The 72,089-nt window shown below is 37.6% G+C and overlaps 4 protein-coding genes across 4 annotated transcripts; 2 read left to right on the top strand and 2 right to left on the bottom strand.

The window, feature by feature from the left end:
- Window positions 1-13,569: 13,569 nt before the first annotated feature.
- LOC133850352 (uncharacterized) lies at window positions 13,570-15,379 on the bottom strand. Its single transcript, XM_062286415.1, has 2 exons — window positions 14,677-15,379; window positions 13,570-14,611 (listed from the first exon to the last, which is right to left on the bottom strand). The coding sequence occupies exons 1-2, from the start codon at window positions 15,330-15,332 to the stop codon at window positions 13,657-13,659; spliced, it is 1,611 nt and encodes a 536-aa protein (XP_062142399.1). The 5' UTR covers window positions 15,333-15,379; the 3' UTR covers window positions 13,570-13,656.
- Window positions 15,380-26,181: 10,802 nt separating this feature from the next.
- On the top strand, window positions 26,182-47,732 carry LOC133850380 (uncharacterized). Its single transcript, XM_062286463.1, is given in 7 exon segments — window positions 26,182-27,460; window positions 30,727-31,884; window positions 38,199-38,407; window positions 39,932-40,067; window positions 45,233-45,495; window positions 46,022-46,148; window positions 46,249-47,732. Coding segments are annotated over 6 exon segments (1,206 nt in total). The 5' UTR covers window positions 26,182-27,460; window positions 30,727-31,751; the 3' UTR covers window positions 46,587-47,732.
- Window positions 38,507-39,206, top strand: LOC133850388 (calsequestrin-2). The gene has a single exon (XM_062286476.1). The coding sequence runs from the start codon at window positions 38,601-38,603 to the stop codon at window positions 39,108-39,110; it is 510 nt and encodes a 169-aa protein (XP_062142460.1). The 5' UTR covers window positions 38,507-38,600; the 3' UTR covers window positions 39,111-39,206.
- Window positions 47,733-63,324: 15,592 nt separating the features above from the next.
- LOC133842302 (uncharacterized) lies at window positions 63,325-63,830 on the bottom strand. The gene has a single exon (XM_062275355.1). The coding sequence runs from the start codon at window positions 63,734-63,736 to the stop codon at window positions 63,362-63,364; it is 375 nt and encodes a 124-aa protein (XP_062131339.1). The 5' UTR covers window positions 63,737-63,830; the 3' UTR covers window positions 63,325-63,361.
- Window positions 63,831-72,089: the final 8,259 nt, after the last annotated feature.

The raw sequence follows: 72,089 nt of genomic DNA, 5'->3' as shown, positions 1-72,089 counted from the left end.
AACGTAGCCGCTAAAAGTGTTTACCTTTTACTTAAGAAATTACACTTGGGCAAACAGAATTTGTCTGCGCCACGAAATCCAAAGCAGCGAGGTGCGGTGTGCTGCATTTGAATGTGCCAGGCAGGCAGGCAGGCAGTCGGAAGTCCAAGTGGCTATGTAAATTTTTTAGCTCGAACGCAAGAAATCAAACGCAACATCCGGCTGGCAAGTTTCTTTCTTTTTCCTTTTTTTTCGGGGCCAGCCTACAAATTGAAAAGTTTTCTTTTCTCTGCTTCTCGGATTTGTTTGAAGTGTTCGTTGTTCTCTGTTCTCTATCTCTCTCTGTGTATTAAATGTTGACTTTTTGTACGCTAATAGCTAAAAGCGTGCCTAGCCAGTCAGTAAAGGCCATGGCAATGGCAAAAGCGGCAGAGTCAGGGCCATTGTGGTTCACTGGAAAAGTTTGCAAAGCTCGCACTCGAGAGAGATAATTTGTGGGGTGCACAAAGTTTTTAATAAGAGGTCAATGATTTACATTTGCCGAAACCGAAGCTGAAACCGAAAATTTCAAAACATTTTTGTTAACTGCTGTTGCGGTCTTGAAATCTTGACTTCCATTTGCTGATTGTCGGTTAACGTGGCGTATGCGCCATCTACACACAAATAAAATATTGTATCGTATACACAACTATTTGGGGTATATATTTATGCATTTGCAATCGATTTAAAGTCACAAGGAAATGCCAGCTCATATATTTCGATCCTTTTTTTTGCTTATCATTAAAGCACTGGCCAATTTCCTCTCTCTCTCTCTCTCTCTCTCTAAGCACTTAATGCTAAGCCTCCCGTGGGACTCATTGTGTCAACTGGCAACGAGCTCGTAAACGGGTTTCTCTTTTTTATACTGCTGCTGTTGCTGTTGATGTTGCTGACCGTATTCGCCTATTGATTGGCCATGGGTCAGGCGGCAAATAAATACTACACTCGTGGATGGGCAGTAGCCAATATTTATGACCATTTTAACCGCAAACAATTGAAGCTTAAAAGCCAAACAATCAAATTTAGAACTTCCAATTAGAAGTTGAGCTCCCCTTTCTCAGTCTTTCTTCACAGCAAGTCGAGTAGTGCGACTCTAACGAGCAGCAAGTATAATAAAAAGAATGTTTATGGCAGCACAAAAGGCGTGTCGTGTTGTCCACGATGGCGACGACGACAACTACAGCAACAATAACAAGCTCATAAAGTTTGTGTTTTCACCTGCAAAAGCAGAAACCAATAAGCAGCCATAAAGGCCACCAGCAACTGGAAACAGTTAAAAGCGAGTGCGATTGGGATCGGGATTGGGATTGGGTGTTGCGTGTGTGTACAGAGAAACCCAAAGTCAAAGCAAGAAAAACTGATTGAGGTCTGATTCCATTTGATAACTAGGCATGTGTGTGTGTCTCTCTGTGTGTGTGTGCTAGCCACAAATTGTTATTTTGGGCACCAATTGGAGTCGGTCAAAGCGAAAAGTGCCACTGTGGCGACAAAGAGAGAGAAGGGAGGCTGGAAGGCTGAAAAACCAAAGCCATTACATTCAAATCAGAGTCTGCAGTTAGTTAGTGTCCATTGTGAACAACGCAGTGACAAAAGGCAGCTAAAAGGTGTTAAAATAGACTTAAAGATACGCTGTAAAATGTGAACCAACTCACAGAGCAATTAGAATAGCAATAGATTGAAATAATATTAAACTTACAGATCAATAATATTAATTTGTAGTAATTACAAGCAACATATACATATACCCCTCCAAAGTAGCAACATTTATAGGGTATAGCAAAGCAGGCAATGCATCGCTTTATACTATGAACACACAGAGTGCAAGCAAGCGAGAAAGCGAGAGAGAGAGAGAGAGAGAGAGAAGCAAGACACACCTAGCACATATCAAGCATACGCAGTGTGGGCCCAGCTTATGGGTAGAGCCAAGCCTTTATAGCTACATTTTATTGATGCACTTCTCTCTCTCTCTGAGGCTGAACTGAGAGTCATGAGAACATGAGACTGAGCCGAGGCTCAGACTACAGCTGAAATTGTCGCAATTGTCAGTTGTTGGCTTGAGGGTGTTGTTAATGCATGTAGATGATACTTGTATGTTGTCCTCTGTCCTCTGTTGTGTACTGCATTTTGCATGCTGCTTGAAAATTAAGTTGAATTTTTGTTATTTTCCAAGGCATTCGTCCAATGAACAACCAACGGACGAACGTCCAACGGAACCATTCGATCCGCTCGAGCGGCACACAGTTCAATTATAAACTGCCAGCAAATGTTGTTGTTTGCTTTACTCTTCGTTGTTGTTGTTGTTGTCATTGCTGTTGCATTGTTTTGTTGCTTGTTGTTGCACGTTCAGCTTCAGTGCATTGTTTTGCATTTAGTTTCTGTGTGTGTGTTTTGCGTTCGCGTTTGTTGTCTCTTTAAAGGCGAGAGAGAGTCTCGCCAAGCTCAAACTGAATTGAAGTCCCCCAAGCGCAGATAACTAAAAACTGCTGTGCTGCATTGTGCCGCAATGCACGGGATAAAAGAATGCTGCACCAAGCTGAATGCAGCCAGCCAATCTAGCTATTGGCAACCGGAAATGCAAATTGTCCTGAGTGCGCATGTTGTTACAAATTCAAAATGGCGCACCCAGACGCTGCTCTAACTAAGCATTTCAGCCAAAAACCAGCAGAAGACGCAGCTTTGATAAAAAAGCTACCCACATGACAGGCAACCGAGACAGGTTTTTCATATGTTTCTTATTCTTTGCATTCTTTTTAAGTTTCAAGACTTGTTAAATTAAGCGAAGAAATAATCACTATGTTTGATAAGAACTTAAGCATTGCCAACAGATCTTCACTTATTTAGTACTACAAAGCGTAAGGTAGATATCGTTTAGGGTCCTTTATTTGTAAAACTTAAATAGAATCTTACATTCTCTTACATTCCGTTCTAGTTTAAAGTTTATAATACTTAAAATTTAATAAACATAATAAGAAATAAGCAAGCAAAATCATTTGTTTCATTTAAAGACTCAATAAAAAGCATGGACACTTAATAATATAATAGGAAAAGGTAAGAAAGGTAAGTATTCAATTAAAATAAAAGGTCAAAATATAGCGTAGGACTATCGATAGTGGTTGTTGTTGGACAATTTTAGTCGTCGTGAACGGGTGAAAAGTAACAAATCATTTAGTGAAATATCAGGAGAACATAAATCAGTAGTAAGCAATAATACAAAAAGTGAATTGCACCACGCGATCTCGCTCTGAGATTATCTTACAAGGACTAATTTGTTTCACTGGGCTGTAAAATTTCAAGTCGTGCATTTTAAGATAACCCCATACTTTTTTATTGCCAATCGATAGAGTTGGCCTCTGCAATCCTAGCAATATGTGTCCTTTGAAAATGTAGCAGGATATGGCCAAGTTTGACTCATTTTCATTTAATTTAAGTAGTTTGCATTGCTGCCCCTAAAAGTATGCAATATAAAACGAATAATACGTATACATTTTTCGTTTTTTAGCTATAACTCGGTCAAATCCTTAAGGATATGTCAAGGACGTAGCTTTTTGTAATCAGCGTTACAAGGACTATCGATTGGCATTCAAAAATTTTCAGGATCTCTTAAGAAAAAAGAGTTCAAATTTTTTCAAGGGGTAGGCATAGAAAATTTGGTAAAATCTCGAAAAATCCGCCGTATCTTCGCCATTTGAAGGACGATCTGGATGTCCTTTGGCACAAGGATATCTCTTATCGACACAAACTGATTGGCATAATCAAAAGGACGAATGTCCTTAGAACAACAAAGTTACAAGGATTTTTTTGAATACAGAAAATAGAGTATATCTCGCCCATATCCTGTCTGATCCTTTCGAGTCCTGTCTCAAATGAGAAATATTGATGAGACCTACCATCCTGCCAAAGGACATTCAAATCGTCCTTGTAGTTCTCGAGATATCCTTCACTTTGCAAAATTTACCTTTTCCTCATAAGCCGCGGGATCAAAAAATTACAAGTGTTGGATTCTTAGATGACCCCATGTTTTTTTGATGCAGATCGATGAAGGTGGTCCTTGTGATCCTAGCAAAACCTGTCCTTTGAAAATGCGACAGGATATGGCCGAGATATAGCTTATTTTCTAAACGCGTTTCGTGCACTTATGAATGTGCCGCATTGCATACTTATAGGGGCATTAATAAAAAGATGTGAGAATTTTTGCAGCATACTTTGAACAAAAATTTTTGTGGCATACTTTTACTGCATCGTTAAAAAATCATTTTGATTAATTATGTTGCATACTTTTAGGATGTCTATTGAAATTATTTCATTGCACTCTTTTTGCTATTTTATTGAAATTAAAAATTCGTTGGTTTTATTGGCCCGAAAGTGTTGCATACTTTTAGGATGTGTATGAACATATTTTTCTGGCATACTTTTGCCACTTTATGGAAATTAAAAATAGTGTAATGTTGGTTAAATATGTTGCATACTTTTAGCATGCGTGTTACATTTATTTTATTGCATTCCTTTTGTAATTTTATTGAAATCTAAAAAGTGCTAGTCTTAAATATAAAATATTAAAATTAAAAACTATTAAATATAATTTAGGGTTACTTTTAGTTTTTTTGTCTTTTCCATTAAGTGGATATCAGCATTTTGTGACTTCATTCTGGGATCGATCGGCAGCTGAAATATAAAAGGTAAATGTATTAATTTAGAATTGTAAGATTAGTTTGTAATAAAAAAAATATAAATTGATGTATACATGGAAACTTTTATGGTGCTAATGTATAGATGAAAATTAAGGAATTGCTATATATAGAACAAGTCAATAATAACCAAGGAAATATTAAAGACGCAGCTATATAACAACATGACCATTGCAGAAATTTTTTTTTGAAATATTAAACTCTGCGTAATTTCAAATATATTTTGATGTTTGATGCTAAGTGCTGAGCTGTCGCTTAAAAATGCCAAGGATGCGTCTGTAGATGCCACTTGTTTTCTTTGGCCTTCGTCGCTGCTTGCTGCTGCTGTCCTGCATCGACTTTTTGGGTCGCCAGTCAAGAACTTGGCAGCATCTTGGGTTAGTTAATGAAACTTGCTGCATTTTTATGTACTCGTATTTTCTTAGCAATGTTGTTTTTCTTTTTTGCAGCTTGTCATTTGCGAAACTTGGCGCAATTATTTTGTTGTGGCTGCGCGCAGAAAGTGGACAGTAATTATAAGGCCATTAGCAATGCTTTATAGTGGGACAGTGGGCGGGAGAAAATGTGCTGCAACGCATGGTTATTGTGTAAATGCATTAAGCGTAATGTTAAACAGAAATTAAACAAGTGGCAGGTCAGCAATTGCCACTCGAATTTGTTGCTGAGCAGCAGCCACAAAGTGGCCAACAGAATGTTGCTGAATTTGAAACCGAGTGATAAATCGCAGCAACTATTGTAATGTTAGGCTAATAAACTGTATTAAATAAACCTTTAAGTGTGATGTAGTTAACCCTTTAGATAGGATAATTAAAATAATTTAATTTCATATAAAAACTAATTGAAACTCGTAACATTTTCAAATTACCATCGCTTATCTCTTTGGCTCTTTCTAAGCTGCGCTGCAATCTTCATAAATGTAGTTTTGGCATCTTCTTCTATCGCGAAACATTCTCATCTAGCTCAAGGTCATGTGTAACTCAACTTCCAAAACATTTTCGCATTAAATTTCATGTGTCATTAAAAATGCTGTAAAGAGCGCAAAAGCAAATATGCAAATTTAGCAAGAATGAGAGCACTGACAAAAGCGAGAAGAAAGGGGTGGAGATAGATGAGGAAACAGTGAAACGAGCACAACATGTTGGTAATCATTATCAAAAGAAATGGCTGCAGTTTGTCTGAGCATAAAAATCACTCCAATGACAGTGCTCACATTTGCTTCATGTATGTGTGGGCTGCTCCCACACACTAAGTTCGGGTTGAGCTGCGTTGTTTGTCGGGTTGTCGGGTTGCCAGGTTGCCCTGGACGACCCGCAGATAGACTTACACTGGGACAAAGGACAACCCAACCGACCGTAATTGCCGCATTAAGCAAATAACGAGTTGTACATACCATTATAGCTGATGCTTACCGCTCGGTAATTGTCATCAAATTTCGTCAAGTGTTTGCTCTAACCTCGAACAGCAGCAGCAGCAAGAAAAAAGCAACTGAATACCTGTGTGACGTCAACTTTTATCTGAGCTAAAGTTTTGCACGCTCCATTAAAAAAGCAAAGCAGCCAAAGTTGCTGCAACAGCCAAGATTTATTTAGAATTCCCTTTATGCAGGAAACTTGCGCTGAAAAGTATGCTACAAGAAATTTGGCACTGCATCAAGTATACGTTATTACAAGAGTTTGTTAATAACCTTAACACATGCATTCATCATTATAGTGCTAAACATGTACATACATGTATACCCCATTCATATTTAAGTGTAGGGTATAACGTAGCTTAGGATGAGCACACAACTTAATATGATATTGGGTAAAATTTATGTGCTTATCAGCAAATTGTGGCATTTCGTTGTTTCGTTCGTTCGTTGCTTGTCTTGAGCATAGAACTGCTCGCGAAGAAGCTTTAGCTCTAGACAATTTGGCCGTTTGTTTTGTTGGCTAATTAAACCAAACCCATTTCGTGTAGCTGCTCTACAGCTGGAAAGATAAACGTGGCGCTATCAAAGCAACAACGATGCAAGGGAGAAGGAAAAGGAGACGAAAGAAAACTTGACTTTTTTAATGTGCAAAAGTTTTGTGTGTGTAATAAATATGAAGCACAACGTTACCAAGTTGCACTGTCCTGTCCCCAATAGAAAGAGGGGCGAGAAGAGGGGAGGGAAGCAGTCATGTACTGCAGAGGGCGGCATGCTGCGGGCAGTCTGGTTTCCGTTTCCGTTTCAGCTTCCGTTGACTGTGACAGCAATATAAAAAGTGCACTGCCAAAGTTTGTTTTACTGCTTGAAATCGGACGCTTGCCTCTATAGGATGTTGTCTCTGTTGTTGTTGCTGTTGGTGTTGTTGTTGCTGCTGCGGCGTTAGTCAATTGCAATTGCATTTGAGCTTTGATTTGTGCTCTGTTTGCCTTCTGTTCAGCCTGACTTGACTTCGCCTGGCTTGGCATCAGTTACGCCTTTGGCATGCATGCAAATGTCCAAGTCAGTGAAGCTTAAATACATTTATATTGCTTCGTCGCAGCAACTTTGTTCAATCAAATTTGTCGCTTCAAATTGCCTTTTTTGGTTTTTTTTTTGTTGCATACAGCACAACTTTGGCATCTTTAAGCATCACTTTAATAGTTATCCCAGGCTACGCTTGGGCTTGGTCTTGGGCTTGATTTATGCGCCAGGCCGGGACGTAAAAATAACACAGTCAAGTGCATGGCAAACACTTGGCCTGGCCCCTCTCCCTTTTCTCTTTCTTCGTTTAGCTTTTTGTATAATTTTTCACATAGGCAGCCAGCGACTGCTGCTGCGGCAATGGCAATGGCTGTGACTGCGACTGCAGCAGCGACTGAGGCGGCACAAATGCATAAAAAGCCAGACAGTTGAGCATAAAATATTGTTGTTATATGAAAAGCAGCCTTCTCTCCTTCACTTCGCTTCTTAACCTCCCCAGAGTGCACAAAGGGAAACAAACGCCAAGCAGCTGCATTGCTGCTGCCTCAACAGCTTCTACAGTTGCTGCTTCGCCCTTTGCTGCTTCTGCTGCTGCTGCCCAGTGTCTGGCGCGTTGCTTTGTGTGGCCATTGAATGCATGAAAAATGAACTGAACCCCAAAACTGCTGCTTGGCAAGTGTCGTTGGCAGCAGCCAGTTAGGCTGCGTTTTGCGCAGTCATTGCACATGGCCAGAACGCCACAAACGCAAACGCCAAACGCGCCATAGCTCCAAAAGTTACGTATACGCAGCGTTGTGCGCTAACTGACTGGCCAAGTGCCTGTAAATGTTTGATAAGAAACCGAAACAGAGCTATTGATGGTCTGCTTTACTTGCGTACACAAAGTGCCAACATAATGCACTTCTAACTTCTAATGTACATAATACGAGTAGCTTCCTTCCTTCCACTACAAGTATTTCTCAAGCAGTCAAATATGTATTTACTGTCCTTAAGCACACATTCGTTATTTATTAATGTACTGTGTCTGGTGAATTCGACTATTCTTTGGCTTGCTTGGCAGCTTCTTAATCATTTTTCTCTCTTTGATATGACTCAGAGTTTATTGCTTGAGCAAAGGTTCTTTTCGCTGGATATTTTATATGGCTATTTCATGAATTTACAGTCTTTCAAAATATGTTTTAACTCTTACATATTTTTCAATTTACATTTGCACAGAGTTTGTCCTCAAAATAATCTAAAATATTTTATCTTCCTGTCATTGCAAATATTTAAAATTTATTTATTTTAGGATTTTTGCTAGCTTTAAAATGTTTTTTTGACTTTTCTTATTTTTTTTAACTAAGACTGCATTCTTAATTTTTTTTTAATATATTACACTACAATTCTATTAGATCGGTTCACTTTTCAATTTATTATTATTATTATTTTCATTGGCTACTTTATGATGACTATTTAGTCCGAAGAGACTGAGACTGAATGTGAAAACTTTTTGAAATAATACTTTATAATTTTTCTCTAGTCCGACTAAGAAATGTATTAACTTGACGCACACATTCTTTGCTTACCGATCTACTAACTACTATACTTTATCTATCCTTGGTTGACACTGCACATTTATAATTATATTTCCGCAGCTTCAATTGGCTGCATCTAAATTCCTTTATTCAATTTGTAATTTGTAATTTTCAATTTGATTTACTGTTGTGTTTTGCTATTGCCTTGTGTTTGGTTTGCTTTACAAATCCAGCCAAAACAAGCGTGCCAGACACACTCACAAACACTCACACACACACACTGACACACAAAAAGTGGCAGCTGAGGCGTGAAATTTAATATAGTTGTCGGTTTGCCTTCAGGGGGCGCCAACTGTTGTTGCAATTGCCAGTTGCTGGTTGCGAATTGTGAGTTGTGAGCAGCGTTAACGTGGCTGGCAGGTAAAGCTAATGCCTCAACTCAAACCTGGGCCAAATTGACACGCGCCACTATTTAATGCCGGCGCAATGAGCTCATTGTTATGGTGGCGCCTCCAAATGAGCGGCATAACTCAATAAAAGGCATTGTTGACGCAGCCAGAGCAGAGAGTACAGTCAGGTTTGGATGTTTGGCTGCCAGCGCTGATATCCAGGCAACCGTGCACATATTAAATAAGCAATATAAACAGTCGAGGCTGCTGAAAAGGTAACCTACTGATTGGGTTGCCAGTGGAGGGCAACAGAAGGAGGCAAGTGGGAAAAAGGGAGGCGGGGCGGGGCAGGCGGTTTGCCGCAACATAAATTACGGCTAACGCTCGGCTGCCTCATCAGTCAAGCGTCGCGTAGTTTGCAGCGCGTTTTATTAGCTGCTATGCGCGGTGACGGCATAATTTGCAGGCAAACAGCTTAAAAATTTGCATACACAACACACACACAAATACACAGACATATGTGGGCTGACATTTAAAATTACCAAGAGAAGAGGGAAGAGAACGGGGGAGGGAAGGCAACGCCTGGCGCCTAATTGAAACTATGCGGCTGCTTAAATTGAGACAATTAGAGCCAACAAGCGACAAGTCGTCCTCAACAACAACAACAACAACAACAGCACTCGACAACAACAACAAGAAGAACAAGAACAACTTGATTGCCAGCTCTTGCATATTTTTCAATTTACATTTCATTTCATTTCATTTGCCTCAACATATGTGTGCGTTGAGTTTGCCTCCAAATTAACTAGCTGACAAGCAGCTGATGTTGTTGTAGTTGTCGCTCGAATAAACACACGACTTCCCAGCAAATTGACAAACATTCGCTGTCGAACTTATTGAAGGAAGAAGGGAGAAAGTTCCTACACAATCGAGTAATAATTTCAACTAATATAAACGCGAGTCGATGAACTTTGTAGCTTAGAATAAGAATTAATAAAAGTAGTTAAGATGAATTTAAATAAAATAAAAGGAAATATAAATATAAAATAAACATACGACTTCCCAGCAAATTGACAAACACTCGCTGTCGAACTTGTTCAAGGGAAAAAGGAGAAAGTTTCTACACAATCGAGTAATAATTTCTACTAATATAATTATTAATCTAATCGCATGTCGATGAACTTAGTAGCTTAGATATTATGCATAATAATAAATAAAAGTAGTTAAGATGAATTTAAATAAATTAAAAGGAAATATAAATATAAAATAAACATACGAATTCCCAGCAAACATGTTGAAGAGAGAAAGGAAGAGTCTCTACACAATCGTGTAATAATTTCTTATTGAAATAATTACTTTACTAAGTGGAAGTCGATGAACTTTGTAGCTCAGTTGTTGTGAATAATACTTCAATTATACATTTAAAATAAATTGAATAAAGATGTTTAAAGTTTTCTGATATTTATAATGATACTAAGAAGTTTTTTAATAGCATCTTCAATGTTTCTCCAATTGAGCAATTTCCTAAGCTAAGAAAGTCAGTTCTTTTTGGTCTAATAGTTAAATCTTGCTGTAAATTGTTATTTTTTGAAATAAATTGAATAAAGAGATTATTCATTATTATTTATAATAGCATTTCCAAAGTTCATATTGTTTGCAATTACAAAATTTTGTAAGCTACAAATTCAAGTTTCGTTTTGGTTTTATAATTTAGTAAAAATATATTACTGTAAGACTTCAATGAATTGGTTTGCCAATTTAGATGGCAAATCTTAACAGTTTGTGCACGCACAAGAACTGAGCGTTGACTTCGTTGTGAGCAAGTGAGCTGAAGCTTGAAGCTGGAAGCTGGCTGAAGCAGTAGTGAATGTCTTAACCCAAGTGCCACTCAAAAGTTGGCAGTTAATTTGCCAAAAAATTGCATCTCTATTCGCATTCATATTCACATCCACCCACACACACACACACTAACACACACACAGTGGAGAGAACGTAATGGCATTCAGAACATGCATAAGCTGGCTCAAAAACACGCATATTTTGTTGAGAGAGCGAGTGTCAAATTGGTCTGTTTGTCTCTCTCTCTCTCTCTGTGTGTGTTGGACTAGGGTTGCCTCAACTCTTCTGGGACAGTCGAAGGACATTAGCATAAAAGCGTTACTAATACACAAGCTACAGAGAGAGCTAACAAGAAACACTTAATGAAGCAATTTTTAGCAGCAGCAACAACTGAAACTGCAACCGAAGCAGCAGCAGCAGTAACTAGAGCAATGGGAGACGCCGCCGACAACGACGTCGCCGATGGCAGCAACAGCAACTGCATAAAAAGCAACAACTCAACTTCCTGGCAAAGCCGTAAAGCCTGCTCTCCGTCTCCCTCTCTCTTTCTCTCTCTCTCTCTTGTTCGCTCTTTCAGCTGCTTGCCTGCGCAAAAGTGTGTACAGGTGACTTAATCAACATGCAACTCATTTTGTTTTCCATACATCTACTATACACACGTGTATGTATAAGTAAGTATGTGTGTGTGTGTGAGTGAGCCAAAGTGTGTGTGTGTGTGTGTGCATATGTTGTGCCTTGTTTGCTTAGGCTGGGTGTGTGTTCGGGGTCATGTCAGGCGGCTGCTGTTGCTGCCCATGTGCAGGTATTTAGCAAAAGCTCCAACTCGTTGCAGCAGCAACACCAACAACAGCAGCAACAGCAGCAACAACAGCGACAGCAGCAACATTCTACACATGGCATAAGACACTAAATTGTGTTGAAATCAACAATGAGCCCAAAACACAGCACCCACAGCACAGGCAAAGCGACGTTCCCCTTTAGTTGCTCCTCTGGTTGCTGCTTCTTCTAGTTGTTGCTGCTGCTGTTGCTGCCAAGACAAAGGCAGCAATACGTGCTCAGCCGGGGCTCAGTTGGGCAAATGCATACAAATAGCTTGGCTGCAGCTGCAGCGCGTTCTCGCATCTGCCTCAACCTCGTTCTCATCCTTGCCTAGCTCCTTATTGTTGCCCTCATCCTGCTGCTGCTGATGTGAAATTATGCACATTGACAATATGGTAGATCCCAGCAATGGATACTTTGGGTGTGGACAACATATTGATGCAGCTAGTTGACACCAACCAGCCAGCAGCCAAAGCAGCAGCAGCAGCAGCAGCAGTCGAGAGTCGACAACTTGACTTGCCCCCAAGCGGTTGCCCATTGTGTAAATATAACAAGAGTTGCCTGCATACATCGACGGGGGGCAACAACGGGGGCAACTAGCTGGGGTTTGTCTTAATTAAGCAGCCAGCAACCGGAAACGGAAAGAGTTTCACTCGCTTTGCAAGCCATTTAAAGGAAGTGTGCTCACAGCACTTCACTCTGATCAATTGCGGAACTATGTTTAAGGCCAACTATAACTAGCAATTAAGTGCGAATGTAGTTCTCAATTTCAAATGTTGTGTGTCATTATGGATAGTTGTTTATGAGTATCTATCTATTCAACAAAGTCTAGTTATAGGAATAGTTCCAAAGAAATTGATCCATTGATGTTTCATTGGAGATTTTCACTGATTGCATATTTCTAGGTATAACATTTAACTAAAAGGAAATATAGATGTCGAATCAAGAAGTGTGGGAAATGAAAGAAGACTTTAACACTTCTAAGTTATTCCTTACAAATATTAGTGAAAAGTTAGCTAATTGAATTAAGGACTTTATTCCAATCAATTGAGGGACTTTGTTAATGGCAAGTTATTATTTATTTATTTATTATTGAGTTCTACTAACACTTTAAAGAAATCAATCAACAGATTTCTGGTTGGTTATCAATATACTGATTGTAGATTTTTAGGAACTATATTTAACTAAAAGGAAAATAACACCTTTGCAAACTATCTTTTTGAATATATGTCTTAAAGGGAGACCCTAAGTTAAATGTTATCCTAACATTTATAAATGATTGCCTAAAAATATTAATGAAAAGTTGAAGTAATTGGCTGAAAAATTGGGGGAATTTGCTTACGGACAATTCTAACTATTGATTCAAAGTAAGGCAGTCTTTTGTGTTTACAGATTACTGCAGATATAATATATACTTATTATCAAAAGTTTAGATAGGTAATAATTGACGTTATGGACAATGGGCACAACTTCGTAATCTTATCGAAGAAACGCGGCCTATCTTTTACAGATAGAACTATTTTACTTAATGGATTATTGATTAACAATACAAAACACACAACCAAAACAAAACAATTTTAATAAATAAATTTTAAAACCAGTTTCCGCTTACCTAGTAATTTATTTTTATCAGTCCTTTAAGGTAAGTATAGAAAACTCTTTACTTTCATTATGTGGGCAACTCTGCTTAGTGACATCTGCAAAAGAAAGATAGTTAAAATTTCATTCGTATTAATTTTAATCTTTAAAAAAAATATAATCAAAAAGTTGGTAGGTCAATTTAATTATATTGATCTATAAAAAGAAATGCAAAAACTATTTAAATCTAATGAACTGAGCCACTTCGACAAATAAAATACAAACTCTTGGGCAACTTTGTATACAAAAAATAGTCTTTATTGATATGGATTAATGTGTAAAAAAAAAGATGAATAAAAAGTTGAGCTAGGCGGTAAGTAGACTTATTTATAGTTGGCCTCGAAGTACTCTTTCATGGCGTTTCGGTTCGTCTTGCCGTTGGGCAGACGCTTGATGTCATTGACAATAATGCAGCCAGCATGGATCTCCAGATAGTCAGAGTCGACGCGCTCCTTGACGAACTTGCAGACATCCTCGCCAGTGATTTTGGCACCGTGCTGGAGCACCACAGCGGCAGCGGTCTTCATCCAGGTGGTGTCGCTGTGCAGGCCAAAGACACAGACCTCGGCAATGCCTGGCATCTGGGTGACGACATCCTCGACTTCGCTGGGATAGTACATGATGCCATTGTACTTGATCATGTCCTTGATACGTCCGGAGATGTACAAGAAGCCATCGTCGTCAAAGTAGCCAGTGTCGCCGGTGTAGAGCCAACCATCGCGATCCTGCATGTTGCGTGTCTCCTCGGGATCGTTGTAGTAACCATCCCAATACTGTCCCGGATGGACACAGATCTCGCCACACTTGTTGGCTGGCAGCGCCTCATTCGAGGGACTTATGATCTTAATCTTAATGCCCGGCAGAACGCGACCCACCGAATTGGGCTTCTCATCGTAGTGTTTGTTGAGTGTGCAATTGGTTGAGCCGAGCTCGGAGAAGCCAAAGGCAAACTGCAAGGCGCCGGGATTGAGACGCTTGCGGAAGCGATCCTGCACCTCGATGGAAGCGCACATGCCACCGTACAACATGTGCTTCAAACTATCGATCTTGGTGGTCTCAAAGTTGGGGCAATTGGCCATCAGAGCCATCATCGATGGCGGTCCCAGCCACCATGTGATCTTGTGCTTCTCGATCAAGCTCAAGACGAGAGCAGGATTAAAAGCGCCATCGCAGACGATACGAGTTGTGCTGTGAATGCCGCTCGAAATGTAGGTGGTGAGTCCTGTAACCCAGTCGGGAGTGCTGTGGCAATACTGCACATCAGTTGTGGTCAGATATCTGAAAGGGAAAAAGAATTGCAGTTGAGTAAGGAAAGAAGTAATGAAGATAAGTCTTTAACTCACTTGGTGGTCATGAAGAACTTGTGGCTGTAAGCGTTGGTCACAGCCTTGGGCACTCCGGTGGTGCCCGAGGAGCAGATGATGGCCAGCGTCTGATCGTTGCCCTTCTCCAGTTTGTAGGGCTGAAAGTTCGGAAGAATGGGCGTGTTCAGCAACTCCTCAATGGGCGTGGAGCCTGGCTGATGCTTGCGCATTGTGACAATCTTGGTGTTCAGGTTCTTGGTGCCATTGCTGATCTTTTCGTACTCCTCGCCATCGCAGAAGATGACGCGTGGCTTCGTGATGCCGTAGAGCTTCTCAATGGTCGCCGGAGTGTGATTGATGTTGACACAATGGAAGGCCAAGCCATTGAAAAGACAGCCATAGATGACGGCCGACAAGTGCGTGGTGTTTCTGGCAATGAGGCCGATGATATCCGTTTGATGCAAACCCAGATTACGCAAGTAGCTGGCCACACTTTGTGCCTTGAGATGCATTTCCTCCCAGGTCACAGTTGTGTTCTCGGTGGCCGAGATCTGGGCAGTCAGCTGGGGATGGCGACGCATCTCGTTGAAGGTGATCTCGCCCAGCGAGAGTTGCGGATTGTAGATGGCATCCTCATCGACGCCACTCCACACCTTTTGGTCGGGATTGTAGTTGTACTCTGGCTGGAAAGGCATGTTGTTGCTCACTTCTTGATGATCGCTGCCACAATGCTGAGGATTTGCGATTTCTCAACCTCTTTTATAGCTGGCGAATTAAGCTGAGTGCGAAAGCTATCAGCTTTTCCTGTGCTTCGGTGCATTTAATCAATATTTTTAATTAGTTTCTATCGCTTTTAGCGGCTGTTCCGTATTTCTGCTTCTTTCGATCCGATTAAAGTCCAATTGTGATTTGCATATCGGACGATACCATTTAATACAATCGTGATTACTGCTATCGATATTAAGCCGAATCGCGCCACAAGCTGACTAATCACACACAGCCAAGTGCAACCGCACTTTCGATACTGGCAATAACTTTATTTTGCTTCTAGTTTTTGTGGTAACTATAAACACGGCAAATTCACCAACTATTCAAAGAAGAAGTATATATAATTCTGTTTTCTGCTGTATTCTTTATCATCTTTGCCACTTGAGAGTCTTTTGTCACTTCCTGACACATGGTTGTTACCATCAGCATTGGAGCTTAATCTAATCACCGTAGTATCCACTTAATAAAAGAGTGTTTAAAACTAAACAACAAGTTCGAGTTACAGCAGTACACGGATCCCCTTCCCTAGACACTTTTATCATCATCGTCCACTGGCATGCGTACTATGGAATGTATTATAATAGATAGCCATTCGGTTTGACTGACAGCAGACAATATTATCTATTCATTGGGGCAGACTAAACGTACTTGAAGTCGGAAGTTGCTTATCAGCCAAAGCAGTATTTATAAACACTAAACCAGACCCAGTATTTAAATTATTCTAAAGGGTATATTAAGTGTGAAATGCGGGGAGTAGTAACAAGTAATAAAGCTACAATAGAGTCTGCTCGATTGTGAAATACTCGTTATCCATTCAATAGCACCAAAAGAGTGCGGTATTATTCCTAAAATATAACAAAAAAATACTTAAATATACCGAAATATATATTTTATATATACTACAACCCATTTTTGATAAAGTCAAAAGAGTGGGTTTTATTCTTGAAATATACCAATCTAAAATACCAACAAAATACTAAAATATACTGAAATGTATATTTTATATATATGTACTATAACCCATTTTTAATAAAGCCAAAAGTGGGCTTTATTTTTTAAATATACCAATTTAAAATACCAACAAATTACTAAAATATACCGAAATGTATATTTGGTATATCGCTATAAGTCCAAAAAATGAAGTATTATTCTTAAAATATAAAAAATTAATGTACCAACAATATACTAAAATATACCGTTATATATGTATGGTATATCGACATACTATTAAACTAAAAAAGCGAATTTAAGAGATCTGCTACCACCTGATAATATACCAAATTTAAATACCAAAAAAATACCAAAATATGCTATAGGCTCTATTTGAAATATCTATAAACAACTACTTTCAAAATACTCCCTAGAGTACAAAATATACCAGATTGTCACTCGAGGGAATTAAGATGCGATCGGATATGAGTCCCTTCTGCTCCCTGCTCCCTTTCTATTTATTCTCTCTTCTATACTTTTTTCATTTTCATTATTTCATCTTTCATTATTTAAATTTCGATTATTCACTTAAGAAGTACTTGGTTTCTTCTAGTCAATTCATTCCACACTTTTCTCAACTATCCAATAGTTAATAAAATAAAGATTAACTTATGTATATATCCTGTCGCAAGTTAAATATAAATGAGATTTATTTATATTTAAACGAGGCCCCCGCAACAGGATGCTTTGCCCCTTTTTAACATAGTCGGTTCATGGTCAAGAATAATCAGCAATTAATAGGCGCCTGGCATTGTGATATTTTAATTAATAATTTGATAAGAAAATTGTCCGTGACTCAAGCGAGGAAACACGCGTAGAGGGGCATGACAACTATTAATGACTTACTTGCTAAACTTATCGGCATACGAATAAGAATTAATTAAGTTTCATGGTAACAAAGCAAATATAATATATAAATTTGTTTATCAACGGAAGTCATTCAATTTACAATATTTATGCAGATAGAGAAACGGCTTTACTTTTTTGGCTTTCTTGGCCAAGTTTATGGCTATGAATAAACAACATTTAGTTTATTGCGAAGCATAGTTCGAGTTCGGTTTCAATTTACTTTTGTGTGCCGTAAATTAATTTTACTGGTTTTGTTGTAAAGTAAAAATAACTAGAGAGACGAGTGATTTATTTGAGCAGATTATAAATCTGAGGGCCAATGCAATTTGTAGCGATGTGGCTGTGAAACTCCATTAGGCTGCATATTAAAAGAGTCATGCAACCATTTGAGGCAAGTGACAGGCGCATACCACATGCAAACGGACAGACAGACAGACGGACAGACAGACAGACGCTTCTACAACACCTTTTGGCCATTAGCAGGCAAAAATTTAACAATGTCGCAAGTCAAGCAGTTGAGTTTGTCTCTGTGTGTCTGAGAGAGAGAGAGAAAGCAACGCCACAGGTCATAAATTCAATTTGGCTAACAAACACGTTGCACTCTCACACACACACACATATTATACACTTACACACACTCAGCTGGAGATGTCGAGAGCTTGTAACAAAAAGCAATTGCAGCCATGTGCACAATTGTTTGGCAGGGCAATTTTTCATGCTACTCGCAGTTTGAATGTTTTCCACATTCACATTTTCTGTTTTGTATTTTTTTTTGTTTTGTTTCTGATTTTGATTTGGAGTTGTAAACACAACCGTAAACTAATTAAGATGATTAAAATCTTCTGTTTTCTACTTGTTGTTGTTGTTGTTGTGTGTGGAAATTGGCAATACGAAAATTTTCAGAGTTTGTGTGTTTTTGCGGGGCCTAAGAAAATTGCATTTAAAATTGAATTTATTTGTCGTTGGTTCGTTTAGTGCGCTTTCAAATGGAATCTGTAAAAATCTCTCTCTTCCCAATATATATATACCATATATATATATATATATTTGTGTATAACAACAACTTGGAGAAATAAACTTAAATAATAAAATGGGAGCAGCAGCAAATATCCGATTAAATTATGCTCAAAGTCAAAAGCGCAGACAAAATGGCCAGCAAAAATGTAGGAAGCACTTTTCGGTGTACTGCAGCAAATAAGAAAACTTTTCGCAGAGACACACGGAGAGAGAGAGAGAGAGAGAGAGAGAGAGAGAGAGGGGGAGAAGAGAAAAGAGGAGGTTGCGTTCTCTTGCCAGCAAAATAAATCAAATAATTCAATTTTAAGCTAAACTTATTTTCGTATTAAAAATGAAAATCAAATAGAAGATAAAAAAGGATCAAGCTGTGCTCGCTGCACAGTCAACCACTTCACTCTTCCCTCTTTGTCACCCACTCTCCTCTCTCTTTCTCCTTTATGTAGACTCTCTGCTGTGACAGTGGGCGTTGTGGGGTCAGGTCGTTTAGTGGGCGTGGCAGTAGCAGCAGCAACAGCAATGCCAACGCATAAAACTGCAACCGCATGGCATGTGTGTATTTCCCTCCCTCTCCCCCTCTCCTGCTCTCTCACTCTATCCAACTATCTCTGTGGGAAAGTCATATCCTTTTGCAATTTTCGTTGTTGCTGGCCACTAACCTCACTCATATCGCATTGTGCATGCATGTGTGTGTGTGTCTCTGTATCCCTGCACAATAAAATTGTTTGTCGTTTGTATGTTGAGCAAAATGCTCGCTGCTCGCTCGCCTTAGATTTATGCAGGGGATTGAGGAGCAGGCTGGCCGAAAGTAGTTTACTTTGGCTGTAAATTGCATGAAAGTTAAGCAGTTTCAATGTCCAGCTTAGCTAATACCGCGCTCTGTTGCACAAAAGCCACAAAATTCGAGAGCGCTCAAGGGGCGAGAGCGAGTGAAGTGGAAAGAGTTTTCGCCATACTGCTCAAAGACAAAATCAATTAACAGTTTAAACAAACTAAACCGCAGAGTGTCTCCCTCTCTCCCTCTCTCCCTCTCTGCCACTCTATCTCTCTCTGTCTTTTGCTTTATCTTTTCATTACGCATACGCCGCGTGGCGCCGCGTTCAAAGTGCAGCACCTAGAAAACATTCGTTTTATTTTTGCTTTTGGCTTGGACAACTGTCGTATAAATGGCGCTGTATTTTTTTTACCGTTGGCTGCGGGCTATAAATAACAAATAATAAATAATAATATATGCATAATCAACGGCAACAAAGAACGGAAATAAAATTTTTCATAATCGAAAACGTGACTGTAATATTGAGCCTAGCACCAAAAATTGGACAACAAAATTGTTCTCAATGCGTTCAAAAAAATGCTCTTTCGACAACATTTCGCCATTGTTTTTGGGGCCAATGCTTAAACAATAATATTACATAGTTGTCTTGCTAGATGATTTATTTGAACTCGCTTTTTGTTTGTTGTTTATTTGCTTTGTGTTTTTGGGAACACGATGCGTTGTGTTGCGTCTTTTGTTTGAATGAAATTGCAATTTCTCGTGTTCTTTTTTTATGATTGGCATGTGTTAATAAATTTTCAAGGCTCACGGCGTGGCACGTTGTCCGTTCTCCCCCTCTCTCTCTCTCTCTCTCTCTCTCTTTGCTCAGTTTCTATTTCTATGCGTGAAAGCTGACACGTGTTTTCGAGTGTTCGATGATGGCTGCAAATTAACTCACACTAATTTTGTGGTTCAATGAGCACACTACTAAATTGCAGCCACACACCCCAAAACTTCCTTCCCACAAGCCAAGCGTGAGGATTTACTTGAGCCGAGGTGTGAACAGCCTGGCTGGCCAGTTTCTTAGGATTGACTGTCTGTCAGTCAGTCAGTCGCTTGTCAATGAAATGCCAACGCAAGTGGAGTTGGGGACTTGACTGGCAGCAAGTAAGTTATTCCCTCGGGCTGACATAAGCGATTGATGGCTTAGAAGAGGCTAAAGAAATGAGAAAGTCTGCCGAAGCGAGCGCTGATCGAGCGAAAAAAAAAGCTTCAGTTGAGTGTACTTGACTATGAGATATCCGCTACTAAGTCAAAAAAGTGTTGTATTTTTTCTAAAATATACCAAATAAGTATTCTGCTAAAATACAAAATAATAGCTCAGAATATATTTGGTACATCGAAATACTATTACTTTTAAAATAATCTATGTGAGATATGCGATATTATGCTTGAAAATACCAAATTAATATACAAAAAAATACTTATATATACCAACTCTACCATATGAAATACACGATATTATGCTTGAAAATACCAAATTAATATACCAACTCTACCATATGAAATACACGCTACCCATTTTTAATAAAGCCATACTAGTGCTTAATAGCTTAAAATATACTAAATTAATATACGAAAAATATACCGAGGTCAACATTTAGTATATCCCATTTGGAAGGAAGCTTAAAAATTGAAGTACGATTCCTAAAATATACCAAATTAATAGCGAAGGCTATGTTTGGTATAATGATATACTGCACTTCGAAAACACGCCATAATGTTTATAGAAATATCAAAAGAGTCACAAATGAAATGCGAATACAAAAACTTTTGCATATATTGAATGAAATGTATTCATTTAAAATGCCTTTCCAAGCGAATAGGCGTAAACGAGTTAAGCAACAATAAATATAAAAAAATGTATATGAATAAAGTGGCTGGATATCACTTCAAACTTCATGGCAAATTAACTTGAAACGTTTTTCGCATACGCAAATAAACGCATTTTGATATACAATTTATGAATGTTTTTTTTTTGCCCGCGCCATATTAGAAAATAAAAACAAAACACCCAAAAAAAATTGGTTGGGCAAATATATTTTCATTTTCATTTTCGTTTTCGTTTATGCGTTTGTATTTATATTTTCGATACGCATTCATCAAATATTTGACAATTTTATCTGTGCGATTGCGAATGGGAATGTTAGTGGCAATGCTGACCACTTGCCTTCCCCCCGCACTCACCACTTCACTCCCCCCCCTCTCGGCCATCCCTTGGCGGGCGACCATTGGGCAAAACCCAAAAAGTAAATTTATGCCATCGCCATGCAGGAAATGCGTGTTTAGCAAATGTTTTAAATTGTATAACGAGAATTTATGACAGACAGCGCAAGTTTGGGTTTACGTGAAGGTAAAAATTGCATGTTAAAATTCGTTTAATATTTTTATTTTCATTTTCATTTCCTTCACTTCACTTCGCTTTTCTTCTTTTTTCGGTTTTTGTGTGTGTGTGTAGTATTTTGTTGGGTGCCGAAAATATCGCATATAAAAATGACAGGCGTGCGTTGAGCGGGCACATAAATTGTCATTTATTTGGGTCTTGTGGCATTTTGGGCGCCATTTGGAGGGCGTGTGTATTTGTGCAGCATTTCAATGAGCAAATGCAAATAAATTAAAAATACACGCAAATAGAAGAGAGAAGGTAAACGCAAAAATATTGATGCTCTTTGCGCTTTCTCGCCCTTCTCTTCTCTTCTTTTCTTTTGCTGTCTTTTCGTTTTATGTCTACATTTTAGGGGAACGTGACGAAATGTGTGTGAGCGATACGCTTCGCAGAATATGCGCAACATTCTATAAATTAGATGGCTTTGCAGCTTGGCTAATGCGTCGTATGCGCAATGTGACACACGTGAAGCAGTGAAAAATTAATATAAAATCCCACACACACACACATGGATAGATAGAGCGAAAGGCAGTCAGGCAAAGCAAACGACTTGGGACTTCAAATTAAAGACGCTGCGGTTTTTGGGCTACGAGAAGACGAGAAGGCGGAGGCGGCTGCAGGACTCGCTGCGGTCTGTGGCAAGCGCTGATGAATGCGTGCAAACCGCTTAATTATTCATTGGAGGCAATGCATTGGAATGCCAGGCAAACAGCTCGTTTATAAATAGCAAGCTGTGTAGCCATGCAATTGTGGAGTGCTCGGCTCGGCGAGTGCTCGACATTAATCAGTGGGACACACATTGATTACGAGCGCTCGCTCGAGTGTAATAAATGCGCCGCCGAAAGACAATGAGCTGCAAATGCAAATCAAACACACAATCATAACGCTGAAAGATGCGCCGAACAATGCGTGGACTGCAAAAAGAAGGCACCCCTCATAAAAAAGGGGTGTAAAAAAAGAGAGGGAAAAGGGGTTCAAATGGATGTGTGTCGCCGCGTTGAGAGAGTTTTGCCGCATTGTTTGCCTGATGAGCAGCGAATCCCGCGGGGCATCTAATGTTATTTTTATGGCAATTTTATGTGCACTCAACTCGCACTCGCAGCCTGAAGTCTGAAGAGTGAAGTAATAAGTGCTGTAAGTGTGTGTGCCACACACACACACACTCACACACATCATAAAGCCAACGATAATTGCAGTGAAAAATAGAAAATTCTTGCATTGTTGTTCAACCGTTTGTCGCCTGCTCTCACTTCCTTCCCCCTCTCCCCTCTTCTTCTCTGTGAAGTCCTGTGTGTCAAGTAATAATATGCCTGTAATCATTATACGTCAGCGTGCAATGACTTCAACACACACCCTTTTTATACACACACTTTGCTGCTTTGCATACCGACAAAAGTTTCAAGTTTACTTTGGCAACACAAAAAAAAACTAATTTCACTTTGATAGAAGTTTTGCTTAAACTTTCTTGGAATTTTTCTTTGCTTTTTTAAACTGATTTGATTCTCGTTTTGAGCTGCACATCAAATTGTAATCGAACTATTTTTTTTATGTCGCCTGCACCACACTTGCAAAGCTTCTCTCATGTGTGTGTGTGTGTGTGTGTGTGTGTGTGTGTGTGTGAGTGATGAATGTTACTGTGCGTGTTATTTTCCTCTTTTTTTATTTTTGTGTGAAATATTTAACAGAAGCAGCAGACGAACCCAATGACCGACTTCTTTGTTCTAAATGTGTGTGTGTGAGGAGGTGTTAGTGTGTGGGTATGTGTCTGTCTGTCTATGTGAGTAACTACAATTTAAGGCAAACGCATCCTTTGGCTGCTGTTGACTGCTGCCAACACTTTCAATTGCTATGCTCTAAGAGCAGAATTTTGATTACAGAAAAAAGAAGAAAGATCTAATCTCTGGCCTGACTGACAATCTGGTATATTTTGATCTCTGGTATATTTCTAGTGTAGTAGTTCATCGATATACCAAATATTTGAGTATTTTTGTGGTGCAATATTTGGTATATTTTTAATACCGCAATTCCACGGTATATTTTGAATGTATCATTTCTTCGATATACCAAATATGGTCGTCGGCATAGTTTAGTATTTTTGTGGTATATTATTATATATTATATATTGGTATATTTTTGAAATATGCCGTACCGCTACAGTATTTTTCGAATGTAGTACTTTATTGATGTATAAAATGCATCAGTATATTTTAGTATTTTTGCGGTACATTATTTGGTATATTTTTAGAATATGACCGCATGTCTACGGTATATTTAGGATGTATCACTTTATTGATATACCAAATATAATCTTTGGTATATTTTAGTATATTTGTAGTATATTATTTGGTATATTTTTAAAATAATACCGCACTGTTTTGCTTTTATTTAAAATGGGTAGCAGGTATGTCGTAGTCGAGGACACTCGACAGTAGCTTTCTTACTTGTTTATATATGCAGCTAGTTTTTGGGGCGACAATCTCGTCGATCAAGAAGAATGCATATTTTGTCTTTGGGGAGCACAATTAAACAAGGACTCGCTTTACAACATAAAGCACAGTTTGTAATCAAATGAAACATTTAAATTATTTTGTAGGCTGCCGCTCGACTGTGCACAACGAAAACATAAAGAAAAGTAATTTGTATGCAAAATAGATGGTCTCAGAGACAGAGAAACAAAGGGGAGGGAGGAAAAGAGACACAACTATTTGGCAGTGGCTCACATTTACATGCTAAATAGCTGCAACTGACTAAATCCGTTGATGACTCCCACAGACTTAGACTTGGAAGTCCTTGGACTCTTGACTCTGAGCTCAGAGGCCATTGTCTGATCTGAGCGAAAATAAGCCGAGAGTACAAATTTGATTTTGAACTGTCAGTTCTTCGGGGGCTTGTATCTGTGTCTCTCTCAGACTTGTAATTGAAACGTTAAATAATAAAGCCTGTGGAGTGTAAGAGATTCAATCAGTTCATGAATACAGACATACAGACGCCAATTAGGCAGAATTGCGTAGATTTAAACGAATTTCAGCTGGCTAAAGGACTCAACTCAACTCAGCTGCTGCTGCTGTAGCTGTAGAGGACACGTTCTCCTCGAGGTGCTGCTCGAGGATGTAGAAAGGAGTTGGTACGAAATTCGATAATCAAATTTATGCAATTTGCAAACAAGAATGAGGCAACTTGAAACAAAACAGGGACACAGTCGACAGCAGAGTGCGTATCGAAAAAGTTGAAGCAATCAATTTCAGTTCATTTGCCAGCCCTTTTCTCCCACTCTCTTTCTCTTTTTCTCTGTTTCTTTCGACACATTTAGAGAGAGAGGGAGAGGGAGAGAAAGAGAGCTGGTGAAATTAGCGTGCATTGCAACCTGCAAAAGTAAAGTTTTGCGATTAAGTAAAAGTGCAAATTCTTAACTCTCTGTCTACACTTTTCTCTCTCTCTCTTTCTGTGTCTGTCTCTCTCTTTCTCTGTTACTTTCTTGCTCTGCAAATTGCGCTCAAATTAGCTCAAGTTGAGGCGCGTTTCAGCGTTATGACTGTCAATGAGCCAGCCCAACGCTGGGCAACGTTGCCTGCCTCAACTCAACTCAACTCAACTTCAACAACAAGTTTAGCCAGCGTTCGGGCCAAGTTTGAATTCAGTTGCTGCCAATATGCAGCAGTCAGCACTTTTTCCTTTTTGGGCTAATGATGCGCGCAGCGTTTCGCTGATGTGGATGCGGGTGCGAGTGTGTGTGTGTGCAGCCATGTGTGTGTGTGTGGGTGAGTGTGCTTGTTGTTCTGCCTTGCCATACACATCGATGAATTGATGCTATTGATGCAGGCGCTGAGTGTTTGCTTAGGCAACTGGGTTAAGAAGCAAGCACATTTTGCAACAAATACAGAAATTGTATTAGCATGAAGTTGCAAAATTATATTGCAATAAATACAAAAAAAAACACATGTAAATTAAGAGTAATATTTGTAAACGAATTTAGAGTTTGAACTGTTTAGAACTGTGAATAGAATCAAAACATTTCGATATTATTCTTATAATATACCAAATTAATACACAACAATATTTTTTTAAATATACCATATGCTGTTTTTTGGTATATTTGTATAGTACTACAATCTAAATATACCACTGAAATATACCAGATTGTCAGCCAAAGCTACTAAGAGTAATAATTAGTCGTTTTTTCGCATACAGAAGTGTTTCTTGAAAACTTACAAAAATTTTACAAGAATCATAAATATTTTAGTTATTATTGTATGCAAAAGTATTTTACATTTGAATTTTGATTAATAATTTCAATACTATTGAAGTTTCAATACTTTTCAAATATTTTTTCAATTTAGTCTAACATTTCATTATATTTATTTAGAAACATATTTCATATTTTGTCGTTTATTATTCATTGACTCAAATTATTAAACAAAAAAACTACAAAATAGTATTTACGCTCTAAATATTTAAAGTTAATAATATGAAAATATAAAAATATCAATTTTTTATATTATTATATTTTTTTTTATTATTAAATTGAATTATTTAGAGCTCAAATACTATTTTCATATGTATTACATATTATGTAAGTAACTTGAGATCCAATCCTTTTTTCTAATTCCTAATTATATTTTTGTATTTCATTCACAGATTTTACAGCAAACTTGCTTCATTAACAAAATTTCCCATTATTATTCAAATTGTAACAGTCGCGAATGAGGCAAAAGCTGTGGCACAAAATGGAATTGAAATGGAATCAGCGTAGAACACGCTTGCCACCCACACACACACCCCACGAACGGCCTTCACTTCGTGCACGAGTGCTCTCTGAATATTTTACTCTCTCTCTCTCACTCTCTCTCTCTCTCTGTGTTGGCTGCGCTGTGATGCTCTCTCGCTGGTGGCGCGTGTCGCGTGGCGAATTCGCAACCTCAGACAATGTGAAACGGGTTTGTGCGAGCGTATTTCCTTTTTGGCCAAGTTAGCTCGGCTTTTCTTATCCTGATATCCGGTCGTTGGCAGCCAGCATTTGGCATGGTGCGTCATTCGGGGATATTAACGAAAACGACAACGAAGGCGACGGCGACAAGGATTCGTATTTTTTGGGGTCCAAGTGAAAACCAGGTAATGAGGAGAGCAAAGCTTTTAGTCTTGGTCGGTTATTGGTGCTGTGTGGTTGAGACGACGACAACGGCTCCGAAAGGCCGAAAGACATAGGAGACATCGCAAGCGACAACAACGACAACGACAACGAAGACGAGGACTGCGACACTGATTCGTGAGTGTGTGAGTGTGTCAGTGAATCAGCAGTGAAAAGGCTAAATTATGAATATCTGAGTGTAGCCAACAACTAAAAAAAAGAAACAACTGAGTCAACAACAACAACTGAGTGGAGGATTGCAGCGAAAGACTAAGCGAATACCATTCATATTCATATTCATATACTCGTATGTGTGTGTGCGACTCGAATTCATATTCATAAGCAGCGATGCCTTTGTTTTCCCTCTCGCGTAATCGCTGAGTAAGAGAGTGTTCTATGTGTGTGTGCGTCTGTGTGTGTGTGTGAGTGCCACATTTCGCTTGACAAATTAAAATGCATAAATTATGAACGAAAGTACCGTTACGTGCGTGACAACTAATAATTTGTTATTATTATAATGCACGTGGCCAGTTCGCACTCCACGTAACTTCAACTTCAACTTCGAATCCGACGACGACTACGACTCCGATTCCGACAACAACATCAACTACAATATCAGCTTAAACTGCCCCAGACAAGGCCAAGCCAAGAGGAGTTTTGTGCTTTGCCCACACACAACACAAAAACAACAAAAAATATGCCAATTGCCGGCAACAACCAATAATAACAACAGCAGCAACAACAACAACAAGCAAGTCTAAGCCAAAGCTGCCTTTTCATTGCCAACATCGTCAACTTCCTGGCCGCAAAGCATATTAAGACCTAGGCACAGGAAGAGAGAGGAGGGAGACAGGACAGGAAAGGGACTTACGGCAAAGTGAGTATTACAATGAGTCGCACAATTTAAGCCATATTTCCCCTGAGGGGTTCTTGTTTGCCTTCGTTCCTTCCCTTCTGGCTTCTAGCTTCTTCTTCTTCAGTCGTGCACATTTTCTTTTTCTTTTTTTTTGTGGGGTGTAATGGTTAAATTTTCAAACTGAACTTTTTGGCTAGTCCTGTGGCATAATTTGCACACGCGCCTCAGGTGTCAACATAATTTATAATAATTATGAAATTCTACCTATAAAATGCGCCTATTCACTTCTCTCTTTTTTTTTTGTTTAGAACGATATTTCATGCGGGGCCAATTTAGTAATTGGCAGCAGAATCAAATTATGTTCAGCATAATTGCTACCATATTTTTGTTGCTATTAGTTGGAAAAATGTTACGTCGGCTAGCCAATTTATTTGTTCAAATACCTGGACACATGTTGTTAATTAGGTTAACTGAAAAATTTAATTAACAAACACAAACACGCGCCTATTACGTTGATTATGTTTGTGCATTGAATATTAATTTTACTGACGCGAATTTTAAATCGAAATGATCTGCAAAATCAGCTAAAATGTGATGCTTTGTTTTTATCATTTTTGTTTGAAGTATTTTGTAATAGGTTTAATATCAATCAACATAAATATTGACTGCGAAATATAACTTCAAATTAAAATCAAAATGATTTGTAAAATAAGCTAACGTAACATTTGTTGACTTTGTATTTTTTTCATAAAATATTTTGTAATATAATGTAATAATATTTCTATCAATTCTTTTAAATCCAAATATAAACCAAAGTATTAATCTTTATCTTTACAATTTGGCTTTAGAATGTTTTGCCATTTGTTTATATTAATCAATATAGATTTTGACTGTGAGTTTTTATATTTATATTATTTTGATGAGGCTTTATATGTTTCCCCTTGAAATATTTTGTAATATATTTATACCAATTATTCTAATTCCAAGCTTAAACTAACATAAAGTATTTTTGTTTGCCAATCTTTCAATATTGGAACTAAAGCATTATTTTTCTTATTTATGTTGTTCATTTGAAGTAACATCAATTATTACGATTCAAAATGCTTTAAAGTTTTATACTTCGCCTCTTTTCTACTAAAATAATAAAGCAAATTGATTGCATTTTCATGTTCTGTATTAACTTGTGTAAATAATAAAAGAGCTTAAATTATTTAAATGCCCATTTTCATTTACTTTTCGGTCTTTGCAGTACACACACTCGAGAGCCGAAATCTTTAGAAATTCTTTTGTGTTTTGTGCTGCAGTCATGGCTTAAATTTAAGGCAATCACTTGCCGCAAAAAGCCCCAGCCAAAGGGACACAGAACTTTGTTGTTGTTGTTTTGGCTGATGTTGTTGTTGCTGTTGGCCATGGCCCTAACAGTGTCAGGCTGCCTAACAGACATGCCGTTAGCACAAAAACAAATGGCCAGGGTTTGTCAGTCAGTCAACCATTCAGTCAGTCAGTGAGTGAGTCAGATTCTATGCAGGCATTCACTCATTTTTTTCATTCAGTTTGTCCTACATAACAGCACGCGCTTAGGCTTAGTCTATGAGTGTGTGTAGGTGTGTGTACAGGTGTGTGTGTGTTGCTGTGCTTTGTATTGCAAGCCATTGAACAGCGCAATAGAAATACCTGCTGTTTTTTGTGGTAGCAATGCCAGAGGTAAACTTTAAAGTGATGCTGCGACAAGCACACGATGCGTATGCGCAATTTAATTTCATTAAGCCAAGCTGTCAACGCAGATTCTCTCTCTATGCGAGAGCTATCCCCTGCCAAGTGACTTGTAAACTGGTAGCGAACGCATGTGAGTGACCTTTAAGAGGTGTCCTTCGAGGCTTCGCTGCTGTTGAAGTCCTGCGTTGAAGCGCTGCGTTTTGGGATATTTGCATATTTAACAAGGCGACGCGTTTCTAGTCACATAATTAATTATGCAAAAGGCAACGAGCAGCAGCAGCAGATAGCTTGCCTATGTAAATCTGCGTCTGTGTCTGCGTCTCTCTGTGTGCTATGATGTTTTTACGTGGCATCAAGTATACGCACTGTGGGCCCAACTATTTTGCATAAGCCACTCAATGCGGAGATAGAGATAGAGAGAGTGTCTGTCAGTTAGTCAGTCATTCATTGAGTCGGTCGTCGTTTTAAATAACTGACAACAAGGTGCTAAAATTATTCATGGCTTCTAATTACGCAACATGATTTTCATTTGAAAAGTTTCTTCGGTTACAGTTTTCGGTTGTGGATCTCTCTTTCTGTCAATCTCGCATCTGTTTGGGATTTGGGTCTACACAGCTTTGTGTTTTGTTTTATTGCACAACAGCACAAACATGTTTGGCCAAGCGAGTATGTGTTTAATTGATTTTATGTAAATTTCATTTATCCCAAGCACACAAATTGAGTAGCTACTATATAAAACATATTTTGCTTTGCTGCCAAGCATTATTAATTTATGCACTTGCTTATGTTTGTCATTCGGTTTTTGAGCTGCCAAATTGAGTTTATTATGTGGTGCACTTCAGCAGGCAACTTTCAAATATTCAAGAAATCTCATATTTGACCATCGTGTGTGTGTGTGTGTGTGTGTGATTAATTAATTAAGCCTCAGCATTGATATCAAATTACAGCTACTTTACTTTACTCAACTCGAAGTTAAATAAAAGCTATGGAATTTCGGCACCTGCTAAAGATGCAGACAATTGCTTTAATTAATATTGTGCTAGAAAAAGAATTCTTTTGTAAATGAAGTATATTAAATAACCAATTATCTTCGAGTTAAACGAAAGCTATATAAGATATACTTTTCTGCCTAAATATGCCTTAAGTAGCTAATTGGTTAAAGTTTAATGAATGATAATTGAACTTATTTTGTAGGCAATCATTGTCAATTGAAATTCAAATTTAATGTTCTCAAAATACTGAATATAAATACAATCCAAAATTTACTAATTTATAAATTGTATTGAACTTATTTTGCAAGTAAATATTCTCAAGTGAAATTTAAATTAAATCTAATGAACTAATGTCTAATTTACCAATTTGTACAAGCAAATATTCTCAAGTGAAATTCATACTTAAATTTAATTTTGAATTTACCAATTTAGAAATTTTAATGAACATAAATATTCCCAATTCAAGTTCAAATTTAATCTACTGATAACCCAATTAAATATTATTTCTAATTTACTAATTTTGAAATTTGAAATCGTTGATTTATAAAAACGGTGTTTTATGTATTTTTATGCTTGCAGCTTGGACTGGGATTAAAACCTGCTGGGATGTTGGATATATGCGCTTTCTCTGGCTGATATTTTGCTGATGTTTCAATTAATTTGTGCACATATTAAGCGGAGAGGAATAAAAGCAATAATATCAACAACAAGAGCTGGAATAACAACCAGCAGAAGAATAACAAGCAGCAAGTGAAAGGAGACAAAACTGAACTGAAACCGAAACAGTAACAGCAACAGAAATGGAAATAGAAATAGAAATGAAAATGAAAATGAGCATGAGAATGAAAAGGAAGCAAAGACAAACGCGGGCAAATAGACAAACACAAATTGCTGAACAAACACAAGCAGGACGCATGTAAATGTAACTGTGAATACACTTCCCTTTACAACTAAACGTGGGTGTAACTCTCTACGAGTGTGTGTGTGTCGCTGTGTGTGTGTGGAGCTCATAATAAGAAGAGCAAATAGCAAAGAGCGCATGGAAAATAAAAATAAATAGCAAACGACAAAACGCAGGCCACAAACTAAAAGCAACAAGACGTGGAGAAGGAGAAGAAGTGGAGAAGAAGAGGAGAAGGGAGAGGAAGACACATCAGTTTGCTGGTGGGTGACGCGTTCCCTCGTTGGCGGTCAAGTGAAATTTATTGCATTGCACAAATGAGACAACAACAACCACAACAACAACAGCGACAACAACACAAGGCAAACTAAAACGCAAGGCAAACAGCTGCAAGAAAAAAAAGAGAAGAGAGAAAACAGAAAAACTAAAAAGGAGGAGGAAAAAACACTCTGCTGCGTGCCCCAAATTGTAGCAAAAAAAGAAAAATAACCGAAAATTCCGCAACAAATTGAAAAATTAAAGTTTTACCAACACGACGAAAGAAAAGTTGGCCAAGAAAAAGCGAGCAAAAGTGTTACAAACAGAGCGAGAGCGAGAGAGAGAGAGAGAGAGAGAGAGAGAGAGAGAGAGCGAAAGAGAAACCAAAATAAGTACACAGAAGAAGGAGAAGAGAACGCACAACGGAACACATTAATGCAACAAAATGGGTGCAACTTTGAATAGACGACGCCGGCGTGGCCAAAGCTTCGTTGCCTCTGTTGCTGCCCCACCTCGTTGCTGCACGTTGTGGAACCTGCTGCTGCTTCCTTTGGCATTGGCAATCCTGCTCTCGAGTGGTGAGTAGAACTAAGGGAGATGGGTTTGAATGTTTATTTAATTTATTAGCAACTTTGGCAAAGGCAGCGCCAAACGAGCCCCGCAAAATTGGCCAACAAAAAAAAAGAAAGTTTGCTTTTCGTTTTTTTTTTCTCGTGCACATATTTTAGCCAACAATATTAGTTGCCCAGCCCCGAAAGAGATGGAGAAGGAGAAGAAGTAGTGTGTGCGAAAGTTTGAGCCACATTTTGTCGCCCTTAAAGGCCATGTGGCTGAGTCTCAGTCTCAGATACTTCGATTACGAGTACTTAATCGATTTAAGGCCGTGCAGAGCTCTTACGAGATGCCAAACAACTTTGACAGTTGCCAAAGTCAAACGGCGTTCGTTCGTCAGTCGGAGAGTCAGACAGTGAGACAGTCAGACAGTTGGGAAGTCAATGGAAACCTTTGAATCCATTACCGAAAATGGCGTAAATCTCAGCTGACTTGACAAACTTTGTGGCATATTTAAACCTCGGCACGACCTTCGTTTCTTGCCATCCTCATTCCTTTTCTTATTCTCGGCTTGACGCATTAATAATAAGTTTGCCTTATTTTTAATTAAGTTCATCAAACTACTTGACAATATAAACAAAATTAACTGGCGTCTTGTCGCTGTGGTAAACTCATTTCAAGCCAAGCCAAGCCAAGCGAACGTTGCGTATTCGCAATGCCAAACCCAACTCAAAAAACTTTTTGTGCGGTTAAATGGAGATTATTATTTTATATCTCGAACACTGCGAAGAGTTGTCTCCAAAGATTGTTTTTTTCTCTTTGCTTTTGTAAATCAATTATTATGCCTGCTTGGTGTTGAACATTTCTTTCTATTCATTAGTTGTGCGCGTGGCTGGAGCATCATTTTTTTTTTGTTGCTTTCTTCTTGGCGTCATTTAATTAAGTTGATTGCTTAGACTCGTAATGGATGCGCTAGTTTTTTTGAGTGGTCATATAAAAGTTTCACGGCGTCGCATTTAATTAAATAAATAAACATGCACAAGTTTCTCTCAGCTCTCTCAGTATTTTTTTGATGCTGCAACTTGTTAAAGCAAAAAAAAGTTTACTTTTTCTGTTTACTATTTAAGAGTAGAGTTTCAGTGCATTTATGCGGATAATTTGCTCAATTGGAGGCGAAATAATTACTGACAAATACAATTTCGTCTAGACAGAAGCAAACGAAATGATTGTTGTGGCACTTAATTCGCTCGGAAAGCGCGTCACTGAATTATAGATAAAAATCTTACTTTCTTATTATGAGGTCACGTACGCATGTCACAGCAAAAAAACCAAAAAAAAAAAGGAAAGAAATTCCAGAGCGTACGAAAAGTGAGCAACAATAATGAAATTAAGCAAACGTGGCGCACACTTTGGACGAAAATGTAACCAAGCGAAAGCAGCCAGAAGGAAGTACATATTTATTGGCAGTACATGAAACTAATGCTAACCGACACGCAGACTTCTTTCTAGACTTCCAGTTAATGAAAAGTAGCCAACTCATCGCACACAGAGAGAGAGAGAGACAGAAAGAGGAAGAAATTTATTAAAGCAAACTGATTGAAATGCTCTGCAAATATTGTGAATCAATTATCTGTAATAATGCTACTAAATTGCGTTCACGTGCAATCGCGTTTTAAATAACTTTCAAGCTAACAAATTAAATGAAGCGCCTAAAAACATGCTGCAATAATTTGCATACTGCCAATGGCTGTCATATGTACGTGTGTGTGTCTCCATGTAATTAATCATAAAACGCAAAATTGATGTTTTCAATTTAATTGAATTAATCGATTTCACATACATTGCCCCCATTGTTATGATTCAGTTTTGGTTTCGGTTGCGATGCACAAGCAAGCACTTTTTGCCGCCAGCCAATTTACAAGTCGAAATGAATTTTAATTATATTACAACACACACACACATAGTTATATACAGCTGTGTGTGTGTTCACTAATTGATATCCTAATTAAAGAAAATAGGTGCTGTTGTATTTGGCCCCAGACAATTTGACAATGACAATTTGTACATTGTCACAGCTGGTTTGATTTATTTTCCAGCTCAGGCATTTGCTTAGCCTATTTGTTGCACATTTGTCGATTGAAAACTGTAATAATAATTTACTATTAATTATGGCGAATAATGTTTGCCTATATCACTCGAAAAAGTTTTTGGACTTTAAGCAAATAAACAAATTTGGAACATAAACACGCGACATAGTTTTCACTTTGTGTGGCTCGAGATTAATTCGGTGTCATTTGCATTTCTATGCACCGCCTGTGAAAACCGATGACAAACTTTTTGAGTTGCAAGTTTTGAGTTTGAGTTTCGAGTTCTCTGTGTGTGTGTGTTTTGCGTTTTTATACCCGCTACCCACAGGGTAGAAGGGTATCATAACTTTAAAATAGTTATTTAAAAATACCTTTGTATGGAGGTCATAGTTACTTTGGCTGATAATCTGGTTTATTTTGCAATCATAGGTATATATATGAATATACTAAATATACAATTCGGTATATTTTTAGTGTTTTTGTGGTATATGAATTTAGTATATTTAAAAATTTTAAAATACCGCACTCTTTTGTTTATATTACTATATATATTTTGAACGAATTACTATATTAATATACCATATATAGTATGCGGTATATTTTCAGTATTTTTGAGGCAAATTTTGGTATATTTTTCATTTATTCAAAGTGGCATATTTTGAATATAGAACTAATCAATGTACCAAATATAGTATTTGGTATATTTCAAAATGAATACGGCGTTGTTTTGCTTTTGTTGAAAATGGGTAACGGGTATCTCACTATCGAGCACTCTCGACTGTAGCTTTCCTACTTGATTCCCTCTTGGTTCTCCACAATATGCAAATGCAAGTGGGACTGCAATGCAGCAAAAGCAAAGGAGCGAGGAACGTGCTCCATTTACACCCAGCTAGAGAATGAAACGCACTCGTCGTTGTCGTCAAAAGAAGAAAACGAGCCTGCTACAGACAGGCATACGAGAGACAGGGAACATCACAGACAATAGACAGCTGAGACTGCGACTGAGACTAGAGACAAACTTCCGCTTGTGATTGCAGATTAAGCACGTTCCACAGGCTCGACTGTCTCGTCTGTCTCGTCTGTCTCGCCTGTCTGTAAAGCCTGTAAAAGGGGGTCGCAATTGATGCGTATTGATGCTGCCGGCTTGGCGTTTGCGAAACATGCAAAAACACAGCTTTATTTGCTCAAGGCTCGGCTCAACATCCGGTCTGAACTGATCCCATTGCCCCTGCATAAATCAACATCATCATCTCCGACGACTGCATCATAATTTGTGCGTTTGCAACTGTAATTAAACTAGTTGGATTTACTGCTAAACACTTTGATTTAGCCTTGCTCAATAGCAAGGTCTGCGTCTGACGACTGCCGACAGAAATGATTTGAAAATCAACAATAATTAAGTATGAAACTTTTGTGTTCGAAACTTTCATTTCAAGGTAAAATAGTATTTAGATTGTAACACGACATCAAATGCAAAACTTTTCAGCAAATGCTGAAAGGTTTCTGACCCTTCTCCACCCCTTTGAGAGTTTATCTTAATTAAGCGTCAGTCGGATGATACAAACTTTTGCCATTGCATGGCGATTTCAAGTCATCGTTGGCACAACGTATAATTAGCTAGGTTTTCAATTGCGGTTCCTGTTGTTGATAGCTTGGCATCAAGATGTGCCCAGATGCTGCCCACACTTTGTCACTTTATTTTTGGCACACAATTGTGCCATTTCCTGCCTCATTGCTGACGTCATTTGACGTCTAGGTCAGTTATTTTTATCTGGCATGTGGAATGTTTTGTTCCCATTTGAATAAATGATTATCATATTGTGAGAGTAGCAACACAAGGTAAACAATTCATAGAAATACTTCTCAATGTGGCAAAATGAAATTGTGGTACTTTCATGTGAAGCAAAATAGCCTGAAGGCCGTGAAATGAATGGAAGTGAAAGAAGTATATGGAGAGGGGCTTTCGTGTGTCACGCTTGCGGAATTGTGTTCGCTGAAATTAAACCTAAATAGTAGATCAAAGCGTAAAAGAAGTCGCTTAGAGTTCAAGAGAAAGAGAGAGAAAAGTGTTGCATACTTTTGTGCGCACTTTGAAAATGCATTTACTTTGAGCTGCGTTTGAATGCTAAAATCATACTTGATGTCATAAATGCTTGACTCAAAGTGTTCTTAACACATCAATAGCCCACGCACAGGAAAATCAGGAAAAACAAACGGCGACCGACGCCGCCAAACGGAACTGCACTCAAAAGGCGCTCGCGTTCCCTAGTTCACCTCGCTTCTCCTGACTCTGATTCGGATACTCGCTCTGTCTCTCTCTCTCTCTCTGCTTTTGGCCGGCGTCGTCGCCGCTTCAATGGCGGCTGTTTGCCTTTGTGCATTGTGCTCAGCTCTGCGCAATACGTTCTTTGTGCTTGTTTATTTTACCGCCAAAGGCTGTCGCAGTCGCTGTCGCTGTTGCTGCCTGGTTGCTTGGTCGGTCAAATGCCTTTAATGCTGCCGCTTCCTGTGGCGTAATGAAAATGAGCTTTTATTTTTAGCAAAATGCCAACGCACTACACAACACAAACAACACCAACAGTAACCAGACAAACAACGACAGCAACGTGCGGCAGCTGAAATTAAGCATTGTGTTCGTATTTATAGCATCCACATCAGCAGCCTAAATATACGAGTGATATATGTTAAATTTACGATGCTACCACGGATTCCCCTTTGAATTAACCATTAACTAATTTAGTTGGCACAAAAGCAACATTAACTAATTTGACAAGCAGTCCAGAGGGGAAAAGAGTCGAAAAAGGCAGTTGAGTTATAGCAAGCTATGTGGGGAAATTTTTCAAAATTAATTTAATCTATTATTTGTATTTCTCACAGTCAGTTATAATTGCAAAGAATGTTATACAAGTTTCGACTTGTCAAAGAACTAAATGTTTTCTTCATTCATTGATAAAGCATAGCCTTTCAAAAGAATTTAGAATATAACACCTTAATAGCTATGTATTTGAAAGCTTACTCTTTCATTGGGAATCTTTGGAAGTTGGTTAAAGCTGAGTTGTTCAAAAGAATTCTGTAGCAAAATCAAATTTCTATCAAATCCGGATTGTAGGAGTATGGAAGCAGAATGAAAGTACTCTAAAAGCAATAAATTTTAAAGTATTTTTAGAAGTTAAAGAAGTTTGCTATTTAAAAAAGAAAAGAATTTAACTTCTTTCAAATTTAAATTTCTAAGCGATCTTGATCTTAAATAATATGTTAGAAATACATCTACAAGCTTTTTGATTAGAAGTTGTTATAATAAGTAAAAGATGGGTTAAGAAATGCTATTTAACAATAAACTCAAAGTGCTATTAGTTTTGGATGGCAAGACTTGAAAAGTATAATAAAATGTCTTTTAATAGCATAATAAGCATAGAAATTAAAGTTATTGATTAGAAGAAAGAATTTAATAGCCAAATTAAATTCATATTCTAAGCATAAACAATATACTTTAATAGCAGTATTTATGAATATTAAACTAATATTAACTTTATCCCTCTACAACCAATTTCCCTCTGGCACTTTCTTAAGATTCTTGCTTATTTAAAAGTCGCTTTCTTTATGCAATCCCCTCCCTAATGGAATATGCTGTAGCTTGCTTTCTTTTAGCTTTCAGTGCTCAGTTTTCAGCTTTCCATGCAGTTGCTCATTTCAGCTGCAATATTAATTTCATATCTTGATTTTCGTGTCATAGCTTTGACCCAAATTGTCTAAGCCTACCTCTACTCTATTCGGCTTTTGTGTGCGTTTAAAAGTCGGCAACTTTTCGTTTCGTTGTCTCGTTGTCTCGAGTGCACAAAACAGAGGGAGAGAGAGAGACTTTCTCCCCACAGGGAGATAGCGATAGAGAAAGCAAACAGTTACGAGACAAAGAGAGAGAGAGAGAGATAGAGAGAGAAAAAAGTCTCAGCAGTCACGTTTCACACGCCTCAAGTTGAATGCTTTCATTCTTCTCGCTGGCTGGCATTGTGTTGGCAAAACAAAAGCGCATTGTTTTGGCTCGCCAGCGAATTTCTTTCGATTTCCTTGACTTTTATGCACTCGCTGCAAGTTATTTATGGTCCTGGCATTGAGCAGCAACGTCATTGTTCTAATAATGCCTATTAAAGCGAAGCGAAAGCAAAACCAACGAATGCAACAAAACTGAGAAGTCATCATCTTAGTTACTTAATCGTCTACTAACTAATATCGTGTGTGCATCCTTCTTTTTGCAGGCACTGTTCAGAGTCTGACAATGACTGAGATTCGCATACCGAAGCACATCATGAGACATGAGGATGCCGTGTTGGGCTGTAAATTCGATTTGGATGGCGAGTCGCTCTACTCGGTGAAATGGTATAAAGATGGCTTCGAATTCTATCGCTATGTGCCACGTGATATGCCACCTGGACAGGTGTTTCCGTTGCCCGGCGTCGATGTCGAGGTAAGTGAACGAATAAAGCTAAAACTGATTCTCAATTCAATTCGAGTTGAGTAGGCAGCGTTTTTTATTTCGCCCATCAATGTCAATTACTACAACTACATCAACTAGAGAGAGAGAGAGAGTGAGAGCAGACAGCAGACAGGAAATAGTCTAGTACACACACGTTCGTTAAAATTTTCGGAAACTCAATGTAATGTACTCCAAGAACAAATCGAAAGTGCTGCAGACGTTGGAGGAGTCTGTGCCGCCTCTGAACCAGGATGATGCCGTCGAGATGATGGCTCAAATGGTACGTCAGCCAACGAGTAATCCCATCGAGGCTGGACTGCGTCTGGGCAGGATTGATAAGGACCAGAGCATTATGCATATGGAGAGTCAATTGAAACTACATGCGGCCATGGAACATTTCGATGCGACGCCGGAACAACTGGACAATGTGTTTCCAGTCAGTGATAAGGAACTGACCGAACTCGTTGAGGCAACTGTCTCACTGATGGATGCTGACGATGACGATGAAGATGATGATGAAGAGGATGATGAAGACGATGACGAAGATGATGATGATGATGATGATGAGGAGGATGATGATGATGACGACGATGATTATGCAGAGGAGAATGAGAAAGTCGCAAAGCCTTTAGCAAATGATAAGCTGGAAGCTGACTCTGTTCAACGCTTTAGTGTCAATCACAAAACATTCTGAGTACTTGCATTGAGAGTTTTGAAATGAATTCTTTTCTGTTCTATGGCAAAAGTTGCAAATTATTATTGTTGAAATTAAAACTAAGCACAGTGAAAAGCAGAGTGTGTTTTTATAGTGATGTTTAGGCAGCTTAGACAGCAAAAGTGAATACTATATTTCAATAGAATAGCTTAATATAGAATATAATATATATATAATAGAATATATAACTCCTAACTATCTCTTATACTAAGCGTAAAGTATATTCAACTTTCAAAGCTTTAACTTTCATTGCTTTTAATTCAGATTATTTTCGTTTTCACACTTCTTTACTTTTGCTGTTATTGCAATATTGTTTTACATATGCTTAGCTCAAACTTTTGTTTATAGCATACTTAATAACTTATGAAATTAAGTATTCTACAACAAGTGCACGAATTATGCAAGCAAGATAAAAACTAATGTAATTTCCTATAAATGATTTTGTTCTCATTTTGTCTACTTTCTTCTGTTAGTGTACACCTTTTTATATTCAATCTATTATTTTTCTATTTCTGCCATCTTAATTTTCATATTTATAAACTCCAACTTTTAATGTTAGCACACTTACTCAAGGTAATATTTTACATTTATGAGGCCTTTAATCGCTCAGAGTGCAAGCAAAGAATTATGCAAGCAGGCGAAGAAAAATATGTGTGTTATAGTTTCCTCTACATTCGTAATTTGGCCTACATACGAAGCTCTCTCTCTCAGACTTTCACTTATGTATATAAGGAGTATTATATGTATGCCTTCACTTAATATGTATTTATATTATTTTCGTATTTTTATTGCCGTTGCAGTTGCAAAACTCGACGGACATTGCCGTCGTTCTGCGCTCGGTGAGCCTACAGTCGACGGGTCGTTATCGGTGCGAAGTGTCCGGCGAGGCGCCTTCGTTCCAGACAGTTTCCGGTCATGAGGACATGATTGTTGTGGGTAAGTGAACAGTGCAAGGAAAACGAGCAAGTGAGAAAGAGAGAACAGAAAGAGAGAGGGAAAGAAGGGGACGCCAAGCAAGATTAATTGCTCAGCACGGACTAAGCGATGAAAAGTAATCTGTTTCTTTGTCTAGAGTATGCACACACACATAGAGAGAGAATGCCTCTCACACACACAGACAGACAGACACACAGCCACACACATACATGTGCGCATACCTATAAAATATTTCGCATTTATTTAGTTTATGCTTCGGCATTGTTTCTCGCTGCGATTTACAAATTCTCAAGCATGAAACCTGTGCGAAAAACAAAAAAAACCCAAAATAAATACAACAAAAAAAGCAGCAGCATAAAAATAAAATGAAACCGAAAACGAAAAGCGCACAAAAAGATATAAAACTGACTATATAGAAGGCACTACGCAGAGTCAGAGTCAGAGTCAGGCACTTGGCCAGTTGGGCAGCGTTCAACAACCTTCACACACACACAACTGCAGACAGATGTGCAGACATTGTCTGTGTATGCGAGAGTGTGTGTGTGTGTTGTGTTTTGTATTATTCTGCTGGCAAATTGCCCATGTACGTGATGCAATTCTGTTGCTCACTTACAGCTCCAGCTACAGACCTGGCAATGGCAACGGCAACGCCAAAAGCATGGACTCCGTCTACTTTCTGGCTCTGGCTCTGGCTCTGGCTTCAACTCGATGTAGTAGCTTCAGCTACAGCCACAGCTACACAGCTTCTGCTGACGGGCTGTGCAGCAACTTAATTTGAAATTTTTGCGCAATCCAACAAAACATGGCGAAAATATGGCAAAACGCAATATGAAAAAGTGCTTTGGGGAAAACTTAGAATAAACGTGTTTAATAACAGCCGCAGCGGCCGTTGAAGCTTTCTCTTTCTCTCTATCTCTCTCTTTCTGTCTCGCTTCGTTTCATGGCAAACGGCATCACGATAAATCCCAGTTGCTATTCGCTATGTATTTCACATTTGCAGTCTCGCTTTTTCGCACAGTTATTGCAAACTTGCTGCTTAACACACAAATGAATAAGTTAAAGCCGAAGCCTACAACGAACTGCGTTTACTCTGATTTGAAGGGAGGTTGAAAAGTGCGCCAAACTTTGACTCTACTTTTTAAATTATGCAAATATGCCATTAAATGCAGACATCGATTAAAGTTGCTTTATACGAAGCGAAATATAATACAATAACTTAAAATGGGTCTTGAATTTGTAGCATAAATCTTTCTACAAATTGTTCGACTTGTTAATAGAAAAAAGGTAATACACCTCTAACTACTATTTATACAAGAAATCAATAGGAAGATAATTTAAATTTAAAGCCACATTTTTAGTGAAAAAATGATAAAAATACACGCCAGTTTCTGGTCCGAAATATATCCAATTGACAAAGGTCCATTAGCCCAAAATAAGAAATAAAATGAGGTATCAGTTTACAGCATAAATTTATCTACACAGTGCTACTCGATTTGTTAATAGAAAAAGGGCAACACTCTTCTAACTATTTATATGGGAAATCAATAAAATTACAACATATAAATATTATAAATACAGCGATAATTCCGGTCTCCAAATCATCCTAAAAAGAGAGGCATAAGGCATAAACTAAATATAAAAAGAAAATGTACCCAAAATATGGGAGGTGTAAAAGCAAAGAGCTTTATGTAAATCAAAATATTATATATCCAAAAGAATAGACTCAAACCACAAAATTTTGCTTATTAAATATATGAATAAAATATACCTAAAATATTTATATATCTCCTAACACGTTTTAAACAATGAAAGTGTGGGAGATGAGAGATATTTCAAACACAAAATATATCCCTTAAGAAAAGGCATAAAGTATACCCAAAATATAGATACAACCTAACTTAATTTAAATTATGAAAGCGTGTTAGCAAAGAGATATCTGGCAAAAGAAATCCAAATCCAATAAATCCAAAAGAAAAGAAAATCAACTAAATTGTTTCTGCTAAATAGTTAAATAAAAATATACTCAAAATATATATTGCATGCAATACATTTTACATCAAGAAAAGAGTTAAAGCAAAGAACTATTTCTAACTTCAAGTACATCCAAATGAAATGGCAGAATAAAGCATACCCATAATAATATATATAAGATAACACCAAGCACGCTTTTGGGTAATGAAAGTGTATTGGAAGAGAGATATTTCTAGCTTCAAATAAACCCAAAATTGGAGACACATGCGACTAAATATTGCTTGTTAAAAGTATAGCTCACATAACTCGCTTTTTAAATATTAAAAGTGTATAATCAAACACTTATTTGTGGCACAAAATAGACTCAAAAGAAAAGGCGTAAGCGACTAAAATGATTAATAAAATATAACCAAAATATATGTTACAAGAGTAACACGCATTTTAAGCAGAGAAAGTGTATAAGCAAAGAGATATTTGTAGCAACAAAATATACTCTACACTCAAGTTAGATTTGTTTATGTACTAAATGTACTTCACGTCGAGTTGATTCAAATATTCATTTGGTTGTTTGTAGTCAGACTTACCTGAAGTATATGGTATAAACGTTGGTTGGTTGCGACACCGACGGCAAAACCGAAAGCAACAGCAACAGCAACATCATTATGATTATCATTGACATCGGCATTGGCGCTCAATTGTTACTCCCCAGGCAATTTCGTGTTCATTTCCGCCTGAAATGGTTAAGAGACGATGGAGAAGAGTATAGTAGGAGACTATCAGAATGTGTATATCGCATAATTAGGCTAACTAACTAACTGGGCTTAGACTCACTCGTATGCTAGTTTATGGGAAGCAGGCTTCGAGTAGAGTCGAGTCGAGTCGAGGCAGCAGCAATCAAAGCTGCACGCTTCCGTTGTGCTACGGGAATTACTTAATTATGCTCGACTTTAATGTTGCGCTGCTCGACGATCTGAATCCGAGAATCAGTATCACAATCAAAGCAGCAGTAACTGATTTCGTCCCTCTCCCTCTCCCCTCTCCTATTCTATCTCGTCGAGCATAAGCGGATTATGACTATGACTCTTGCAGATCTATAAAGTTAATGAATCACCTGTTAATGGCAGCTCGAGAGAGAAAAAAATGCTCGTTTTTGCTCACCGGAAAAAAGCAGGAGAAAAAATATCAAATGATTTAAATTACCGGAATATTGAAATTAATGCGGCAGTATATAAGCCTATATGTGCGTTGTGGCTGAAATAATTGAATGTGATTATACTGGCGCACCGCACAGAGCAAAGCACAGCTAAATGACGAGGCGAAATATACATTTGACCCAGTTAGTTGGAGCTTAGTTGGCTTTGATGGCTTTTCAGACCACACCAAACCCACCTCCACCCTCCACCCCGCAAAGGGATAATTGAAGTGCAGGCGCGGAAATTGAAAAACAGAAGCGGAAAATATCATCGACCAATAGCAGTCAAAAAAAAAAACACTAACATAGCAAACGAAATTAGATTATCACAAGCAATCGACTTAAAGTTGAAACAAATTTATTGATTTTTGTTGCTTCACTTTACTTACTTCACTTAGAACAACCAAAAAAAAAAAAAAACCCACATCAAATTGTCCAACAATTATTTCGACCAAAACAAATGGTCAGCAAAAAAAAAAGAGCAACAATGAGGAGGCCAGTTTGCAGCTCAGTGAAAAGGAAAGTGAAAGGGGAAAGGGACTTCACTTAATGACAACGATAAAACAAAAACAAGTAAGAAAGCTACGGTCGAGTGTGCTCGACTGTGACATACCCGCTACCTATTTTAAATAAAAGCAAAACCTTTCGGTATATTGTTAAAATAAACCGAATAAATATACCGCAAAAATACTACAAATTTAACAACGTCTGCATTTGGTATATTGTTATTACATTACCGTAAAGTATAAAATATACTAAATTGTCAGTTAAAGTAACAAAGAACCGATTGCAGAAGGCGTTTTTTTGCCATACGAAAGTATTTCTAAACCTAAAATTTTTATGCGATCGTAATGAAATTCTCAGGTATCATTCATTTCATTGTTATTATTGTCTAAACCAAAATTCGAGGCTTTAAATTTAAAATTAAGTTCGTTATTCGATTTTAGTCGATTTGCGGATTTAAAACTAAATTGATCTGCGTATGAATATAATAAATGCTTTCGAAAAATAACTATTTCTATATCTCTTATAATCTCTGAGATCAAGCTGTTCATACAGATGGACGGACAGACAGCCGGACAGACGGACATTGCTATACCGTCTCGGCTGTTAAGCTGATCAAGAATATATATATACTTTATAGGGTTGGAGATGCCTCTTCCTGGCTGTTACATTTATTTTCAGGAGTCGCAAACTTATAATACCCTTCTACCCTATGGGTTGCGGGTATAAAAAGCAAGCATAATAAAAGTAATACTAACAGAGAAAATAAATGAAAAAAAAGAGGGCAAGAAAGAAAGTATCAACAGCTCAATCAATGTCAGAGGAGCGTAAAAATAGTCGCGCCGCATAAAAGACTCAAAATAATAATTTATGCAGTTGAGTAGACTCGAACAATGAGAAACAAACAAAGAAAGACGAAAAAAGAGTGCTGTAAAATATAAGCAGAATATCCTTTTTTCTTTGGTTTGCCTTTTGCCCATTATTAAGGGAAGAACAGCAGCAAATATTAATACAAGAGCAATCAAAATGATTATGATTATTAATGCGAACGGAAGCGCAAAAAAGAGACTGCAGTAAAAATAAAGAGAAGACTTTAATATTCAAAGTTTGAGTGTGTGGGTTGCATTCGATATATATTTAGATTCATTTTTCGCAATTCGCAATTCAAGCTGAATGTCTGAATAGCCACACGTCCGTCCATTGGCTGACCCAATTGGCAAACATCCAGGTCAGAGCCAGACACGATGCTCGACAACAACGTGCCAGCATTTTGCAATTGTTGTTGACCATCTTCTCTCTCACTCTCTTTTTCTATCACTATCTCTGTCTACACTTTGCCATGTTTTCCATAACGAATGTTACAAGTGGTGCAGCATATTGCTCATTAGTCCAAAGAAATTGCGTATACGACATGTTTAACTACAAGCTGTGCGCTGACTAATCGTTGTGGCCATGACGCTAACCACAATTCTCCATTTCTACTCCTCTCTCATTGCAGTTACACCCAAGCATGGACCACAAATCACCGGCGGTCAGCCTCGATACCAAATTGGCGACATGGTGCGCGTCAATTGCACTTCGGCGGCATCGAAGCCGGTCTGCCATCTCAGCTGGCTGATTAACGGCATGCACGCCAATCGCTCGCTGCTGCGACCCTATGAACCCAAAGTTGTTGGACGCGAGGGTCTCGAGGTGGCGCGCCTTGGCCTCGAGTTTCGTGTGCGCGGATGACATTTCAAGCATGGCGACATGAAGTTGAAGGTGAGCTTTTGCTTTTGCTTTAAGTTGATTACAGTATGTATGTACATACGTATGTATATGTCTGTGTTGCTCTGAGAAATTGATACATTACCATGGACGGAGGCCAACGCCAACGTTTTGATTCAATTTGCAACAACATTACAGCGTGTCGTATGTTGATTACAATCTCTGGCCACAGCGAGTGCAAATGTGTGTCGTAAAGGCCACAAAATTTCATGCGAAACGCGGACAGCAGACTTTTATGATGCGACTACTGCCCCAGCTGGGCAGTTGCCACCACCACCACCACCAGCGCACCTCACTTGCCACCGCAGCACACTTGCCACCGCACACAGAGCCATTTCCATATGCGGGTCATTTTTGGGTTATCAGCTGAGCTGAGCTCATGTGGCGTGTGTCAGTTAATGAAAGCATAAAACTTTTAGTGCGCCGTCAACGCGCCAACACATTTGTGTCTCCCTCTCTCCTCTTCTCTCTCTCTCTCTCTTCCCTTCACTCACTTGGTTTTTGCCTGTACTCTTTGCAGTGTGTCGCCAAAATCTCCTCTGTGTACTGGCAAAGCAACGAGGAGAGCGTCGAGAGTGACAAGCATCAGCGCATTCCAGTGCTCGAGTCAAGGGAAACAGTGAGGCAGCTGGACAAATCAGCGGAAGGTGAGTACAGAAACATCAGCATCAACATCAGCATCAATCATTCGCCACACACACACAAACAGTGCACTAACTCTTGCCACACATTCTCACCAAAAACTAGACAAGCAGCTCAAGAAGAGTCGTCGTCCTGCGGCCGCAACATCCGCAGCTGCAGCAGCGGCAGCAGCAGCAGCTGCTGCATCGAGTGCGTCCGCAGCTGTGTTCATGAGCTGGTCACGCATATTAGCGACATCGTCGGAGTCGCTGTCGTCGGAGTCCATTGCACGCATTTCGCTGTACGCGCTGCCCGTCTTAATAGCATTTCTGTGTAATGCTCGCGCCAGTCTATGCGCTAAGCTGGCGACAACACCCACAAGCAAAGAGGAGGCAAACAGCTGCCAGCAACATGACCGCCGCCTGTTGGCCCAATTAAGCGACGACTCCACGCCGTGCAGATAACAATTAACGAAGATGTATGGCCAACACCACCAACACCAGGCAACCAGGCAACGCCAAACTCATTAAATCTCTGTAAATATATTTCAACTTTGCCAATGCAAGAAAAGTATCCCGGAGTAAAACACACATTAAGTATACGCTGCTTAGCTAAAATGTACATATATACAAATAAATATTCCCCTATTAAAATCGAAGTTAGTTTTAGCATATCGTTGTTCCTCTTTCGGGCTTTTAATGCAGGCTAAGAAATTGCTCAACAAGTTTAGAATACTAGTGATGTGAGTTAAGCTGAATAACCTTAATATTCATATATACATTAATATATAGCCAAATCTGTACAAGCCTAGTTATATAAGTGCAATCAAACGAGTCCTGTTACCGCCACGAAACAACAACAAAGCTGAGCTCGGCCTAGAGTCTTCTCATTATTAATCAAAAATGCAAAAGAATCTCACATTTCGTGTATAATACAATTTAGTGTTAATTGAATAAAACTCTTATTAGCATAATTGTTGATACTCTTAGCAAAATACTAAAAACAACTACAATTGAAAGCCAAATACTCAGAACTAGAAGATTTTGGGCTTTGCAATTTTTGAATAGCTATCAAAGTTATGCAAAACTGATTCGTAATGAATTTAAAACATTTCCAGTTAAAGCTAATTAACAGCAATTTCATTAAAATAGTTATATTTTTAGAGTGGGGGGAAAAAGGAGCTCTGTATATTTCCACAGCGTAAGCTACTCGTAATCTAGGCATTAACTGTATTAATTGTACAAATATTTAATTAATTTCCCCCACAACTAATTCTTTATAATGCACACAAATACAAACATACACACACACACATACAATACACACATACATATTAGTAAACACACTTGTCTAGTGCATATCTTCGATGGCAGAAATATCATTTATGGAATGCAACTGTTGTTGAATGTTTAGTCATAAGCCCGAATAAGCAAAACATATTTAGCAAAACCGAAACGAAAATAAACAATGCATATTTTAAAGACTAGTTTAAACTGTAAGCGAATCGAATCCACACGTGTGTAGCGAGCGATGTAAATGATTATGTAATGTAATGAATGTTATTAAGTCTTTAAATAAAATGCAATGAAAATTGATACCAACTTGTCGCCAAAAAGTAGGCAACGCTTTTTTTCGACGTTTGCTGTCGCGCTCTCAAGATGCACTATGGAAAGAGAATGCACTTTTGGGGGTTGATATGAAAAATGCTGAAGCTTCCTCGAAATAATATAATGGGTTTTAGTATTTAGTATTATGTTGGACTTTGATGTACCTAGAATGCACATTAAAGTGGCAGACTCCACGCGACGATTGATATATTTTCAGAAGAGTGTGAGGTAAGTAAACATTTAAGTAAGAAATTTATTTTATTTGAATATACAGTTCAGTTACTGAAGTTTTCTAAATTTTCATAAGTTTGTGGATCTGATGATACTTAGTAAGTCCCTTAATAACAAATAGTTTTCTATATTACATTTGAACAGAGCATAAACCTCTTACCATGATAACCCAAGTAAACAACAACAAAAATGTAATTATTATCATTCCTATTTTATCTAATATCTATTCAACCACTTGACTTCGCATTTTCATAAAGTTCATTTCCACTAACGAGCAAAACGTTAACAAGAGTTCAATAACTCTAACTTCTGTCTGTCTCTTCTGTTCTAATTGATGTATGTTAAAAATGTTAGTCTTCTTTTGTTGGTAGATTCATACACTATGTTTGTCGAAAATTGCAAGCCATTTAATATTCGGAGAAAATAACATCAAATGTAGGTAATTGATTTATAAAAATTGACATTGTGTTATCAACGTCTATGTTCAACAGCTCTTAATTTAAGAGTGACACATATACATTAATTATTTTAAAGCAACTTCACAGGCAGATATTTGGCATCCATATTAAACCATTATTTTACCAAATTTTGACCACTACAAGTGTTCATCTGTCCCATAGTGCGTTGCACTTGAGTCGAGCTCAAACTGCGCTATCGCTGTGGCTGTCGTTGTCTCTGTCTCTATCGCTGTCAAAGCAATTGTCCTTGTCAGTCAATGTTGTTGTTGTTGCTGTTGCTGCTGCTTTTGCTGCTGTTACTGTTCCCGTTGCCGTCGCCGTTGCCGTTGCCGTTGCCGTTGCCATTGCCCGTTGTATGTTTTTTATTGTTGCTGGGGCGCTGCCATAATATCTCGCCTTGGCTGTATTCATGTCGCTGCTTCGTTTTATTGTTATTATATTTACTTGTCGGATTTGCGGGGTTTCGCTTCAGCCTGCCTTTGCTTTTGGTTTGCTTCGCTTCGCTTTTTGCTACGCTTTCGCTTTTAATGTGCCATATTTATTTTGACTTATGCGCTGTCAACCAGGGAGTGAGAGGCCTCCCAAAGAGGCGGAGAGGTGCACTTATGGGGGCCAGGGTCGGAGCTGCGTGTGCCATGCACTTAAAACATTTGATTACGTGTCATATATCAACACATTGTACGATTGAATTTCGGCTATATACTATATACTATGTGCTCTGGCTCTTTCTCTTTGCTTGTGACTCGTGATTGCCTGCAATAAAAACAACGATGGCAAATATCTACAATAAAGCCAAGTGTAAACACTACGAAATCGTGGACTTCCGAGTTCATCGGCCATTTGATTTGTTCCGACTACAGATTTATATCGAAACTTCACAAATATGCGTAGCTATTGCATATTAATTATGATGTGTATCGATTTGTTGCTCACTCTCTCTCAATAAAGAAATGCATTAATCAAAATGTGTGGAAAGATTTGCTTAAAGTTGAAAACTGGACAAGTTGATGACGCTCTTAAAGTTGTTGTAGCAATTAAAAATTATGAAACGGCACAAGGATGCCGGCTACAAAGTTGCCAGGACTCGCTGTGAGCTGTGCTCGTGCTTATTTGCTTAATTTCACAGCGCGCGTATGCACAAAAGGACATCAGCAGCAGGCACAGCCTTGGGGCAATGTGTAGCGAGTGGAACGAGAGAGTCAGAGAGAGAGTGGGAGGGAAAGAGAGGGAGTGTGTGGAGGCTGCTGGGTTTTTATTTATCACAGCCACTTGCATTGCATTTTGTTTATATGCTTTTAATGCAATTAGCACGCTTTTCACTTTGATTTACGCCCAGGCGTCTGAGTGCTTGAAAAGCATAGAGTGAAACAGACAGACAAAAGGACATGCCAAAAGAGTGAGAGAGAGGGAGAGCATTCTCTATCTCAGTCATGAGTGCGCTCGCCAGTTGCTGTTTTTCTCTGTTTTCTGTTTTCTATTTGCTTGTTTGTTTGTCCCTCTGTTTGTTTGTTCGTTTTTGTCAACGTATTTATGAGTGCCAGAGCCTCGGCTTTCATCTTTTGTGCCGCCCATTTTGCCATTTGTTTGTCGGGGGTGTGGCGAGAATCTCCTTTTGTCTGCATTGTGCTTATGCTGTTCATTATGTGCTTACTGCTGCGCTTGTTTATGCAACCATTTTCATTAGCAACTGCATCGGCGACTGCAACGTCATTGCCATCAGTCAGCAGTCGACAGTCGAGTTGGAGTCCTAATGCGAATCCTTGTCGAAGGAGAGCGAGAGAGAGAGAGAGCGAGCGAGTGCTTTGACCCTTTCCTCTAATGCATATTGTTTGTGCCCTGAAGCGTAATTTGTTGCGTTGTTTGTTGCTTGCGCTTGGCGCCATTTTAATTACGATCTGCTCACTTACATTTCATTTTGTTGCTAATACTCCTACTAACATGCTGCCAACTCCTCCTTCTTCTGACTCACTGCTGATTACACTTCAATCAAACGCGCGTAAATATCAATCAACGCGTCGCACAGCAGACGCAAGACTTGAGCAAATAGCTAAAGTAGAGTAGAGTGTGGCGGACAACGGCAAATGAGCTAAGAAACGCCTCGAGCAAAACTCATTTAAAAGTAATCAACAAGTGGCAAAAGAGATGAAAACGAAGCAGATAAAGCGAGAGAGAGAGAGAGAGAGAGAGAGCTGCAAAAAGTGTTGCAACAAAATAGAAAGTAATCAAAGAATTGAAGATGCCGCCATTCGATAGCCAAACACAAAATGCACAAGCTTCAGCTTCAGACTAAACAAGAAGCTGCTCTTAGCTGCTCCACTGAATAGAAATTGCCAAGCATTTATTCCTGCAAAGATGGCAAACTTAAGAGTTAATGAAATATAAATTAACTTGGCTTAAGATTTTGTCGACTCACTGCATTAATTTCGCATTTGCAAACATTTACAATAATGTTTAAAAGGAAATGAAGCAGATTGTGGTAGTGAAATGAATTTTATATTGAAAGTAGAATATTTTTTTTTACAAATTTCCATTTAAATAAATCGCATATGAAACAAATGTGAAATTATTGAAAGTAGAAGTGTTTTACACTAATTTCAATATAAATGAATCCCATAAGAAACAAATGTGAAAGTAATCTACTAAAGCATAATGAGTTTATTAAATAAATTGTAAATTTAATATAATAAATATATATTGTAATTACAAATTTAAACTTCAATCATTGTGTCTATAGTTTATTTATTTATTTCGAGACAGTTATTGACACTCTCGAATTAAAAGTTGTTGATATGAGTATGCAAATAATTCGCTTTCCAAATCTAAACTTGTTCAATGTTGTTATAACAATTTATCTTATTTTTATAAAATACATTCTACATTTATAAAATCATCATAGATAGCAAATATTTGAATGTATTTTATTTATGATCAAAATGAAAATTATACATTATCCTTTAGATATTGATTGAAAGTCAAACTCAAATTAACCTAATACTATTAACGAGCCTTAAATTTCTTAAATTGTATATTTATAATGTATAAATAATTTATTATTTTGTATTTATTCTATAGCTGCAAATAATTCTATCGATTGAATCTATATGAAAATACTATTTAATTTATTATTTATCAATTGCAATTTAGACCATTTTCTAAATTATCATATTAGTTTCTTTTTTGCTTTTGGCACTTCACAGCGAATGCAAATAACAATTGAAAGCTTTATAGAATATCACAATCGAAATCAGTTGCATCTGATCGACATATAATAGCATATCAGACTCCACAATTACCCTAATGGCTTCCATGCCTGGGCTAGGCAATTGAAACACTTGCTGTAGAGTTTGTCTACGGAGAGAACAAAGCTTGACCCTTACGGTCAACGTTTTCTATTGGCAAACGATGTGCTTCAAGAGGAGGCCATAAAGTCAGGACGAAGCGAAGACGAAGGCAAAGGCAAAGGCAACGGCGTATAAAATATCATAGCATACTTTTGTGCGCCAGCACTCGACTCGATTTCAATGAGTTATGGGCATAAATAAATGTCAGCATCGCTGCTGGACGCTGTCGATAATTTATGTTTATTGCTTATGCAAAACGCAAGTCCAATAAGCACAAAATCAAACAAATTGCTGAAAGTTCAGAGACGCTTGGCATCTTATAGAAAGGGAAGGTAAAATGAGAGGAGATTGAGGGGGAGGAGAAAGTGCTCTCTCTTGTCTGCTGTGTCTCATGCTAATGGCGGCTCGTTGATAAGCCGTCGCTTCTGTTGAAATTAGCAAACAAAATGCGTAGCTGTAAATGCTTTTGCTTTTATTTTTTTTTCGTTGTTGTTGTTGTCTTCTAGGCCTCGCCGCAAGGTGAAAATTGTGTGCGAAAAATCGTACGTGCGTGAAAATGAATGAAGGGCGCGTGCAGAAAATGTAATTGTTTGCGGCGGGATCTCTGGATCGCTGGATCGCTTGGATGCCTCGGTTAGCTGTGTGTGTGGTCAGGTGGCCGACAAAGATATGGCCGTTCCTTGTATATGATTTAATGTTAATCACTTTTAAGAGCCACCTGGCCAACGAAATGCGGTGGAAGGACCGCTGTCTGGCTGCCTCACTGGCTGCCTGCTTGTGGCCATATTGAAAATACAAGCTCGTAAATTAAATTTTACACCGGCTGGCGCAATGAATAGCAAAAAGTCAACGCGGCGAGGCACCAAATGATGCTGCCACATTTTGCTGCAGCTACATACTTCTTTCTCTTCTTCTACTTCTACTTGAGGCACTTCTCTTTCCTCTGCCTCTGCCTCGACGCGGGCCCATAAATTTGTGCTAAGCACACGCAGTGCGCTGGTCATCCATTGCTACAGCTTGCTACAGCTCGACAGCTCGAGAAGCTGAGCTGAGCAATGTCTGTTGCCCTTTTTTATCGTTTAATTAAAATTCGCAACACGTAAATCCATTTGAGCCGCTGCTGCAATCTTTACTTTAACCTTAAGGCATTCTCCATCTTGGCCACATCCCAAGTGCCCATGTATGATTGTGTCTGTGTGTGTGTGTGTGTGTTAGTGTGGTAAATCCTATTTTTCTATTTTGTTGCTCCATAAAACCACTTTACACAATTTTCGTCTTTTGTTTTTCGATTTGCTTCATGTTGTTTTGGCTTTATACTTGTATTTCTTTCCCTCTCTCCTGCCTTCGACTTTTACCAATTATTGTATGCCACAGCCAAAGAGGGGGAAAGGCAGAAGGAGCAAGGACCATGGCCAGCCACTCAGCCAGAGCCAACGAATTAGCCTTTGTTGGCGCTACCAATCAGGCGCTGCCTGCAGCTTCTTCCAGCTTTCAGCTTGTAGCTTGTAGCAGAGAAGCTCAGCTCGACTGGCTTTCATTACTTTTCTATCAACGTACTTAGGCCCCATTGTTGTGCAGTTATTTAGCACAATCAACACCCGATGCCGCTGATAGCTGCCTCCCTCCCCCTTTCTTATCCCCCTTGGCACATTTTATCAATGGCAAACTTCTTTCAGACTTTCTCTCCCTCTCCCTCGCTTCTTTGCTGTGTTCAATGTGCACCTGAAGGCGCTGTTCTTTTGTTCATTTGCTGCACACAGAATTAATGGAAATTCTGCTCTGTGAGTTGGGCATTAAAAAATTAACTAAAAAAAAGAAAAGACGTCTCAGCACACACGTTTAGAGCTGCAACTGTTTCAGTCAATTGGAATTGGCAATAGCTGCGAGAACAAGGCACTCGAAGCACTTGAGTTGCCAGGCAACAACTTGCAGCTTGTAATTGAACACTTGAATGCATTCATAGGCCAATCCAATGCTTTAATTAGACAACACAGCTTTGCCTTTAAATTGAGGCAATATCTTGATATTCTTTGGTCAAGTTTATGTCCTATAAATGTTCCTTTTTATGAGGTAGAAAGGTATTTCGAATCGATATATATTATTATTTTTTTCAGTATATTGTTTTATATGAAATTATTTACTTTGTGCTATATTTGTATGGTGTATGTCATACTCTATGGTATATTTTTAATGTAATAGTATATCTATATATCAAATATACTATATCTTTATCAATGTACCAAATATATTTTATGGTATATTTTGAAGGGAATAAATCGTAGTAAATCGAAGCCTTGGGTGTATCAGTATCAGTTTTAATAAACTGAAACTATATCTATATGGTATATTTTATACTTTTTGGTATATCTTGAAAGTAAAGTATATCGATATACCGAATATAGCCTTCCATATACCAAATATAGCATTAATTCTTATAATATAAAATATATAGAATATATATTTTATATATAATATTTTTACTTTATGGTATATTTTGAAGGGTATAGTGAATCGATATACCAAATAAAACCTTAGTATTTTTAGTTTATTATTTGTTGTATTTATGTGGTAAATTTTATATTCTTTGGAATAGTAAATCGATACACAAAATAAACCCTTGGGTATTTATTAGTATTTGCAGTATATTTTAGTATATTTATATGACAGATTTCGTATTCTTTGGAATAGTAGATCAATATACCAAATCAAGCCTTGGGTATATATTAGTATTTTTAGTTTATTATTTGGTATATTTATATGGTATATTTTGTACTCTTTGGCATAATGATATATAATGATATACCGAATATAGCCTTTGGTATATACTAGATTTTTTTCAATATATTAATTTATATACAGTATTCTAGCTTTGTAGCTTTTTTACTTCTTCTCTTTGGCTACATTGCAATTTTTGCAGCTGTGGCATGCAGCATAGTTTAAAGCGCTAACTGGATAAGAAGTAAAAGCAATGTGGCAGGGCAAAGTAAGAGCGTAAAAAACTTTTACTAATACAATAATAAAAAGTTGCAATGTGCATTGTTGCCTAGGTGAGTGAAGGCGCAGCGACAGCGTCTGATGATAAAAAAACGAAAAAAGCGTAGAAAAAATAAATAAAGTAATGTCAGAATTTAAGTGCAACTTTTGCCGCCGACAAGTTACAAAACTTTTGCGTAGCGTTAACCTTAAAGGTAAACTAACGCAGAGGGAGGCGACAGCAGCTGTGGGCGTGGCAACAGCAACGCGGTTTAATATTGCATGACGGCCGCGACACTTATTAGATTTATCAAACGCGGCAAAATGAAGTTGCACACGACAACAGCGAAGATAGAGCTATGGAGATGGAGGCAGAGATGAAGGAGGAGAAAGAGAGGGAGAAGAGAAGACAAGTTGTCAGCATAATTGCTGCGGAGTTGTTTGGCATTGTTGCATTGCAATTTATGCAAAAATGCGAGGCAACAATCAAAATTCAATCAGACAGCAACAGTTGTCAATTTAATGCGACGCATAATGCGAAACTACATTGCGTATACGCAATATGCAAAACAGCTAGACAGCCAACTGCAGCGTGCAGTGTGGGTTGATTATATGCGCAACATGACAGCCGCATGTTGCAACTTGTAATGAGTGCACAACAAGCACAGGCAAAACTTTGCTGCACATTGCAACTGCGGCATTTGTGGCAGACTCCACAAGAGTGAAGCGTGTGTGTGTGTGTGTGTGTGTGTATGTGTCTTTTGCTGCCGTATGTCAACTGTGAAAGTTATGCGAATTATTAATATAAATTGTTTGTTAAATCAGCCAACGATTGCCATCGAATTCACATAGCAAATAATTATGAAATTGAAAAGCAACAAAAAAATCTATTTTTTCAGCTACTTTGCATATAATGAAATATAGAAAGTTAATAGGAAAATGTTATTTTTGTATTGTAATAAATGCATTACTCAGTTTTTCGAATTATTAAAACAAATTGTGTGTTAAATCAGGCAAGAATTTAGATGAAATGCAACTTGCGATTAATTACGAAACAGCAAAAGCTGGAAAGGTCGATTTACTATCAGTTAACAAGCTTTGTGAATATGCGAATTATTACTTTGGAAATATAATTAAATTACATATAAACTTTAAAAGTGACAAATTGCATAAAATTAATTTGTAATGTATATTTTTAGGATATATTTTATGAAACAATCAATTATATTTCATTCAGTTATTAAGTTGTCTGAACATTTTGCGAATTATATAACTCGAATGGATCTTTCCAATATTACTAAAACTTAATGACAAAGACTAAGATGAAGTACAAAAACTAAATTAAATACATGATGTTAAGAAATACTCAAAAAACTCTTGAGTTTTGCTGTTTAACAATAATAATTAACTCAATAAAGAACAGCTGAGATAAAAATAAAAATATATAAAGCAAAGAAATAGCAAAAATCATTTTAGTGTCTTTATATTAATGTGAGGTAAATAGATTCAAGAATTGTGTAAATTACTAATACAAATTATGTGTCAAGTCAACAGAAATTTAGTTTGAATGCTGTCATTTAATAAGATATTATCATATTCCGTAAGTAAACTACTAAAGTAGTAAATGTAAATACAAAGTTCTATAGAGTTCTCTTACAAGATTACTCGTCAGTCTGACAAATATATGGTTGAATCTCATACATAGCGAGCAGCTTGAAGAACCGACAGCAGTAAACATGCAGAGAAAGAGCGCACAACGAGAGCATTAAGGAAGCGTGTCCTTTACTTTACGCTTTATGCTGCTTGTTGCCATCTGATTTCGATGTGTTGTCAGTTGACAATGTGTCGCACAAAGATGAAGCGCGTCCAAATCATAAATGAGCAATAAATAACACATTGCCACATGTAAAGCTGCCACAAGGCAGCAGCAGCACAAAATAAAATAAAATGAAAGGAGAATCAAAAGCAAAGAACATGACATCGATGACGATGACGATGAAGATGAAGATGAGGAAATGTTCTCATATATGAAAGAACGAACGAACGAACGTCTATCTTTTATATAAATACATTTATAGATGTCGTCGAAGCTGTTGAACGTGCCTCATGTTGCTTCTTTCGAGGGTTGCTTGCAACAGCAATACAGCAACAGCAGCAGTTGAGCTTGGGGTTATGCTTCAGCTTGGACTGAGCTTGTTTTTGCTTTGTTGTTGATAAAATTTAATCATATTACACATATTTCGCTCTTTACGGTCTGTTACCCCAATAAGGCTGCGAGGCATGAATGTTTCTACTCTATGTTGTATACATATATATATATATACTCAGATATGTGCTTGTTGTTTACATGCTCACCGACAACAAAATGGGCAAAATAACCAATTTGAAAATTAATGCCTCGAGGATATTATTCATAAAACTCTCAGTGTACTCTCGCTCTTGCTCTATGCTCTTAAAAGAGAATACATGAATGAGAGCGGCAAATGTAAGCAAATCATTTGGAAGCCAATGCACAAGAGCATATCCTGTTGGCCACTGAACGCTTCCGACCCTGCGGGCTCCTCACACACACACACACACACACACACAACATATATTTATGCATGTAGATTTTTGGTTAGCTTCTAGCTGGGTCTAGTTTCCCTTCCTCTTCCTTTCGTGTTCTTTTTTAAAGAGTCCTCCCTTTTGTGCTGCTGTAATTGCCCTGCGGTATTTGGCGCGTTGAAGTTTTGCCAGCGACCGCAAAAGTTTATTGCGCGCTATAAATTTAATGCAAAAGCATTTGACTGAGACAACGACAACGACAACGATGAGCCGGCGGAATATGCACTGAATGCCATAATTCAATTTCCAGCAATTTTCGCTAAATGCCAAACACACAGAGAGAGAGAGAGAGACGCAGAGAAAGAGAACGAGAAATGAAACCGAAAGTTCGCCCCAAAAATTGCCGAACAAAGCCGGACCCGGCGAAACGAAACTAGCGCTAAGCCCACAAATTTGTATCTGCTATCCAATAAGTGAAAGGCGGTCAGTGAATGGGGGAGGGGGCGTGGCGGGGGCGCAAGGCATTTGTGCAATTCGTTTGAAAATTTGTAGGAAAAATAAAATGCGAAATCAAGCAGCTGCTGCCAAGGTTAAAGGGCGTCAGTCAAACAGTCAGTCAGTCAGTTAGCCAGTCTTCCCTCTCACTCTACTGCACTCCTTCTCTGTCTCTTTCACTCTCTTGGGCAAGACGCGAACTTGGGCATCGTATCAATGCGCGCGGCGGAATAAAATGCTGTAGGAAATGATTGCGGAAATTACACTAAATCGCAGTCAGGCGCGTGTGTGTCGCCCACACACACACACACACACCCAATACTCGCACACACATATAAACACACACACACTCACACTCATACGCATAGCGTGTGCCGGATCAGCCTTTGGCGCCTTCAGGCAAATGCCAACGAACAAGCGGCCCAAGCGGCGGATGAGTAATGTAAATATTTTGTTGTGGGCCGCGCTGAGACATTTTTGATATGCTTTTCCACACACAGAGTACTGCAAATTTCATAAAGACTATATAAACCGTTTGACTTTGCAATAATAAGAGCCATTCAGCCAAAAATTACAACTCTTTAGCTTGTAAAAATGCTAAAGGAATATGGCTGCAAATATTGCATTTAATGGAGGTTGTTAGAAATTAATCAAAAATAAGGAAAAAAGGAATATAAAAAAAAAATGAATAGAAAAATACATTAATATAAATTAAACAAAAATAAAAAATATACAAAATATTCGCAAAAAAAATGTGAATAAACTTTTACTTATTTAAGGTATAATCTAATAAATAAAAATAACAAACTTTGTTACTAATTTCAGTTAATATAAATGCATCAAAAATAAATAAAATAAAATATAAGTATATAAAATAAAGAAATTAAAAAATTTCATTATAAGATTTAAGTGATCAGAATATTTTACTTAATTTTCCTTCATTATTTTCAGTGACTTTATTGAAGCGGAGACTTTAATAAAAACTGAAATGGATGATGTTTCTTCACTATTGTATTTATACATTCTAGTAGTCATCTTATTATCTTAAAATTAAATTCGTTTTATTTGCTATGAATGAATAAAATATTCGGTTAATTTACTACAACAAATAATACTATTGTAGTAATAGAATATATTAAATGAATTTCATCCATTTCAGATTTCTTTTTATTCTTAGGGACCTCTTTGAAATTGAATTTAATTTATAAAAATTAAAAAGTATAAAAGGATAAAATAATTTATATTCAAAAATAAAATTTAAAGCTGTTTAATACAAATTATGAGCGCATTTTAAAAATGATTTTTTATCTTCTTTTTATTTTTCTTTATTTTTTTCTACATATTGCTTTATTTTTGTGCTTTGGGGCACATTTGAAATTATGTTCAATAAAAATAATCAAAAGACGTAAAGATTTAAGTTACAGAATAAGAATATTTTGTTTAATTGTGAAGTAGAAACTTATTCTGCACTTCACCAAGAGAGTATTTGTGCTTCGTTGCGTAGCATATGTTATTTATATTTATTTTGTTTTATATTTCCTGTTGTCGCTACTTCGGTTGTTGTTGTTGTTGTTGCTGTTGTGAAGGGCTGTCGCATTTTAAGTAAATAAACGTAACAGTAAATATAACATGTTGCTCGAGCGACTGCGTCTGCGACTCGCTGTCAAGTGGTTTTCGCAGTGTCTGAAAGTTTAATAAGACTTTCACTTTAATTCGTGGCACGTGGCACGAGGCATGAGGCATGTGGCATGAGGCCCCCCAAAAGAGTTGCCAAAGTCAAATATGGCAGCAGCTCAGGCAACAAACAGCAACAAGCAGTGGCAAAAAAAATATTTGACAAAAACCCAAAAGAGCAATTTGGTATACGACACATGCTCAAAAACCCAGAGAGAAAAAGAGAGAGATAGAGAGAGAAAGAGAGAAGGAAAAAGACCCCTCGCAGTCTTGTGGTTGTAAATGATGTCGCTTATGGCGATCAGTTAAATGCCTTGACTTGACTGCTGCCTGTCGCGTTCTGTGATGCCAACTAATTTATTTCGGTCGCGCGTGTCAAAAAAGGTTATATTAAAGTATTGCTCAAGTTGTGTCTGAACTTTAATTTGCAGTTCATTGGAAAATTTCAGTGAACCGCCAACTGAATGCAAGCTCATAAACTTCACTGCATTACTGATAATTAAAAGAACACTCGCTCTTTTGAAATCAATGCCCAATTATGTGTGCATGCTGCAGCATTAAATTTATATTCATATTTAATTCTTTTGCGCGATAAAATAATTGCCAAATATTTACCAGCAGCATTTCGGTTTAGTTATTGTGCGTGCGATTAACTAAAACGCTGCTAAATGCAAATTAATATTGTGCACTGTTTGTTTTGGGAAGCTATTTAATTAGAAGCAAATACATTTCCAAACGGAAGTTAATCTGCAATTGAGATAACTAATCGAGTGTGCTAGACTTTGAGATACCCGCAACCGTTTTTCAATAAATGGAATACAATGCAATATAATTCTTAAAATATACCAAATTTAAATACCAAAAAATACTAAAATACTGAAATATACCGCTACATGTTTTCAATAAATGCATTCAATGCAATTTTTTGTAAAAATATACCAACTTAATATACCAAAAATACTAACAAATGCTAAAATATACCGCTGCCCTTTTTTGACGAAAACGAAATCGTAAGGTGTTAATTTTAAAATACAGTAAAAATATATACAATGCAATATAATTCTAAAAATATACCAAATTAATATACCAAAAATACTAACAAATGCTAAAATATACCGCTGCCCATTTTTGATGAAAACGAAATCGTGAGGTGTTAATTTTAAAATACAGCAAAGAAATATACTACAAAATACTAAGAATATACCAATATAAACATTTGGTATATAGACATAGTACTATATTTAAAATATATCGAAGTAATTTTTGCCCATTTTGTCTGATTACAACCAAATTTTCAGGAGTCAGAGTTACTACAGTTATTATTGTATGTACCAAATATCGACTATAGCTTCAAAAGGAACAGAAGGACATGGCTTTATGGTCTCGTCTGTTGAATCTGATCCAGACAATAACATATAGAAGAACACTTCATAGGGTCGGAGATGCCTCTTTCTGCTTGTTTGATATAGACACAAAGTTATAATACCCTTCTCGCCTTTGTGTATTGGGTATAAAAATGCATTTGAAGCACATTTAATTTGATTTAAATATTGTTAAATTGCATCAAATAGTTGAAAGTTAAAAATTCTTGCAAATCGCTGTTCCGACCAATAAATTTAATTAGTTTAAGTAAAGCGCTGTGGTTTGCTGGTTGCTGGCTGCTGCTGCTCTTGTTGTAACCAAAGCAGCTGCCAGAGCCACACGCAGTGCAGACCGAAAAACTTTGCCAAATTAGTTCAAAGTTCAAATTTGGGGCAACACCACGAAAATGGAGGAAAAAACCAAACAACGGCGAGTCAATTATTAAAAATAATTACTTTAGCCAAAGTTGGCACACAGTGCAAGTATTTTGTAGGTATTTGTATAGTCGAATCTTTCTCTCCGTCTGTCTGTCTGCCTGCTTTTTTATGCTGTCTAAACTTACCACACACACACACACACAAAGAGAAAACGCAAGTTGAGCCATTTGTTATTTATAAAAGATTAAACCGCCGAGCAAAAAAAAGCATGCGATAAAAGCAAAAATTATAATAATATTTACCTAAATGTGCCTCAAGCTCAACCGCAGCTTCAGCTTCAGCTTTAGCTTTAGCTCTTCAGCGCCTCTTTTGTCCCTTTAAGTATGTGTGTGTGAGAGTGTGGGTGTGGCTTATTTATGGCCACGTCCCTAATTGAATTGCAGTTTATTCGGTCGGGCATACTTATACACAAAAGCTGGCCGCGCAATGGCCACAATTTTTTAATTAACTTTCGGTGTTGTGGCAAAGGTCATTTCAGTAGGAGTTCGAGAGAGACTGAAGGCTCAACTTCAGCCGCGGAGCCAAATGATTTATGCGAAACAATTATCAGTTTAAATGGCTTATTGAAATACGCAAAACATTTCACCTGTAGCCAGCTTTAATTTTATTATTTTTCCACGTAACAAGATTAAAAAGTTTTGCGACTGTCGCTTGATGCTTTCGCTTTTCACACCACGAGGAAAAATGCACATAGTCCGGGGAAAAGTGTTTTGCGATTGTGTTTGCATTAGCAGTCAACTGAGAAAAACTTGTTGCTTAATGAAAATGGAAATTGCACTAAGCATTTGCAACAACCCAACACTCACAGTTCTCTGCTACTTCCTCTCCTCGCTTCACTAAACCAACCGCAACAAGAAATCAAAGTTGTAAAATGCAAACATGCTACACACAAATTAAATAAAAGCAAAAGCCCAAACAAAGTGCAGAAAAAAAAGCTAGAAAAACGAAGAGAAAACTGCATGTGGCCAACGGCCATTGCAGCACCAAAAATAATTAAAAAGGCAAGAGAAAGTGAAAGAACAGAACTTTAAAATACCCTGCGAAGTATTCTCTTATTGGATTTCATTTAAAATAAATATGAATACACTCTGGGAAGTTGTCTTTAGATTTCATTTCAAACAAAATATAAGCTTCGCATTCTGTCGATGTCATTTCAAGCAAAATAAAATCAGCTACAAGTGTTGAGCAAAATGTTACCACAATATTGAATATAAATTGTACAATAACATAGTCTAAATGAAATTGAAATCCAGTAGAGAATACATTCATAGAATTATTTTTAGTTAGTTGAAATTAGATAACAGAGATGACCTCCGTCATCTTCTAAAACAAGAGACTTCTCTTATGGGCTTAGAGCACTTTTATTTGTGCTTGACAGTGAGCTGCTTTTTATATCACACTTTTCTAATAGAAAAGTCTTGTATTAGTTTGTTAACAGCAGTATTTGATCAGAAGCACACACTTTTCTGTCTGACCACGCCTTCTTGGCAGTTCCGCCCTCTGTCAGCTCTGAAATAGTTTCTCCTAAACAAGCACATTCAACTGATTCACACATGGTAGAAGATTGCGTCTATCGACTATCAATGCCTGGAATTTACAACTACAAATAATGCTCCTTAACTCTTGCAGGAGGAAACTTTCTGCACACGCGGACTCAGCTTTTTAGCAGCGCCTTGTCAATATAAATTTGATGTATACTATTGCATATTTTGATTGTGAGACACTCACCTGTGGCTCGTTGTATGATGATGGCTGCACTGCAATGAAATAAAGGAAAAACAGATATTGTTACTTATGAAATAAATATAAAGCTAAAACTATAAAGTTAAAACTAAGCAACTACCAGGAGCTTTTGAAATAATAATACATTTACGTTGTCTCATATTTATGTTTACTGCTTAACCATTAATAAGTTTGTTTAAACCAATTTATTCATATGTTTTAACAGAAGTACGAACATCTTTACACTCTTGTAGTTACCAACATACACATAAAATTTATAATTCTATTTAACAGCCAGACTTTGGCTGCCTTTCTATTAATTTCTGCATTATTCTTTGGCTGATCGTCAATCGTTTGTTGGCAAAAGTTTAACTGAACATTGCCTTCTAAACTTGTTAACAGTGTCGATGATGATGACCTGGGACCACGAGTCCATACTCCCCATTTGTGGTGACCGATGGCCTATATTCCGCCATATGAGTCATGGGATAACAGCAGAACTTCTTCAAGCTATCCAACTTGGGAGCATCTATGGCAGCTGTGTGAACAGCGCGCAAAGAACGATGTTTCGCATATTTCTTAAACTGTTCTTCACCGTACTCAGCCAGACTTTCCTTATAGATCTCTGCATATTGTTTGTAGTGTTCCTTTTGAGCCGCAGGAAACCACCCGAAGCGATCATTCCAACGATCGCGTAGCACATGAACTTTCTTTGCAATGAGTACGCGATAGTTGAGCTGCTCAATCGTGACGATCTCCTCGTGTCTCATTTTGCCTTTTAGTGTATTTATTTTTTGGTTGCTTTATTGTATATATTATTTGGTTATTTAAATGGGCATCAAAATGGAAGCCAACTATTTTACATTTAATAATAATACAAAAAGTCAAATGCCTTTTGGGAAACAACCTCAATTGCATTTATCAAATGAAAATTGAGCGCCGAAAATTGCATAAAAAGCGCATTTGTTTCCAGTCGAACAGTCGATACCCTTGACTGCAAAACAGTTGCAAACTGGCTGTGCAAATTATAATACCCCTAAAGGCAACAATGGCAAAACACAACCGAATGTAGTGCGGTTGTGTAATGGCATAAAAAAAAGACACTCAACCAGCCATTTGGGATTGTTTATTTGTTGGCATTCAAGTGCGACAAATGCAACAAATTTGCGTTGTTCTGTTTGTTGCCAGGCTAAAATTAAATGCTATAAACTCTGCGTAATTTGCGATACACAAAAACAGAGAATTCACTCTCTACTCGACTCGACGTACAAATTAAAACAACACGCTAGGCAAAAGTCGCGCTCTCAAAATCTAAATCTAAATTCGAATGCGAATGTGAAAATTTAAATCTAGACATCTGCAAAATTCAAATGAAAATCCAAATCCAGTCAAATACAAAATGAGTAGCATCCGCTGAGTGTTTGTTTGGAGTGGGAGTGTCACGTTTTGTGTGCCATAAATTTCGCATTATTGCGCGCGTATCCGTGCATAGATTTTCATGCATTTCGGTTAATAAAAAAGCAGCAGCAGCAGCGGCAGCCAAAGAAGCAGCACAGTAAATGGCTAAAACACATCAGAACAAAACAGACAGAAAAAAAAGGGAAGCTGGCGAAATGAAATGCCAGCAACAACAATAATAACGATGGGCAAAAAGGCCATTTTGATGGACAACATGGCGTATGCTTAACCACATCCGACTACACACTTCCGCGCATTTGGTGTAACAAAACCGCGCGCTGGTTGTTAACAAATGACTCGATGTGGTCGGCGCCTTGCCAACGCTGCGGGTTAGACTCGACACCAGCAACAACAAGAGCAGCAACATCAACTGTGGAGACAACAACAACAACAACAATGACAACAACAATAACATCGAGTGCACAGACAACATTCGCTGCCTGATTGCATATCTGTAATGACTCATTTCACATGACCATTCTGAGGGGGAGGAGAAAGAGGTAGAGTGCAGAGAACTCCACTGGTTTTCACATTAAATCACATTCAAATAGCGCGTTGCTGGCTGCTGCATCAGCACTTGGCATTAGCAGCGCACACAGCGCAGCTCCCAGTATCCAACATCGCTGAACAACAGTTTTAAGTTGCAAATTACAGCAGCATGTCGTCCGCTTACTCCTCCAAAAACTCGTCGAAAAATAAATGGGCAAGAGTGCTCGACTTTCAAATACCCGTTAAGTAGAAAGTAAATTCAGATTTAAGCAATACCAATTGGTCTTTATGATTGATTAGGCAACTAAGAAAGCTAAAAACGAGTGTGCTCGACTGAGAGACTACCCGCTACCCCCTGTTTTTAAGAAAAGCATAACAGTGCGGTATTATTTTAAAAAATATACCAAATAAATATACCAAAAAATACTAAAATATATTGGTACTCGTTTTAAATAAAAACACAATTTGCAATCCTCTTATAAAAATATGCCAAATTAATATACCGAAAATATACTAAAAGTATACGGGTGCCAATTTTCCATAAAAGCACAACAATGCAGTATTTCTCTAAAAATATAGCAAATTAATGTACTGAAAAAATAGCAAAATATACTAAATATATAAAAGCTAAACAGTTAGGTATTAATCTAAGAATTTACCCAAATAAGTACACTATCTAGTCATCTAGTCATCGGTATACTAGACTATACTTAGTAAATTGTTATACTACTTTCAAAATATACCATGGAAAGCATTGTTATACAGTTACTTTTATTTAAAAGTAAACGATGTTTCAACTTTTACCATTTAGACTGTGAATTAATAATAATATCATAAGTCAGTGAATTATTCCGATATTTTTTTTAATTTTTTGAATCATTTAGTTCATTATTTTATTTTTCTTTTATAATGTTAACTTGTTTCAAAACATTGCACATCCTACATTATGATATATGGTAGATATTTTCACCCCAAATGGTAAGAGTTAGGAGGCTTGCCTTTTTTGATGAATCAGTCAGTTAATCAGGACAATACAAGAATTTTTAGTATCTGCTATATTTAGTATATCAGCTTTTATTTTTACTGGCTCATCTCTTTTAAAATTCTGTACTTTTATACGATTAATTTAAAGCTTTCGGAAAGTTAAATGAATCTTCCACACTGGTATCTGTAGCTTTCATATTCTTTGTTCTCTATTTGTTCATATGAACGGACACAAATTGGTCATACCCTTTATACCCTATTAACAGTCGAGTATTTAAAGAGTATATGTTGCACTCGTGTTACTCGCATAATGTTGCCTCCAACTCATGTGGCAGCTGCGGTCAAAGTGCAGCCATTAGTCGTCGCCCAAAAATGAAATCTACGCTCTTTCCTCAGCTTTACTCTGCGCTGCGTTGCTCTGCTCGGCTCTCCAGTTACCTCTGATCCCACGACATATCCCCAACTCCTTTACCCTTTTACCCCTCCTCGAGTGTACGTGCGCGGCCTTTAATTAGTCGCGCGTTGACCGCAGCAGGCAAACAAACGCAGTGACTGACTTTGGCTTCTGTTTGGTTCATTCACCCGCCTCAGTGTCAAAGGGTTATCATTCCACTGGGCTCGGCCGAACTGTAATTGGCCTAAGTACGAGCAAACACCTAAGGGCCATGTCCGAATTCAGTTGACTGCTACTTAAACTCCCCCCGAACTCTGGGCAACATGTGTTTTGTTTATGCATTGAAGTGCTGCTGGCTGCCGCATTGCATACTTCTAAGCTGAGCTCTCTTCATGAAGTCAGAGCAAAAGAAAAAAGCACAGGCTATCGAGCTCAAATAGTTTGCTTAGTTTTGTTATTCATATAAAATGTGCAAAGTTTTGCGATCAAATTGCACAGCTGCGTGTTGTGTGTGTGTGTTTAAATATTGAAAGCCCGCAGCTAATAGTTTTTAAGCGTGGCGAACTTTTGCGAACGCCCAAAAGGTCAACTGCATGTGCGACAGATAACCGAAAAATCTGCCAAAGTTTTTGGTTAGCCTCGTTTTTTGCTGACACTGGCAGAAGCTACCGCTGCAACAACTGCTGCTGCTGCTGCTGCTGTAGTTGGCTGCAACAATTTTGAGTTTATCACACGTGCCAAATTTGTGCGACCAACTCAACTCGCCTGCAGCAGCAGCAGCGGTGGCGCCTCAAAAAACGTGCAGCATCAGTTTGGCCCGCAACGAACTACGTGCGAGTTGAAATTGCAACCTCTTTTCTTCCTCCTTCGCCTCCCTCCTTTTAGTTTGTCTGCATCTGACAGTTTAGCTAGCATTGGTGATTTATGCAGCGGGTTCAATGCAAAAAGTCAACTAGCCAAGACATAAAACACATAATTTATGTCGATTTTTCTGATGGCTTTCGGCCATCCACAAACCAATAAGAAGAAGAAAACCATCTACCCCAAAACTCACAACTGAAACTGAAACGGAAAACAGAAAACGTACTGTGCGCCTAATTGACTGATTCTTTGCTGGCAATTTGAGAGTCTAAGCACATTAGCCTATTTCCTCTTTTAGCAGCCCCCAGAAAACAGCCCCAACATGTCCTCACAATAGCCGATGACCCTTTTTCTGTAGGTCATCGTCGGCATACTCTATCAAATATAACTTGGCCATCACTCAGAGCTGACCTATACTTAAGTTTCTTCTGGAAATTACAAAAGTTCATATTTAGTTCTCTTGCTAAATATGAGCTTAAGTTTCTTCTTGAAATTAAAAAAGTTAATCTTTAGTTTTGTTACTAAAAATTCCCTACTTGTTGTTTGAAATTTTAGAATTATTTTGAAACCTACGGAAATTGGAATTAGTGAATTTTGTATTTAGTTTTCATGCTAAATATACGAAACATTCTGTTTGGAATTATTGAATAGTTTTAAATGTACGGAAATTAGAATCAGAGAAGTCTCATGCTAAATAAGTTCATTCTATTATACAACAATTTGAAATCTATGGATACTAGGAATATATTTTTGTAATATTTTTTGTGTAAATTAATAAAACAACAACTAAGAACTAATATCTCCAAGGCCTTAGTTGAGTTTAACTCGAGTTTATGTGTAACTTTTTATTATCTCTGGACATTGATTTGCTGCTTTATTTTAAAAATATTTGTGAACAAATTGTTATATTATTCCTTTTGGTAAATTCAAAATTATTTGAAATCTAATTTATTTAAAAGATTGTATTATTTTTAGTAATTTAATTTCATTCAATTTGTAAATTCAAGTAGCAAAGTTATAGTTGATTCTTGATTCAATTTCTGTGGCAATTTTCAATAGTTGATTTTATGTTTTCCATTGAAAAGATTTGTCTATAAACTTAAAATAACAATTAATATTCATAGAAACGTTTTTAATATATATTACTATAATTTTGTAATGTTATCTACATTTTCTACTCTTTATATTGATTGTGCATCTCCTAAGATTTTTAGTGTATTATCTATTCGTCTACAAAAAAGTGTTGCTCTTAAAAAAGAAGAAAAAAATTGTTACTCGCTTTTTGCTAGCGAGTTTTTACTATTATTGTTTGGCTTTTATTTAGCCATTTTCATTGTTATGCGATTTTGTGGGCCATATTATTGTTACGGTTGGCCGTTACCCACGCTTCAATGCCATCACTTGGCATCTTTTCATTCTCATTCTCATTCTGATTCTCATTCGCATTCTCATTCTGATATTCCCTGCCGCGTCGCAGTTTCCCCTTCGCTCACGTAATTTAATTCAATGTAGCGTTTCAAATTGAATCTGTTGAAAGCAGCGCGCAAAGAAAATAAGCTAAAGTTGCTTTCTCTGTTTTTTTTTTTTTGCTTGGCCACAGGAAATTTCCATTAGCTTCGCTTAACAACGATACAAAAAAAAAGAGACGAAAAAAATTAAAGAAATAGCCAACAATGGCCGCAAACTGATTCACCGAGTGTTGCCAAATTTAATTGAGCAATGACAGCAAATGTGTTGACCACATGAGCAATGGGAAGCCGTTGACCAAAGGTCGCTTGAAACAAAAACTAAAACCGAAAAACAGAAACTGAAAACTGAAACTCAAGAAAATTAATTGCAATAAACGTGATGCCAGGAGCAGCACTCAGCACTCAGCACTCAGAACGTAGGACGAAGGACTACAAGATCCTTGAACGCCCCCGAAACTAATGAAGTGTCGCAATGGGATAATTAAGCTTTTAATCGCTCTCCGTGTCCCGTTTGTTTCTCTGTCCCTCTGTCCTTCTGCCTTGTCTGGCGCGTGTTAACGCGCTTAGTTTGCAGCTAGCTAGTTGGTAATTAGTATTTTATGATCGATTTGTGTGCACACATAAGACTATAATTTAATTTGTGATTTCCTAGGGAGGGAGAGCGACCGGATTTGTGTGAATGAAACTTTAAATCACACCAGGGGCGTCATGTGTGACCAAAGTTTTTGCGGCCTGTGCCTAGACAAAGCGCCAAACTTAAACAGTCAACCAAAAGCAAACAAGCAAACATCCAACAAGCAACAACAAGTGCAAGAAAGAGGAAGAGACTGAGGCTTCAGCAAGTGAGACAATGAGTCTTGGGCCAAAAGCTTCTTCTTGGCAAAAGATAAACACAGAAGGCGTCAGCGTTGTCGTCGTCGTCGTCGTCCGCCAAGCTAATCCTAGAGTCGTGTGAAAGTAGCCAAAGCCGCAGCCACAGCCTTGAGGCTGTTAATCCTTTAAATACAATCACAGCCAAGTCAAACAAAAGGAGGCAGCTCCAAGAAATCGAAACAATTTACAAGACAACTTTATAAATAAAACATGCACAAGTTTTTCGCTCGCTCGCTTTCTCCTCGTTTCATTCTCACAGAAAAGTGACAAGTGAAAGAATCAACAAAACTAAAATACAAAAGAGATATTTTTGAATAACAACGCGTTTAACACTTTTGCTATTTTTGGCAAACTTTAAGAACGACCTTCTCGGCATCCACCCACGTTGAAGTGTAGTGAGAAAAACAAAGATCTTTCTCTGTGTGTTGCTGTCTGACATTAAGCTGATTGTTTTGTTGGGCTTAGCATTGAAATGTTGATATAAATTAATTAGTAACAAAGGTCGGACGAGCCAGCTGAAATATTTATATTTATAAAGGTTCAACACACACACACACATACACACAACACACAGAGACAAACAAAAGGCACCTGTCTGCCATATATATAAATTGGCCAGCAGCCACAGTCGAATAAATAGCACACAAATATTTAAAAGTTTTGTTCTTTTCGACACCCTCAAAGCTTGATTTCTTTTCTCTGCATAATTCATACACTTTATAGAGCAACTACGAGTCGAGTATCCCCCATTTTACCATCATTTATTTATGAATATGCTGTGACAGGTTTCTCTTTCCTTTTCGAATGTGTAATTGCATTTTGATTGAGTTTTTGTTGAGGTGAATGGTAGATTTAATTGAAATATAATACAAGCGTAATATATAAGAATTGTATCGAGCATTGAGTTTATATTTGTAGACACATAATAGCACTAATTGAAATGTGTCAAATGGTAACATTGTTGACTGACAAATGTTGACACGCACTCTCCCTCTCTCTGTCTCTCTCTCTCTCTGTCTTTCGATGCTCCATCATCATTATTTATATCAATTTGTTTTGTGGGCATCTCTCGTAGAAATTTATATTAATTTATTGACCAACCATTGACTGATTACAAAGAACAAGTCAAATGTGCAACAAACACACACAAATTTCTTGTATGATTGATGATGTAACTCGATGCAACTATTGTGATTAGAGCAAAAGGTCTTTGAGTTTGCATTTTGCAGTTGTAATTCATTATTTTTTATGACACTCTCAAATTACTTTAACACACAAACACACACACTCTTTTGTTTCATCAGCGAGTGTTGCAACTAATTCAATTGCTGCAGCCAACCAAACATTTTCTTACAATTCGTTTGCGTTTTTCATGCGAAACTTTTTCAGATGAGATATCTGCAAAGCCAACTCTCTAACTCTTGATGCAAATTGGACTCTGCTGTGATGAGCTGTGATGCTTCCATGTCGGATGCGTGTCTGTCCTTTTGTCGTGCTTCGTTGTCGGGGCAGTTGTACTTCTTCTTCTTGTGCCTCTGCTTCTGCATCCCCCTTTCTATGTGGCAGTTGCATGTTTAATTGCAACTAAAAACAGACAAAAAACAACAGCAACAACAACTACAGAAAAGGGCTCTAAAACAAAACACAAGCAAACACAAAAAATTGCGCTTCCAAGTTCTGTGAACTGTGTAAAAACATAAGGGACACAACGCATCAGCGGAGTGAGCAAAGCCAACGAGCTGCAGAGGAGGTTGACAGACTAATACCCTGTAAAACTTGTTCTAAATAGAGTTTAAAATGAGATTCAAATTCATTAAGTAAAATAGTCACATTTGCTAGCAAATAATTTTCATTCAATATTCTTCATTTAACATAGCGTATAATAGGTTTGTTAAATATGAAATACATTTAATATATTGTATGCTAGCAATATTGAATATCCACTTTATTAGGATGAACAACTAATGAATGACATTTAATATCTCCTCTGTTAATAATAGTGCACAATATTAATGAACTATTGATACTCATTTATTTCAAGTATTCTCTAATTTCAATGCATCAATTCAACTGTTAACTGACACTCTACTAAATTGTACAAACTCCACTTATAAAATCACTATTAATTGACAAACTCTCAATATTAAATTCTCTTAATAAATGCTATGAAAAACACACAAGAATTCAGCAGCATTTAATTAAATAATAGTAGCTGTATTTACATGATTGCCTGACTTTTGTTTTGTCATTCTTTTGTTATAAAGCTGTAAGCTTGAAGTTGAAAAAATTTGCAAATGAAAAAAATTGCAATATACCAAACCAAATTAACTTTTATTTCATATAAAATATACATGACAAGTATTTTTTTTGAATATTTTATATAAGAATGATAAAAAATATAACTGAAAATAATATGTTTGCTAATTTTACTTGCTTTTACTATGTTGACATTGCGTATACGCAACGTTCAATTAAATTCATTTCCTTCAACCCTTTTCTACTTCAATAGAAACTTCTGTTTGTTACTCATTCCTTTCCAACACTACTCCCCATATTAATATATTCTTTTCTTAGTTAGCAATGCATTTTCTACAC

This window comes from Drosophila sulfurigaster, chromosome 2L, assembly GCF_023558435.1.
Source record: "Drosophila sulfurigaster albostrigata strain 15112-1811.04 chromosome 2L, ASM2355843v2, whole genome shotgun sequence".
NCBI classification, from domain to species: domain Eukaryota; kingdom Metazoa; phylum Arthropoda; class Insecta; order Diptera; family Drosophilidae; genus Drosophila; species Drosophila sulfurigaster.
The sequence above is the reverse complement of the archived record's forward strand: the minus strand, read 5'-3'. Positions and strand labels throughout refer to the sequence as shown.

Bases quoted from the DNA above. Each gene is read 5' to 3' on its own strand.
- LOC133842302 (XM_062275355.1), bottom strand. From the start codon at position 63,736: ATGAGACACGAGGAGATCGTCACGATTGAGCAGCTCAACTATCGCGTA.
- LOC133850352 (XM_062286415.1), bottom strand. From the start codon at position 15,332: ATGCCTTTCCAGCCAGAGTACAACTACAATCCCGACCAAAAGGTGTGG. The intron at 14,612-14,676 runs GTGAGTTAAAGA...TTTCCCTTTCAG, and splicing joins AAGTTCTTCATGACCACCAA to ATATCTGACCACAACTGATG.
- LOC133850388 (XM_062286476.1), top strand. From the start codon at position 38,601: ATGTACTCCAAGAACAAATCGAAAGTGCTGCAGACGTTGGAGGAGTCT.